The sequence below is a fragment of the Camelina sativa genome, chromosome 8 (genome assembly GCF_000633955.1).
Source record: "Camelina sativa cultivar DH55 chromosome 8, Cs, whole genome shotgun sequence".
In the NCBI taxonomy this organism is placed as follows: domain Eukaryota; kingdom Viridiplantae; phylum Streptophyta; class Magnoliopsida; order Brassicales; family Brassicaceae; genus Camelina; species Camelina sativa.
Window position 1 is genome coordinate 12,263,310 of NC_025692.1, and position 62,395 is coordinate 12,325,704.

Below are 62,395 nucleotides of genomic sequence, written 5' to 3' on the forward strand. Positions count from 1 at the left end.
CCAATGTGTTTGGTTTTGAGGTTGGGAGCAATAGGAGTTTGATGATTCCAAGAGAAGAGCTCTATGCTGTGTGGGAAACCATTGGGGACAACAAATACTACTCATCCTCCAATTCCAAGAGTTCAAGGATAAGGAGCCCAGTCCTAAGGTACTTCCACAAAGCTCTTGCCAACACCTTCTTTGCTAGGAAGGAAACTGGGAACATTAATGAGGGGGAGCTAAAGATGATTGATTTGGCTCTCAATGGAGTCATCTTCCAAGCAAGAATTGGTACCATCATTCTTGGGAGCACTGTGGAGACTGACCTAACAATGGTGCTCATTGACCACATGATTTACTTGAGAAGTTGGGTAGGCAAGTTGGAGAACAAAGGATCAAGAGGAGCACTAACCATTGGAGGCATCATTACTCCAATCCTACAAGCTGCTAAGGTTCCACTTAGAGGAGAAAGGGTTTCACCAAGATGGATTGACTCTAGCTACCTCACCTCTACTCTCATCCTAGCCAAGGAGATGCATCAAGGGAATCACATTTTCAACTTTGAACTTCCAACACTTGGGAAAAAGCAACTGATTTTGCCTAACCAAGAGCTCACCACCATTCAAGAAGGAGCCAACATTGACTTTTGGCCAGCTGAGGAGCATTTGTTTGATGGGATAGTTCAACCTAGAGTTGATGAAGCTGGAGATGTGCAAATGGCTGATGGGGAGGAGCAATTTTACTTTGAGGATTATGAGCTCAACCCAAGAGATAGTAGAGGAGTGAGGGAGGCTACCAAGAGACTAACCCTTTTGCAAAAATGGAATAAATGGCATGGGAAGAGGTTTGATAAGCTGAAGAAGAAGGTGACCAACATGGCTAAGTCTATCAAGGGCTTAAAGAAGGAGATTGCTGAGTTGAAGAGTGGGAATTGTTCACCTACACCATCAAGCCCTTTGAGTAGGATTAGCTCAACTAGAACACTTTCTAGAGTTGCGAACCCTGTGGAACCAGCTAGGGCTTCAATGTATGAGCCAAATCAGAGGAAGAGGAGCTCAAGTACCCGAGAACAACCATTTTCAAGGTACTCGACCGGGTCACTCGAGCACCCACTCGACCGAGCACCTCCAATGCACTCGGCCGAGTTCCAGCCCAGATCAACCTATGGCTTCCCACCTCCAGCTGCTTATCCAGGATATCAAGGTTACCCTCCCATCCCACCCCAGTACTTCATGGATCCAGCACTCTACCAGCAGTTCTACCAGCAGCAAGGTCAACATTTTGACACTCGTGGTCCAGCTCGACCCCCCCACTCGAGCACGTACTCGACCGAGTCCCGGTCGATTCCCATCGTCGAGCTGCCCCAATCTCCACCTCCAAGTCACCAGCAAGACCCCAACTACTCCTATGACAGCATGCAGATGGATGTGGACAACTACTTCCACAATCCCTAAGGTACCACTATCACCTTCACTTGTAGATATCATTGCATTTGACATTGTGTTTTGTTTTTTGTTTTTCATCTTGAATCCTCAATCAAATTTCTTTCACACAGGGACTGTGTGATTTAAGTTTGGGGGAGGGTTTGAGATAGCATTTGACATTGTGTTTTGTGATTCTTATTTCAAATTTTTAGCATCATCATGTTAATACTTGCATAGCATCTAAGGCATAGAAAAACCCTAAAAATTTGAAATTTTTTGCAAAAATCTTTAAAAAAAAAGAGTGTTCATGTAGTTTGCACTGCACATTAGGATCTTGTTTAGCATGTTTCATGTAGGATTGTATAGTATTTGCATTAGGGATCTATGATGAGTATTCCCTTGTTAGCTTGTTTATTCACTAGACTAGGATCAATGCCCAAGTTAATAGTACTTTGATGCTAGTTGAGTGGTTAGAAGAATAAGATTGAACCAAGCCTTGAATTCCTACATTGCATTTGGTCTAAATTGAAGCATGTTGAGATTTGAAACCATTTCCTATTTATAAGAACCTAATATTGACTTTCAATTATCAATGTGTGCATTGCTTTAAACTCATGGATACCATATGCATATTTGGATCATCTTCTTCCTTTTTACCATTCTTGTTGATCCAAGTAGCTGATTTCCTCATTAAAATCAGTTCCCCTACCCCTAAACCAAACCTTCTTTCAAGCCATGTTTATTCTTGTGTGTGTGAGGCCTATTTTTGGGATTGAGCTTGGTAGAAAGTGTTAGGTTTGAACTGACAAGAGTAAAGCCTTGTGTAGTTCTAGTTTGCATTTTTCAAACTAGATAGGACTAGGTGGTTCACTTGTTGGGTTTGGGACTTGGCTGTTATGAAAAGAAAAGAGGAAAAAGAGAAAGAAAAGGTTAGAGTCTTTAGGAGGGGAATGTGTTTAAGAAAATTTAAAGTCTAGTGAAAGAATGGGAAGAATAAGGTTGTTTAAAGATGGTTCTAGTTAAAGAAAAGAAAGAAAGAAAAGAGAAGTCTAGCAAAATGCTTATATGTCTTAAGAATAAGAAGAAAAGAGAACCATAGCAAATAAGTAAGAATCCCCCATTCCACTAGAAAGATCAAATAAGAAACCTCTCCTAAGACTTTAAAACCAAAAGAGAAAAGGGTGAAAAAGAAGAAAAGAAGTTAAAGGGTAGCACTAGGACCAATTGGGTTTAGATTGATAGGATAAACACTTTGGGTGCCTTTGGGTAGACAAGGTTTTGTTCTTGTATGTGTCTAAGTGTTCTTACCTTTAGCATTCTTCTAAAGCTCAATCCATTTTTTATGAGAGAACCTTGATATTGATAAGCCCTACTCTAAAAAGAGACCATCATTGTCTCTAAACCTTTTACTGCCAAGCCAAATGAGTTTAAGCATTGCATAGAATTGATTCATGTTCTTGATTAATGAATGTTAAAGGAAATGGTTGATTTGAATGCATGTGGACATCTAAGGCTCAAATCAGTGAAGGTTGTGATATGCTTGTCTAAAGTATATAAGTAAAGCTCATTCAACTTGCATCATAGTACTAGTAACTTGGACATTGATTCTAGATAGTCTATTTGCAAGCTTTAGGAGCTGAGATCCCACTTTCAAACCTCACCTACCTTCTTTTGTCTTGATTATTTGCTTGAGGGCAAGCAAAGACTAAGTTTGGGGGTGTTGATGTTCATATATTTTACCTTGTTTTCCCTTAGTTTATTCACAACTTTTGCATCTTTTGCTATCCATTTAGGCCATTATTGTGTAGCTTTAGGACTAATCATGCATTAGAGTATAGTTGCATTGCATTTGCATCTTTTCATGCATAAACAGGTGATTTTGGAGCTTAAGGAGCATGGAAGCAATGCTGAGGAGAAGTGAAGCAATCCTGAGGAGAAAACAAGAGAGTTAAGGCTGTAGAATCAAGGTCCGGAGTCCAACTCGACCGCACCACTCGACCACCACTCGACCGTGTGCTGAGGAGGACTCGACCGAGTGGAGAATGCACGAGAGAAGCCAGCTCGACCAGCCACTCGACCGAGCACTGGTCGAGTTGACCGAGCCGTTGACTACTTTGACTTTTTGTATTTTTAGGGCTTCCACCTCACCTCCTATATAAGGCCCTTGTACCTGCAGCCACCAAAGAGTCCAGCTTTTTAGAGAGTCTAAAACCTAGTTTTTACCTTTTTTAGATTTTATTCCTTTTGCACTTTCTTTTATTTTAGATTTTGTACTTGTTTAAGAAAGAAAGACTAGATTCTTGTATTTTGTTTGTTTCATAACTTTCAAAATATTAAGATTTCGAGTTTTATTTCTTCATCAATATTGTAGATCTCTGTTTCATCTTTCTAATGATGCAAGTTTCAATATTTTCTGGGTTTTTGACATATTTCACCATGTGTTCTTGTGAGTAGTTTGTTTAGGACCTTGAGGATGGGTTAGGCTGGGTTGATCTTGTGGTTTGTTTGATTTGGTCAAGCTTGATTGTTGTAGATCTCTTCTAGGCTAGATGATCTTAATGCTGATCCTATATCTGAGAAGGTAGGGTTTGATTTCAAGCATCTTAACATCACACCAATGTCTAAGGAGCATAGATAAGGCTAGATCTAGAGCTTACCATTAGGCTTGCTAAGAGATTAGAAGTCTTGTTTGGTTTGAGATGTATTGCTTAATGCCTGCTTGTGTAGATTCTTTTCTTTGTGAGAACAAGTCTAGAAATGCATAGGTTTGATTGTTTCTTGCCATGAGAGTGGATTAAACATGTCTTAGAATAGTATGTCTAGAGATCAGCTCAAAGTTTGCTTGAGATTTGTTGACCAAGTTAGATAACCACAATGATTAGCTCAGCCCATGAATCCCTCCTCAAGGCCTTCTTTGTTTATTGAAATCTTAGTCTAAATATCATTGCTTGCTTGTTGTTTGATTAGTTTTAGCATTGCTCTGTTTTTCTTGTGTTGCTCTGTTTTCACGTTTAAGTCTAGCTCGACCACGTACTCGACCTACACTCGGTCGAGTGCTGCTCGAGTTCATCCCCAGAACTTGTGTTTTTGATTTGTGATTGTCTTGTTTCATTCCTGTTTCATTTCCATTGCATTCACGTAGTTTCCTGTTCATTACTTGTCTTGCATTAGTTCATTAGCATAGTGTCTATCTCTGTTCTAGTTTCATTATAGCTTTAATTTGTCTGTTCTGTTTGCATTTAGTATCTTGTTCTAGTTGTTTTTACTTTCTGCATTTCATATCTCATTTTAGGATTGTTAGTGACAAACAATCTTTACAATTGGCTTGACTTAGACTCATATGCACATCTTAATTGTTCACAATCACTCAGATAGGATTGACACCTCTTATACTGCAACTGCATAAGGGGAATTGAAACACCCTGACTTCTATTCATTCCATACATCATCATTCCATACATCTTTCTTTCACCACACCACAAAGAAAGTCAGTTTCAGTCTGCAACTTTCTTGTTCGGCAAATAAAACATAGTTGTTAAGATAAGTCGTTTTTGTAATCACACGACCAGACCTAGTTACCAATGGTTGATCTCCGACTTGTTGATCCTCAACTTGATTCTCAACATTCACATCATTCTCATTATTTTATTTCTCTTCTTGGTTATTATGGTTTTCAGCTTCTTGGTCTGCTTCTTGTTGATCATTATCTTGTTCATGGCCATGTCCACCACCATCTTCGATGAAACCTTCTTGAAAAAGCTTAAACATTCTTGGTTCACCATATGACTTGTTTGTTGTCGGTTACCAGTCCCAAGCCTTATTCTCATCAAAAATCACATCTCTACTGACAACTACTTTCTTAGCAATCGGATCACAGAGTTTATAAGCCTTAAAACCAGGTTCTATGCCAAGATTGATCACTCTCCTTGATCTATCATCTAGCTTTTTCAATTGTGGTCTGTTGATCTTTGCATACGCGACACATCCGAACACTCTCAAATGCTCAATGTTCGGTTTCTTGAATGTGAAACACTCATACGGCGTCTAACCATTCAGTGCTTTCGTGGGCACTCGATTAATGAGGTAAGTCGAATGACGTACAGCTTCTCCACACATATCATTCGGAATCATCATCACTTTCATCAAGCTTCTCGTCATCTCCATCAAGGTTTGGTTTCTTCTCTCGACCACACTGTTTTGTTGTGGTGTATATGGCGCAGTTAGGTGTCTAGTAACACCGTTTTCTTCACATAACCGATTGAGCTCAGCTAAGGTAAACTCTCCTCCTCTATCGGTCCGAAAAGTCTTGATGGTTAACCCACTCTGTTTTTCAACAAAGTCTTTCAAATCATTTAAAATAATCAAACCCTTCACTTTTTTTCCCTTAGTAGCATCGTCCACATGTACCTAGAGAAATCATCAATTAGGACAAACAAATAGCGGTTGTTAGCCGGTGTTGGTAGTGAAATCGGACCACATAAGTCTCCATGTACCAATTCCAAAGCATGTGATGCACGAAAACTTGTTTTAGCCGGGAATGAACCTCTTGTTTGCTTCCCAATTAAACACACCTCACAAATACCCTTATCATGGATCATGTGTAGCATTCCTACAACCATATCCTTTTTAACCATGTTATTCATGACATTAAAGCTCACATGCCCCAGCCGAGCATGCCAACGCCATGTAGTTTCATCACTGTCGAGCTGCAAACACATTGGAAAACTTATTTCAATTGGAGTTTTGTACAGACGGTTTGAACACCTAGTGACTCTTACAAGCAACTTTCCACATAGTTCGAGAAGTGTCAAAAACTATCCTTTCATGTTTACTTCGCACCCTCCTTTTGTTGCTTGTCCAAGGCTCAAAATGTTGTGTTTGAGGTCGGGTATGTAGTAGATTTCTTTGAGTTCTCTTATTTCTCCAGTCTTGCAAACAAAGTTAATGGTTCCCTTCCCAACAATATCAACGTAGGAGCAATCACCAAACCTGACTTTACCTTTAATCCTCTCGTTCAAACTGCAAAAGAACTCCTTGTTTTCTGACATGTGGTTACTTGCTCCATTATCCAAATACCAAACACTTGCAATGCCTTTGTTGGTTTCGTAGTTCTTCGGGATTACCTTTTCTTCGTTTAGAAACACAACTTCACGCATATACAATGCATCAGCTTCGTATGTTTCATTTAGATTTGATTCTTGATTCTGATTCTGGTTCTGTATTGGCTTGTTGGTACACGTCTTCGCATAGTGCCCTGGCTTATCGCATCTCTAACAAATTACTTTGGATAGATCCTTCTTAGGTTGTTTTTGGTTATCCTCTGTGGTTTCTCGTCCTTGGTTTTGGCCATTGAATCTCCCTTGACCCCTGCCTCTGCCAAAACTGCCTCTATCGTAGCTGCCTCATTTAGATCCTCCTCGGAAACCACCATAGCCTCCACGGTTGTTAGGAGAAGTATTGGTAAACATTAATTTACCTTGATCTTCGCCTTGATTTACTTCTCCAATACGTTCTTCATATGCTTTTAACCTCCCTACTATGTCTGCAAACATTGTTGTATTAAAGTCGAGAACTTGCTCCAGAGAGGCTACTATATGAATGAATTTTGTTCTATGAAGTCTTGTAAGAAACTTCTTCACCAGTTCTGATTCTTCAATGGTCTCTCCCAAAGAGTCTGATTGCGATGCAAGGCCTGAAATCTTGCCTGCAAATCCATCCACCGAATCTGAATCATTCATCTTCAAACGCTCTAGTTCTCCTAACAAGATCTGAAGTTTTGCTTCCTTTACACGTTTCGTTCCTTGGTGACGTGATCGAATGGCGTTCCAAAGTGTTTTAGCTGTATCTTGCTCTCCTACTTGCAAGATAAGTGACTTCGGGACATATTGAAACAGAAGGGTTGTCGCAATATCATTCTTCTTTTAGTCATTGGATCCTGGTTTGATTGTGTCCCAAATTTCGCTGACTCGAAGTATGATCTTCATCCTCATCGACCAAACTGTGTTTGTTGATGTTAGCAACGAACATTGGATTGATGGCGCTCCAAGGTTCTTTGTTCGTTGCGGTGGATTATGTTCGTCCCCCATGCTTGGTTTTGAAGAGTTTTCTCCACTGGTTCTTGATCAGAGACCCAACCTAGCTCTGATACCAAATCTAATAAAGAACTTGAAAAGAACTTGAAATATAAGAATACATCTCTTATTGATTTAGAAAACTCTCTCAAAAACTAAATCTCTCTCTCAAGTCTTATGGAACACCTCTCTATGGACTCTTATATTTATAGGTTTAAAATTTTGCCTAAACCTTAGAATTAACATTATACAACTTATTGAATATAGGAACTTTTCCTTTTTTCTAATCTATCTCTTTTGGCAACTTCCTAGGAGATAGTTTCTTCCTCAAGTTTGAATTATCCAATATAGCTTTCGTCAACTCTATATAGACATTCCAATACATAATAATGAAAAAAATTTGGGTTCACCCCTTCTTAATTAACCAATCAGAATACAACAATATGTCATGTCATATCATATTTTTAAAAATAAAAAGACAAAACAAATTAATTAAACAAATTATGTAAATATTTTATTAAGGAAACTATGTCGGTTTGGGTTTATAAAAGAGGAATAGAGTTTAAATTTATAATTTTAAAAATTATGTGTCGCTTTGGGTTTATAAAAGAATAGTTAGGATTTAGATTTTCTAATTAAACAAAATTATATGTCGATTTGGGTTTACAAAAGAATGTTTAGCGTTTAGATTTTACAATTAAACGAAATTATATGTCGGTTTGGGTTTACAAAAGAGTGATTAGGGTTTAGATTTTACGATTAAATAAAATTATATGTCGGTTTGGGTTTATAAAAGAGTGGTTAGGATTTAGATTTTACAATTAAACAAAATTATATGTCGGTTTGGGTTTATAAAAAGTGGTTAGGGTTTAGATGTGATAATTAAAAACTGTAATATAATATTATGATTAACAATTTTAAAATTGATTGATATACAAATTTTATTTCATTAATTAAGATTTGTTTCGTTAATTTAAAGGGGGTGAATAAGAAAATAAATTGTCCCATAATAATTAGCAGTTTTATAATTTCCTATCAAATTAGAAGTATCAAATAAAATGCTACAAAAACGTGTAAGATCACTAGTGTTAAAATGCAAAAAACGGCGAGTGTTTCAATTTTGGTAAAACAGCCGACAATATATAGGGAAAACGACCAAAATCAACCCAGACTATTTGTGAAACGCTTTTTCATACCCAAACTATGGTACCATGCAATTATCAATCTGAACAAACTAAAATTTCAAATTTTCTATCTAAACTTTATAAAATTAGCCGATTTCAATATGTCCGTAAACAGTGTTACTTGATCATTTAACTGTGCTGAGTCAGATGCCAACAAAACGTCGTTTTGATAGTTTAAATGACATAAAAAATGCTACTACCAAGATTCGAACCGACGTTAACTTAAAGCATCTTTCTTACAAATAACCACTCGGACAAATCGAATTCTTTGGGATTTATTAACAACGATGTAATATATTGTCTTCCGTAAATCTTCTTTTTCTAATGCAAACAGATCGACTTTTTTTTTTGTATTTTTTCAATGTAATATATTGACTTCCGTAAATCTTCTCTTTCTAATGCAAACAGATCGACTTTTTTTTTTTTGTATTTTTTTCATGAGTTCCATGAATCTTAGTAAAACCCAGATCTGGATTTCTCCTCATCCATCACCATCTTCTCTTCTAGATAAGAATGTATTCGTTCAATCTCAAAGGCTTAGTTCACCGTTGCCTATTATATGCTGGGAAGCCTTGGATCTGTTCGTTTTTGCCATTGTGAAGCGAAGGAGAGAAGATGATTAGAAGAAGATTGACGAAAGAGAATATATTACATTGTTGTTAATCAATCCCATAGAAATCAATTTATCTTAGTGGTTACGAGGTGAAAATGATGGGCTAGGTGAACGCAGGTTCGAATCCTGGGAGTAGCAATTTCGTTTTGATGCCATGTGGTCGTTTTGTTGGCATCTGACTCAGCACCGTTAAATGAACAAGTAACACTGTTTACGGACATGTTGAAATCGGCTAATTTTATAAAGTTTAGGTAGAAAATTTGAAATTTTAGTTTGTTCGGATTGATAATTGCATGGAACCATAGTTTGGGTACGAAAAAGCGTTTCACAAATTGTTTGGGTTGATTTTGGCCGTTTTTCCACATGTATATAATGGCAGAACTATTGTTAAGGGAGACGGCTTCATCCACCCTACACAGACCGACGTTTGATGAATCAAAGTTTAAATTAAAACTATTGGTCGCCGGCCTTCCGCTCATATTTCTTTAAAAACAAAGTTGAAGACGTGTAGATCACTCCTCCCAAACACCACCACCTACGTAACTTCACGATCGTCACTACTCACTAGTCTTGACATTTACTTTTAAAAAACAGGCCCAAGTAAACGGAATTCGATGTAAATATCTACATTTATAAATAAATACTTGTCCATTGGAATGTTTATATGTATGTGTGTAAACATGCATTATTGTATCATATATGTTATGTGCGTGTGTGTATATAATTTGATAATCAAAGTCCACCGGATGGTTGGGTCGTGTTGGTTGTATTTGGGCTCGGCCAGAGTTGAGGTTTTGACTCTAGTTGAAAAGTCCATCCATACACATCAACTTTTTTTTTTAATGGAATCTACATCAATCAGAGAGTAACGAATAGCTAGTCTTTTTTCTTTGTATAATCTTCGTATAACTCTAATCTTTCAACTTTGAAAGAAACGTTAATAATTGGCGTCATTACAGAAGAGAAGCGGCGCATAACATGTGATGCAACCGTCGTTACAAACAAAATGGGACCAATCACATTCACACAGATCACTGTTAGGACTTAGGACGACGTTTGCGCGTTAGCCATTTGCCCAAATGCCAACTGTCTACTTTACTAGTACTTCTTTTTTGTCTTTGATTACGTATTCTAGTGTTCTAGCTTCATAAAAAAAGTTTCCTAATGCAATCTATTAATATCAATGTATAGAATGTTAACGAACTTATAATGAAAAATTATGTTGTATATGATTATTGAGAAATGATTGAAATGTGACGTTATGATATGTTGAGAAGAAACAAAAAATAATTAGGGGGGATTAGTTTATAATTGGAAATTAAAAAGCGTTTAACCACGATTTTGATAGTTATTCACATTCAGCAATTACGTAAGAACAACATGATAGTTACTGGTTTTCTGATCAGTTCAAGTTCCATTCATTGATATTAAACCGTTATAAACAATTAATTTTAATTAAAATGTACCATATATACTTTCTAATATAATTAAGGTCATAGGTTGGTGGTCTCTATGCATTTTATTTGGTGTACATCATTAATATTAAATGACTGTAATATATAAGTGATAGTTCAAAAAATTTAACCAGAAAATGCGATATAACAAATTAATCTTAACGCAAAATGTCTTTTTCTTTTATTGGTCTTGTTAACTGCCATAGATACAAACTTTTACCGACACAAATTTTGACTAAGGAAAAACAAATAAGATTACCAAAGATATGGAGAATCTTGTATTTTTCCACCTTTTAAGACATTGGCATAAAGCATTAAACTGTATCAGCTTTGTCAAAAGAACATCTCAATTTCAATTTACTGTAACTAGAAGAACAATATGGCTAGCCAGCACTTTGACTTTGTCTGTCTCCTCAAACAATTTGGAGCGTCGAAACCCAACTGCACGGGCTTTGAGGTTAATAAGCATCTATATACCCAGTTTCAATATTTTTTTTGGTTCAATGTGGAAGAAAAATTTCTAGAATGTAAAAGTTGAATTATATTTACTTGGACTAGTTACAATAATTTGTTGTAAACTATTTTACAACTGTTGAAAAAATTATTTACACTACAATGGTTTGTTGTAATTGAAAATAAATCACGTGACAAATTTTGTGTTGATAAATATCAACATCCGTGAAAGTAGAAAGAATAAAATAAATGTGACAAATGTTGTATTTTGATTGGTGATTTTGATTTACATGTTTTTTTTTATCTCAATTGTCTAACTTTGATTATTTATATTATTTATAAATAAATATATCAAAATTTATAATTTTTTTCTATAAATAGATACTACTTTCATTTAATTTGGACACAAAAAAATTGGTGAGATAAAGTATTGTAATTTTACTAAATAAAATTATTGTAAATGGTAAAAATTATGTAAGTATTGAACAATGATGTGGAAAATATAAAATATGATGTAGAATGTTGAAAAGAAAAAAGTGGATTGAATAACCATTGTACATAGTCTTAGACATAAGTTAATTTTACATTTTCTGTATACAAAGAAAATGAATTGTTATTTGACAATACAAATGCGGAGATGAAATGGAAAACTAAGAAGCTATTTTTTTTTTTTTTTTTTGACAAATAATTAGAAGAAGATACTTAGAAAAGCTACAAATTACATGTACACAACCTCGGAAGTCGAAACAAAACTAGAAGAAGCTAATTAAATCATAATGGGCCATTTTAAGGAAGCTAGCAAGATGGGCCTCCTAAGCCCATAAGAAAAACTTAGGGTTTTTTTTCTAACCCTAAGTATAAACGCCATGTCTCTTCCATCGTTTCTCTCCCGTTGCCGCACTTGCTTTTCGCTTCTCCTACTCTGAGGTAAACTACTCTCTCGCTCCATCATCTCCTTCCTCTTTGTCTCTGATTTCGTTTCCACGCCCTTGTATTATCGTTTTTAGCATCTGATTATGTGTAAAGAAATCTTCGTTGTGAAAACTGTTCGATTCCTAGTTTTCGTACCCTTGATTTATACATTTTACGTGAATTTAGCCGATGTATAGTTTCGCTGATGATTAGGGGTAGAACCATGAAGAGTCATGATAGTGAATATGTGGTTTTGGTAAACCCTAGAGCTTTAGAGTGCTATAAATCACATGAGTATGTTCAATTTTTTTGTTGGGTTTGGTTGCTCTTATTCTGTATTGTGTAACTTCTTAGAAATGCTGGATCGTTGTGGGTTTTGAATCCCTTTGATACTAGCATCTTAACATCAGATGTTGTGTTCTGTAGTCTTTGGATTTAGATTCGTCTATTATTCAAGCTAATCTTCAAGATGCAAAACGAAGAGGGTCAATTCACAGAGCTCTACGTTCCTAGGAAATGGTAATTGAACATTTCTTCTTCTGTTTTCGTCTATGTTATTGGTTGATTCGTAGACTCTCTCATAGAGCTCAAAAAACTAAGAACGTTTGGTTTCTGTGTGTTTGATTGTCTTATACAGCTCTGCTACTAACCGGTTGATCACATCCAAGGATCATGCCTCTGTGCAGCTCAACATTGGTCATTTAGATGCTGATGGCGTGTACACTGGACAATTCACCACCTTTGCTCTCTGCGGTTTCGTCCGTGCCCAGGTTTGTGTTCACAACACACTTTTACCTATATACACACTTTTACCTATATTCTTGTGTTCTCAATTCGTCAATGCTTGGCGTCCTGCTTCCTGTTCATCACTACTTTGTTTATGTATTAGAAGATTTGAACAACCCTTGTTTAGATTGTATCTTTTCGATTTGTTAGCTTTAGGATTACCTTTAGGAGATTAAGATAGAATATTGTCCTCCTCCTAAACAAACACTGTAATTATAGCTAATCTTTCATTTGAGAGACTGTTAACTTAATTAACGATGTATTTTGATTGCAGGGAGATGCAGACAGTGGTGTTGACAGGCTGTGGCAGAAGAAGAAGGTCGAAGCCAAACAAAACTAAGAGCTTGAAGCTGTCTTTTCTTTCTTGTCATTTTTGTTTTCTGAAAGATTATCTCTCATACTGAAGTAATGATTTTGGCTTGAGTCTTGGAACTTACTGCTTTTTGTGCGCCATTGTGTTCTTCTAATTTTCCTCCAGTACGTACGATATAGATCTCCTGTTTCTCGACCCTTGTGATCAGAGATCATTCCAAAGCTTTTGGATTTCGTGGCCTCCTTATCATTCGAACAGTAAATAGATTGAATACACGATAACCGTCGCAGGCCATATCATATCCTACGATTAATAAATTTGGTACTTGGATTAGATTTGATTGGACCCAAATACGAAATTCACAAGTAGCCATTGATCTGCTCTTATACTCTTTCGTAGAAGGCTTCTGTCTCATTTTAAAAAATATTTCCGACTTCAGTTTCATCTTTACAATTTCTATTATTTATTATACACACACTAAGGATTGCTCTCTTAGTTAATCTAGTTTGTAATTATGCCGTCGTACGTAGTCACCACTTGTTTCCATCCTTATATGCAATCTTGGGCATAAAACACATAAGAGATAACTTATTGTCATAACTTTTTCTGTTCTCTTCTAAATGCGTTATCGACTTATCGTGAATTTTGGTTTTAATAACTAGAATCAGATTCTCTTCGGTCGGTTCTATCTTAATCCATTATTAAAGAACTAAGGAATCACTGAAAATGTTTTTAATTACGTTTGTGTTATATATATATATAAGTAACGATTTTAATTTCACATGTCAGTTGTTTAATTGTTTATTATTAGGACAAAAGCACGTACAACAGTTTGTGTGTTAAACTAAAACATGTAAGACCAATATAACAATTCGAATCCTAAGGGACACTATTTACATATTCTTTGTCATCAAATATGCTTTCTGAATTCTGCTTGAAAGCAGCATCTCATAACCCACAAATTTTTATCTTTGCTTTATCGTTTATTCTTATTCCCTTTCAGCTTAAAAATCTCTCTTTTTTCATTTAAAGGTTTATTCCTCTCCCAAGTCCAATTATTCTCCTCAATTTTATTCTAAATTTTGCACCCAAAATATGATATTCTAAACTAGTACCTCACTTCACCATGTCACAAAAATTTATACAGAAAAATACTGTATGTTTTCTACAAGTTTTGTCTTTCCCCAAAAAAAGAAAAGACTACAAGTTTTGTAGAATCTTAATTTACTATTACTAGACGTCTATATACATTAATTTTCTTACAATATGTGTCATTTTCAATAATTGTTTTTTGTTTTTTTTTTTTTGCATTAGTGATGACTTTGTTTGGTTATGGAATATTATCAGCCAGAGAATCGTATTTTATGTCCATGAAAAGTTTTCTTTTCCATTAATGTACATTTTCTTATTTATTTTAGAAGAATATATTTAGTTAAATACGAAATATATATGTGTTTTTACTTTTTAATATGTAAAATTTCATTCCGCCGAATATCTTTATTCATAGTAAATATTTAATTTAATTTTAACTACTGTTCTTGTTTACGTAAATGCCCCTCTAATAACACAACGTTCGGCATTTTACAAGATTACCACTTGAAGCCTAATTACGTCAATTAGCTTCTAAAAAACCTAACCGATCAAATCACATAACGCAACAAGAGTTTGGATTGCCTTCGCTGAGTGCCTCAAACGACTCCGACGGCTGAGATCTATACGAATAAAACTCGGGCGGTGGAGATTCGTATCCCGTGTCCACGTACTCATAAGAATAATACGACGTCGGATGAATAGGAGCAGCCGCGTAATACGACGCCGTCTCGTTCCTACCGTTACTCGGCCCGTGTGCCGTGTTGTAGCTCACCGTATAAGACGGCGCCGTTTGAGTCTGCTGCGTGTGATAAAACGAAGGAGGCGGCTGTCCTGGACCGTACATTTGTTGTGAATGGTGACGTGGAGGACTTTGAACCGTCGGATACGGATTTTGCTGATGATATTGAGGAGGGGCGTGAATTATGTCATGATCTGGTGGGGCAGAGTATATCACTGTCTCTGGCGGTCCATCGTTTTGCGGCGGACCACCACCACCAGGTCCACCACCGCCTCCTCCACCACCACCTTCCATCACCACCGTCGTGTTCCCTGAGCTTTTCTTCTTCTTTTTCTTTTTCTTCTTCTTCTTCGGAGCTCCATCTCCTTGAGGTTGAGGTTGTCCGTTTACAAACGTCACAACTTGTTTCACCTGATCACAGTTTCCTCCTCCTCCTCCTCCTCCTCCGCCACCACCTCCGCCGTCTCCGCCGCTGTTGTTGTTGTTTTCGTCGTCCTCATCTCCACTTGTTTCTTCATCTTTTGCTTTCCTCTCTCTCTGATAATTATTACAATCGTTGTTAATGTTGTTCTCCATTGACGTAGGCCATAGCTCGGCGTGTCTACCGGCTTTCATGATCTTCTTGATTAGAATCTCCGGCTCTAGGTTTCCGATCACCGTTACTTTTTGTTGCTTCACGTCGATGTTTGTTGTATATACTCCTAATAAATCATTTTAGCCATAACATGATTATTAATAAAGAGAATTAAAAAAGAAGAACGTAACACACATAAATATGAAGAGATAATATTATTTTACCATCGATTTTGCTTAATATTTTCTTGATTTTTCTCTTGCATCCTTCGCAATGGATAGAAACTCTCAAAACCCATGTCTACAACAAAAAACAAGAAGAATAAATTAATAAATCTTGAAGAAAAAGAAGAAACAAATTGATTGTTATGTAAGAAAAATGATCGAGCTTACGGTGTATCTAAGAGGTTCAGGGTAATCTTCAAAAACAATATGTCTCTGATCTTCTTGTCTTGTGTCTCTTTTGATATTCTCTGCTCCTAAATCCATTGGAGAGAAAGAAGAAAGAGGAAGACGAAGCAGAGGGGGAGAGGGAATCGATGCAACTTCATGTGTAATATAGTATTAGTAACGAAGTCATCGATCCCATTGGGACTCCTTTAGCTGATAATATTCTCTACTATTTACCTTTTTAAAAAAGATTATAAAATGCTCTATTTTTTTTCATTTAAAATACTTGTAGAGAGATATTTTCACAAAACATGTTAAATTATCAAGTCTGTTCTTTTTTTGGGAGCTATACTTCATTTACGATTAAAATGAGTAAAAATATATTTTCATATATTATTTTACCACAAGCAAAATATATATGGTGTGACATTTACACACCACTAAATTTTAACCCGCGATACACCGCGGGATTATGTATTTTTGTATATTTTATATAACTTACTAAAAAATATTATTTTGGATCAAATATATGTTTTAAACTTTTTTACAATAATATTGAGATATTTGTAATTTTATTTTCTTTATCTATTTAAAAATTATTATTTTCATTTGAAATTTAATTAATCAAAATTATTTTCTTTTGGAATTTAATCAATCAAAATTAGTTGTTGTAAAAGTAAACATCTGTTAATATGTATAATACTTTGTAGTTAGTATAAAATTATTTACATTTTATTCACCAATTTGAAATTAGTTAGTTTTGTCTATGATTATGATGGAGCGGGTTAGTGTTGGTTTTTAACTCCTTTCTTATAAAATTAAGTTTTAAAATATTTTGTTTGTGTTTTTAGACCAATCCGCAAAAATATATAAGTGTACTAATATTAACCTAATTTTCATCACATACTTATGATTATTTTTAGTCTAGGTCTGGACCCGTGGATAAAAAAAAAAGTTATTAAAAAAAATAGTTAGCTTTGTATCTGAGTATGATGGAGCGGGTTAGTGTTGGTTTTTAATTCCTTTCATATAAAATTAAGTTTTAAAATATTTTGTTTGTATTTTTAAACCAACCCGCAAAAATATATAGGTGTACTAATATTAACCTAATTCCCATCACATTATTATGATTATTTTTAGTTTAGGTTTGGACCCGTGGATAAATAAAATTTTCCATAAATTATTGTTGCTTTTTTAGTATTGTTATTTATATTTACACAGATAATATTATTGATATTACTCATATGACTAAATTTGATGTATTCACTATTTAAATTGTGCAACAGGATATATATATTTGTATTTGACATCATAACTCTATAAATGACACATGTTTTTTAGTCAAAAAAACATATATCATTTTGTGGAGGTTAAAACAAAATATATATATATATATAGTATAATAAAATCATACATTATTAGTTTATTTTTATATTTTTTTCTACCCATTTTGACATCAATTGCTCTATCCATTTTAACATAGAAAACATTAAACAATTTATGTATAATGGAAAACATGTATAATGGAAAACATGTATAATGGAAAACATGTATAATACCAAACCAATTATGGAAAATTGAAATTGAATAAGATAAGATACTATAGTTTCTTTTTTTCATTAAAACATTTTACAACTTGTAATTAAAAAGAAAAATAGAAATTGATGTTGTTCAGATATTTAGGGAAATATATATTTCCATACTCGATTTTCCTAATTTGATTTTTTTAAAAATTTTTTTTGTATGTTTTAATTACAAATGACATATGATGTAAATATTGCCCAACTTCAAGCCTTCTTCTGAAAAATACTGTAAAAATAATAATATAGATGATCTTTTTTTGGAACATCACAACAGTTTTTTTCAGTTTGATTTTTTTTAGTAACAAGCTTCAATATAATTATGTAAGAAATGTGATTAGGAAGTTTTCCCACCTAAGTCTTCAATTAATAATCATCGTTTGACATTAACTTCATAACGAAATTTGGCAGCCAAATGTTTTCTTCAAATGAGAAAAGTAAATAAATATAAATTGCGAGGTGCACGCAACATCGATTAGAATTTACCCATATGTCTTTCGGAGAAATGCAGCCTAACTAATCCTCAAAACAATGGAACTGAGATGTATTTTGTTCGTAGCTTACATTATAATTGTCGATTGCCAAGTTAAACATGGAGTGGTGTCAACAATCAAAATAAGTTTACAGGGTCAATAGCAGGCATAGGTAAAAAAAACAAACAGTACTCTATTGTCCATCTAAAGTGACGAAAGCATCCTTGAGAAGTCGTTGTGCTTCTTCTCTCCTCCTGCACACACAACCAAAAACATCAAACAGACCCATAAGAACTACCAACAAGCTTCTGAGGAATCTTTATCAGATTGATACATTAAGCAGAAAGCATATACAAACAAACCTCTTAATGTCCTCCACAGCTTGTTTTCTCTGTTGAATTTGAAGTTCCATAATGTGAATAAGCGTAGCTCTCGCCTAGCCAACAAAGGAAAAAATAAGCAACAAAAAATGATGAAAGTAAATTTGAAAGAAGATCGAGATCTTCACAGTACTTGGTGAGGCCTCAAGGAATTGAGAAGGTGATGCAAATTCTTGAAGAAATGTCACCAATCCTCTTTGCATATTGAGAAGGTCTATCAACAAGAACATCAGCAAGCTCCAATATATGTAACTGAAGTTCTCTATTCAGAGACCTGAGTTCCTTCTTGTAATCTACTACGCAAAGATAAAATTTCTTCAACAAAACAGAAAGGCTTCAAAGATCATTACTTGAAAGGTAGATTCCAATGAAGGGATTAGGCAAAGCCATAGAATGGCATTACAGCATACCAACATTTGTATCCTTGGGATAAAGTTGAGGCACTCCTTGTTCTTCTAAGCTTGGAAGCACATCCTCTGTCTAACACACCACCAAAAGTTTGGAAAATGTTAAAAAAACAAAAAAAAAAACCCATAAAGATGAAGGAAGATTAAAGAGGGGGAAAATGTGAAGGGGAAACTCACAGTATAGTTGCCTCCGAAACAAACGTAAGTGCCTTCAATGGGAGGAGGAGGTTCAGGAGCAGAGTTAGGGTTTTCTGAGTAATCCTTGTAAAGTCTGTAATATGGAGGAGGAGGCGGATACGTAGCTGTAGCCATTCTCTACAGATCCAAACTCAAACATAAGGTTCCTAAAATTAGGTGTTTCTAATCGAAGCAACAAACGATTCAATCCCAAATCTAAGACTTCAATCGAATGATTCTGGGTGAAAATTGTAACAAATTGAAAGGGAGAAACTAGGTTTTACATCGACACGCACGAACCTTCTTCGCTGGGAAACAGCTTGAGGATAAACGGACTCTAGCAGATTACAACATTCAGAAGGCGTCAACTCTCTTCTCACTTGGTTCTTCGTCTTCGTGGTGGAAGCTTCTATGCTCTTGTGAGCTGAGAATATAAGATTAAACCATCCATAAATACGGAAGAATCAATAGAATAAAGAAGAACATGTCATAAAACAATTCCGATGTCGTCCAGCGGTTAGGATATCTGGCTCTCACCCAGGAGACCCGGGTTCGATTCCCGGCATCGGAGCTTTTTTACTTTTTTTTTTTTTTGTTTTTTTTCTCTGCTGTCTCAACGGCTTCGATTTTACCTGAACAGAGTTTAGTTCGAAGCGAACATCTTCCAAATTCGGGTTTAGATTTAACCGGTATTAAAGGGACGAGAAGTTTAACCGGTATGAAAGGGACGGCGTATTGAAAAGTTGAAAGTTAAGGTTTTTTTACCCGAGAAAAAATAATAATATACAGAGTGGTCAGTGTACAGGGAAATTGTCCAACAATGTCCACCTATTTTAAAACGACGTCATTCGAGGGCAAGTGAGCGGCAAATTTGCCAATATGGATCAGTGATTTTTATTATTGGCGTTTAGGGTTCTTTATTTCTGATTCTACAACTCCTTTCGTCTTTTCGATTGCTGATCTCCGGGGGAAAATTGTTGAGCGTTGTTAGTTAGTTTAATTAGAAACTAATTTACTAGGGTTTGGAATTTGGGATTATCCATTAGTTTATGCACGAATCGTTACAAGTTTCTCCCTTGTTTGGGTTTACGATTCTGATCAATTAAAGGCTGTGTAAAATCCACCTGTTATTGTATGGTCATTTTACCTATTGTCTCAAAAGCTTATTCATATAAACAGTTTGATTTCGATGGATTTGTCTTCCGATCAAGTCGTGATGAAGCTTGTTGAAATGGGTTTTGAAAAGTTGGACGCTTTGGAGGCTGTCAAAGCTGTAGGTAACTCATGTGATGACGCTGTGGAGTATATTTTGAAGGGACATCAGAGAACTGGTGGTTTCAAGCCGGCTAGTTCACTATGTTTTACGAGGAGTAACAAGACCCTTGGTAAAAGAGCTATGCCATCTTCGTTTTCTTCGGTTTCAAAGCGTCAGTCGAGTTTGTTTGACCATTTTAGATCTGTGGACCAGAGGAAGAAAAATGGTGACAGCTTTGAGACTGCAGTAGTGGTAACGGTGTCTGATCCTTCAGAAGAGCAGAGGAAGTCTTTTGCTCCAGTGTGTTTGGATTCTACTGAAACAGAATTGCGAATTGGTTGCTCAAAGGCTTCATCAACGTGGGAGAAAAGGGTGATTTCTATACTACGAAACCGGTTTGGTATTTCATCCCTGAGAAGTTTCCAAAGAGAGGCTTTGTCAACATGGATTGCTCGCAAGGACTGTCTTGTTCTCGCTGCAACGGGATCTGGTAGTTTATTTCTTCATCGCTGATGCCGTCTTCATTCTCATATGGAGTCGAATAATATTATAACTGCGATTTCTTTGTTTTCACCATGCAGGAAAATCTCTTTGCTTCCAGATTCCTGCATTATTAACGGGAAAGATTGTTGTTGTTATTTCACCTTTGATAAGCCTGATGCATGATCAATGCCTCAAGCTATCAAGGCACAGGATCTCTGCTTGTTTTCTTGGCTCAGGCCAACTTGATAATCGCATAGAAGAGAAGGCGATGCAGGGAATGTATCAGATCATATATGTTTGCCTGAGACAGTGGTTCGGTACACTACACATCACTACTTTCTGAAATTCTCTTTAGTAAATTTATATTATTGTGTTCTTTCTTTAAGAAGGATCAAAACTTGATCGCAGATTGATCAAACCACTCCAGAAGCTTGCAAAGACTAACGGAGTTGCTCTTTTTGCAATTGATGAAGCGCATTGCGTGTCAAAGTGGGGACATGATTTTCGTCCGCACTACAGGTATGATTTTGAAAGTCAAAAACTTGTTAATAGTATTGCTTAGGAGTGTTCTTGTGGATAGTTTTAAACAAACCTCCTGCTGTCGTATCGTCAGGAGATTATCTGTGTTGCGGGAAAACTTCTGTGCCAGCAATTTGGAATTCTTGGAATATGATATACCGATAATGGCATTGACTACAACAGCCACAGTTCACGTACAGAAAGATATTATTGAGTCTCTTCACCTGTCAAAGGAAACAAACACTGTGCTTACTTCATTTTTCAGGCCAAATCTACAATTTTCAGTGAGTTTCCAGCGTAGAGTTAATTTCACTTGTCATATATGTGACTCTTTTTGCATTCGTAAACAAGCATAAGATTAGCAGATTAAACTGTAATTTTCTACTTGATGCTGATATGTGGATCATGTGATTTATAAAGCTGATATATTACTCTTAAATTCAGGTTAAACATAGTCGAACCAAGTTTGCATCTTCATATGCAAAGGACTTCCAAAACTTAATTGATTTGTACTCTGAAAAGAAATATTCTAACGGGAAAAAACCAGCAGTAATCCCAAGAGAGTCAGAGAAGCAGACTAATTTTGTTTATCACGATGCTGAAAATATCCATGAGACAGATTACGATGAGGATGAAGAGGATCAAGAAGACTATCTCGCAAAGAAAAACAATTTAAATGGGAAAGGATTGTCAGAAGAATATCTGGAAGATGAAACTGACACTTTTCAGATTGTTGATGATTGGGATGGTAAGCTCCTTTTCACTTTTGTTTGGAAACAGTGAGTGTCAAAGTGATCTAATAGAACTGTTGATAAAATTGCATAACCTTGATTAGAAAGAAGATTGTTGAGTGCATGTAACTGAATGGGATATAGCGTTAGTAAAATAAATTGGCATCTGATCATTTTTTTTTCCCTTGTTTAAGTTGTCACCTCCTGTACAAATCAAATTGGCGGTAAGGCTCTGCGTCACTTATCCAAAGTGTATAATATATGCAGACAAAAGAACTAAAAGTCTTGGATGATTTTTATGAGTTTTTAGTTTATCTTTGGTGTTGAGAAATGGTAATTTAGATAAGATTTAATCATTGCAGTGGCTTGTGGCGAGTTCTTGGAAATGCCTCCTTGTGAACTCCTGGATGTGCCTGTCCCTTCCGAAAAGCAAAAGGATTTTGAAGGACTGACAATCATTTACGTTCCTACAAGAAAGGAGAGTGTCAACATTGCTAAATATCTTTGTGGGGTTGGACTGAAGGCTGCAGCTTATAATGCATCGGTATGGACTGAGAAATCTTACTTTCTTCTTGCTTTAAGAAGCCTTCTGCACTATTTTACTTAGGAATGAATGTTGTCAACCTTTGCTAACTTGGTTGTCGATTTTTTCTTTCCAATTTCTGATGGAAAGTTTTGTATTCCAAATTAAATGCTGTTATTTTTTTTAAATGATCTGTTTTTTTATATTTCACAGTTGCCAAAAAAACATCTCAGACAAGTTCATCAGGACTTTCACGATAATAAGCTGCAGGTATATACATAGTAGAACTTTTTCTGTTCTTATGTGTTATGGCTCAGAACTTAATGTTATATTCTATTCTTTACTTTGCTGTTCCTGCTTCTTCTTTGTCGGGATGATATGGGGAAGATCATTAACGTTATGTTACTCCTTTTAGGTTGTTATTGCTACAATTGCGTTTGGAATGGGAATTGACAAGAAAAATGTTCGGAAGATCATCCATTATGGTTGGCCGCAGGTCTCTGGAAGCTCTTAATAAGAATTTCAATTTTAACATTTCCATTTTCGAGAATCACGCGCTTTTCAACTTTTTGTTCTCTCTTCTACTTCTCATTGAGATAATGAAAATGCAGAGCTTAGAAGCATACTACCAAGAAGCTGGTCGAGCTGGAAGAGATGGCGAATTGGCTGAGTGCGGTGAGTTGATTAATGATTATCTTTTGTGGCTGTGTAAATTAATTCTTGTTTGCATGGCTGATGTTGTAAGTAATTAACTGGGATTTACAGTGCTCTATGCTGATCTATCGAGAGCCCCAACGCTTTTACCAAGCCGTAGGAGTAAAGAACAGACAGAGCAAGCATACAAGATGCTATCTGACTGTTTCAGGTCTCTATACTATTCATATACGTGCAAGGGCATATTCCACTTATCATTCTATATTCTTTTATATCCATTCTCCTTTTCTTATGCAGATACGGAATGAACACTTCACAATGTCGAGCGAAAATACTCGTGGTATACTTTGGGGAGGATTTTAGTTCCAAGAAGTGTAACATGTAAGTCCTGTCTTCTTTTTGAAAACCATAAAGGAAAGTTAGCAAACAATCAATGCTTTTAATTTATGAAACAGATGTGATGTTTGCACTGAAGGGCCACCAGAGCAAGTAAATGTACGAGAGGAAGCTAATCTTTTGTTTCAAGTAATAACTGCTTTTCATGTAGGTCTATTTTTCTAATCCCCGAATTTTATTTGAAAGTTTGCTCGTTCGTATGAATGATATACCCAAGCTTTTCTTTCTGTAACTTAAGCTACTAGTATATTAGTTTCAGGTAGAGAGTAACTCTGAGCATGCACCATACGAAGATTATGGACTCGGCAACAGCAAACAAAAGAAATTATCCAACAAACCAAATCTTCTATTCTTTATCAGTAGAATCAGGGAACAGGTAAATTTTCTATTTCAACGAATTTACATAGTTTATTATGTTCTTTAATGATATTAATGTGATGCCTTTGGTTAGTGTAGTGTCAAAAATTCAAGGAAACAGATTGTCTTTGGTGGAAAGGTATTGCCCGTATCATGGAAGCCAAGGGATACATCAAAGAGATGGATAACAAGGTACAATAGTAGAACCTACAGTTCTTTAATTTCATGATCCTTTTATCGATAAAGCTACAATCACAGTTCTTCTTCTGTGTTGCAGGATAGTCGAGTTGAGATTAAATTTATGCAACCAACAGAAAGAGGGAACAAAGAACTGGATTTCCAAGATGACAAACCACTCTATGTTTATCCGGAAGCCGACATGCTGCTCTCATTGAAACAAGACAGAACATACAGCGGATTCTCTGATTGGGGAAAAGGATGGGCAGATCCAGAGATTCGGCGGAGGCGGTTAGAGAGAAGAGGAAGGAAGCCTCAAAGAAAAAAGAAACCCCGAAAAGAGCGATCACGAGGACCTTCTTCGAAGTTGCATCCATGGAGAAGCAAAGAATAATAATCTCAACCCTCCCAAGGTAACGAATCCACTTTATATATATTCTTCTCTTTTAACCCAAACCCATTAATCCCCCATTCATGGATCTTTATGGAAGCATAATAATTCTATCTACAACAATTGCTCTTTCAGGGTCCTTCTTCTTCGCTCTCAGTCCCATCTTGAGGCAGAGACATCGCACCATCGAGAAGCTGAAGCTTGTGAATGAGGCTTTGGCTGCTGCGGAAGAGAATGTGGCTAAGCTTCAAGAACGTCATGATGTGATCCTCAAAGAGATATGTTCTTATTATCTCGTTAACACAGAGCTCCAAGAAGCTTTAGTTGCAGCTAGAACATCCATTAATGATGCTTCCGCATTTGTCATGGAGCTTAGAAGATTACAGTTGAATGTTTTAAACTCTTTTTCTTAATTAGCTTTATTTTTTGTTAATTAAAAACTATAAACGAAAATGTAGTTCATTTCGGGAAAATGTTTAGCCATCAATTAATGAGAGAGTTAGTGTGCTGTCAAAATAAAGTAATAAAATATTAGGGGTCGAATTAAAAAATGAATTGAACTTTTAAGAGTTAATTACTCTATCCCCTGAGTAAACGAAAAGATAAGATTATTATTGTATGACGTGACGTGTGAGAATGAATGAATCTAACGGCTGAGAGTACTCGAGTGTTCTTCCTCCTTTTACGACCCCCACGTGTAGATGTACCACAACGGAGTCACAATAACCGTTAGATCAAAATCCAACAAAGATACAATCTGAACGGATAACATCACTTACTACACGGATCGCCAACGTGGCAGTACGTCGTATGTATAAAATATGCACGTCGATGGGTCTTTATGATTTTACGCAAATCATAAACCGCCACCAAACCGAAAAAGAAAAGAGAAAAATAGATCCATTTGTGAGGAATCTTTTTTTTTTAACTATGGAGTCAGCAGCAGCAACGGCGAAGCCAACGAGAGGAGCCGGAGGAAGAAAAGGTGGTGATCGGAAGAAGAGTGTTACGAAATCCGTCAAAGCTGGTCTTCAATTTCCTGTTGGTCGTATCGCTCGTTACTTGAAGAAAGGTCGTTACGCTATCAGATACGGCTCCGGTGCTCCTGTTTACCTCGCCGCCGTTCTCGAATATCTCGCCGCCGAGGTATAATAAACTTAGATCGATGTTGCATTCTGAATCGATTTAATATATTTGTAGATCTAGTATGTTTTTGATTTTGAGGCGATAGATTATAGATCTCTTAACGAATTGTGAAAAACTCTGGTGGGTGGTTATGGGTATCAGGTTCTTGAGCTAGCTGGGAACGCAGCGAGGGATAATAAGAAGAACAGGATAAACCCTAGGCATCTTTGTTTAGCGATAAGGAACGATGAAGAGTTAGGGAAATTGCTTCAAGGAGTTACGATTGCTAGCGGAGGTGTTCTTCCAAACATTAACCCAATTCTTCTTCCTAAGAAATCTCCATCTCAAGCTGAGAAAGCTTCACCTGCTTCCAAATCTCCTAAGAAGGCTTGATTAAGAAATATATGATCTCGATGTTGTTTTTTTTTTGTTTATTACCGGATCTAGCAGAAGAAGAAACATCTTGTTTGTTTTGGTTTTAGGGGGATGGATCGTGTAGGTTTCTGAAATCAATCTTCTCTTTGTTTTGTGTTTGTCTATGTCCAAAAAAAAATCCATGAGAANTTTTTTTTTTTTTTTTTTTTTTTTACGCAATTTGTAATGGAAAAATAACTACTTTCTGGGTTTAGTAAACATCATCCATCCGTCTAATTAATCGCTCCTAATTTCGTACTTTTTTTCATTCTCTTGATTTCAAGGAAAACATACATGTGGATTAGGTCGTCAGATGTTTAAGTGATAACTTAAAATGATTTTGGTACATTTATTGAAGTAGATAAGATAGTAAATAAACTCAAGAACAAACAAAACACAAGCAAATGTTGTTTAATTTGGGCTTATCAATAGGCCCATTAAATTTTATTTTCTGCGGATGTGTAATTTGTCTCTACGAGCTTCTGGGGAAAGGGGGTTTTGGTTTTCCGTCGGAGGGTTTAGAGTTCAAAAGGAGAAGACGCAATTTTTCGAAATTCAAATCGAATCAAATTGTTTTGTTTCAATCTTGGATTTGCGATGATGAATTTACTGGTTCAATTCTTTTCTCCGATTGTTCGATTTTCTTGGTTGATATGGTTGAAATTTTCACTGACTCGTTGTTGTTTCTTTCTGGGGGGGGTTAGAGAAGAGCTGTATTATCATCTTCTAAACGGAGCGAGCTTATTCGTATCGTCGCTATTGCTACCGCTACTTCAGGAATTGTGTATGCTAATTGTAATCCAGATGCAAGTAAGCTATTATTATTATTTACCAAGAACCAGCTTTTTTCATTATGCATTGGAATTTGCCTTGGGTGTTGTTGTGGTTAATTTGAATCTGATAAAGCTGGATTCATAACTGTGATTATGTATTCTAGGAACGCGTATATCGCTTGCTATTCCTCAATCTGTTCGGGAATCTCTTTCGTTCCCTTGGCAGATTTCACATGGTTTGGTTCATCGTCCTCATCAAAGCTTGTTCGGTTAGTAGCAAAAATTTCTGTTATCTGAGTTTTTCTTTTTTTTTTTTTACTTGTGGAGATTGCAACTTTTGAAATTTCTATTTCATGTATAGGAAATCTCGCGTTTTGGTCCAGAGTTAGTCCAAAATCAGAAGCACCTGTAAATGATGAGAAGGGAGAGTTCGAAACCAAGTAATGGATACTTGGGGAGAGATACTATAGCTAATGCGGCTGCCACAATAGGACCAGCGGTTGTCAATCTATCGGTTCCTCGGGGTTAGTTAGCTTCTTTCTAGATTTTTGTAATCTTTTGATTTCGTTTACTTTGTTACCTTTAGGAAATTGGTTGTAGAATTCACAGGGGTGGTTTGGTGATCTTGGGGGATTTATCTAGGTTTCCATGGGATATCTGTGGGAAAAAGTATCGGTTCCGGAACGATCATTGATGCTGATGGCACGATATTGACTTGCGCTCATGTTGTAGTCGATTTTCAGAACATTCGTCAATCATCTAAAGGAAGGGTAAGCTTAAAAACCAAATGTATTCTTCATGATAGACTGTGTGTAGATTTGTCCGTACAATCTTGTCAAGAATCTTAGAATGACTTTTCTCTTTAGAATGTATGGTTTAACTATTGGAGATAATAGGAAACTGTGGTTCTAGAGGATAAGATTGGTTTCTTCTTCATGTTAATCTCAGAGAGTAAGTTCAAAAGTTAAAGCTCTTCTTCATGTTAAACGGTTGCATATACTCTTGTCAAGGATCTTGAAATGACCTTTTTTTTTTCTTTCTTTTTTTAAAATCTAGTATATGGTTAATTTATTGGAGTTATAGGAAACTGGGATTGTAGCTGATAAGATTGGTTTCTTCGAATGATATATCTTGATGGAATCTGTTTAGAACATATGTGAAGTTTAGAGTTGTTGAATTATAGGTTGATGTGACGTTGCAAGATGGTAGGATGTTCGAGGGTGTGGTGGTGAACGCTGATTTACAATCCGACATTGCTTTAGTGAAGATTAAGTCAAAGACGCCATTGCCAACTGCTAAACTTGGTTTTTCGAGTAAGCTTCGTCCTGGGGACTGGGTAATAGCTGTGGGTTGTCCTCTTTCTCTCCAGAACACAGTAACTGCTGGTATTGTCAGGTAAAATGATACATGCAAAAGCCTTATTCGTAAGTTGTTATAGCCAAAACTGTTTTTTTAACGGTTTTCTTCTTGGTGCTAGTTGTGTTGATCGTAAAAGCAGTGATTTGGGTTTAGGAGGCACACGTAGAGAATATCTCCAAACAGACTGCGCGATCAATGCTGTAACTCACATCTTTCTTTCTCTGTGGAATGGAAACTCATTGAAGTTTGACTAGGAGATCTTCTGAATTTTTTTTATATCCTTGTGCTATATGTGTGTTAGGGAAACTCTGGTGGGCCTCTTGTAAATTTGGAGGGGGAAGTGATCGGTGTTAATATCATGAAAGTTTTAGCTGCAGATGGTCTTGGATTTTCCGTGCCAATTGACTCGGTATCCAAAATCATCGAGCATTTCAAGAAGAATGGGTATGCTTGTAATAATCTCAATATATTTTTATCATTTATCACATCTTAAACCTTGGGAGGAGTTAAACGAAAAGTTACTTTTGCAGTAGAGTTGTTCGGCCATGGATTGGGTTAAAAATGATCGAACTCAATAAAATGATCATTGCTCAGCTAAAAGAACGAGACCCAATGTTTCCAGATGTTGAAAGAGGCATTCTTGTTCCTACAGTGAGTACCCATAGTTGTCAATACGACCAAATAAGTTAACTGCAACTTTTTGCATATTTGACTAATATAGTTGCATGATCACTGTTTTGCAGGTGATTCCTGGGTCACCGGCTGATCGAGCTGGATTCAAACCAGGTGATGTTGTTGTGAGATTTGACGGGAAACCGGTCGAGACCATCAAAGAGGCATGCATCGTTCACTCTATCTCTTACTCTCTTTATCTTCTTAGAATATTCCATGTGTGAATGAAGTTCAATTGCGCAGATAATGGAGATAATAGACGACAGAATCGGAAAGCGGATGCAAGTAGTTGTGGAAAGATCAAATAAAGAAAGGACCACACTAGAAGTCATTCCTGAGGAGGCTAATCCAGACATGTGAGCCGAGGACTCTCAGGTTTTGAAATGGAACTTTACCATATCCAACCAAAATGTGTACTGAATTCGTGATAGGATGTAGCTGCATTTGATATTCGCTTACTTTGGTATCCTTTTTTGGTCTCATGGTTCCTTTCTTGACCTTCTTTATAATGGATCTAAGTGGAGACATAACCACCAAATTATTAAACTTTGGCCTAAAGAACCATGCTAATGGTATCTAATCTATACTTGTACCACCAAATCGAGCCTTGTCCAGTTGGTTGTGTACTGGTCTAAGCCCTCAAAGCTTGATGAGGCCAAGTGTTCGATTCGAGCTTGGTACCAAAAGTGTCCCTCTCTCTCTCTCTTTCTCCCCCACAATATCATGACGTCGTTGTGACATTGCTGTATAAATGCGAGGTAATAAAAATTACCTCTTTTTGAACAGTGAGATATAATTAGCACGTGCACAAGTCTCTCGAGTGGCTTACGCAACATTTTTTGTGGCCGTTGTTTTATCTTTTTTTTCGGTTTTGAGTCTACAAAATCAAAATCGATCTTTTAGTCCGGTTTGGTCGGCTTCCTTTTTTTGTTTCTTGTTCAATAAAATCAAATCGTATGTTTTCCAAATGTGATTACAATTTCTTTTTTATGTCTTCTATGATTTAGCTTCAAGCCTTCAATCTTGCATAGCCATTTGGGCAGGCCTAGTTAACAGCAAGTAGATTTAAGAAGAATGAGAGCGTATAACAAAAGTACAAAACACAACAATGGAAATGGCTCATCAAGAAAATATGAAAGCATACAACTTAAAAACAAATCAACACAAAAAAGATTGAACAAGGAGAGGGAGAGAAATCCATTATAATTTTGTAATACATGATTTTCGAATCATGAATCAAACTAAATACCTAACATACAATATAAGAATATATGATCACCAAAACAAAACAAACACTCATTTTCTCTCAACGGGCTTCGTTTTGTTACAAGGGATGGTAAGGGACGTAGCCCAATAAGCCCGTGACGTTAGCCACAACTTCGTTGCATTTTGACAAAAGGTTTAGCATCTGTTGAGAGATGTCTCCAGCGCTAACTGCTGGGCTCGGACCACGGAAGTTTCCTAATGGTGGCATCGGAGGTTCCACATGGTCCACTGGTTTAATGGGAACTTGTGGTTTTGTGTATTGTGGAGGGAGTGGAAGAATTGGAGGCAATGTAGAAGGAGGAAGCTGTTGATGATGAACAATGTTTTGAAACTTCTTACTAACAAATTCCATAGCAACAGATGAAGAAGGTCCACTGTTTCTATTCGAGGTTGTTGTGACTGGTGTTGGCTCGGTGGTTGCTTTACTCGTGTTTTCTTCACCACCTAACATGAATTTGACTCTTACGTTTCCCCGGTTACCATTTCCATTGTTACTACTACTGCTCGGGTCATCAACTGGTTTCTTCAAGCAGGATTTGAGGTTGACGTTTGGTGGTGGTAAGATTGGTTGGTGAAGTGGCGGTGCTTCGTCGAGCCGCTGGCTCTGTGGTTCATCATCTTCCTTTGTGTTTTCTGGTTCACGAGGCTCGGCTTTAGGAGCATCCACATCACGAAGAAAGTACTTTACGTTCACGTTTCCAAATAGAGATTTGTTTGCCGTTGCATATCGAAACGCAGTTTGTGCATCGGCTTTGTACAGAAAGACAACACGGCAGGTCGATGATTTCCAGAAAACCCTAATGGCGGACTGATCTAACAGCCCGAAGCGACCAAACCTTGCTTTTAACAATGCAGCTGAAGGGAGAGATGTGTCAGGTGGGAATTTCATGACCAGCATTGTGGGCTCAACCACCTTAACTGATGGAGCCGGTTTCTTCCCGGTTTGAGCTCTGCCTGCTTTTGCTTGTACCGCACTGCTTTGCTCTCTAACTGGTTTTATATTATCCTTTGCTTCTCGACTGATCTTCTTCTCAGAAGCCATTGATTTCAACTGATTAGTTTTCTTCAGCTTCTTAGCTGATGGGTTTTCATCTTGACGATCAGAAGAGAGACGTTTTTTTCCAGCTTTTGATGGCTCTTCAGTTCTCTTCAGAGTCTTGATAGGTTTTGAGGGTTTTGTGTCTCTGGCATTTTCGACAGTGGCATCAGAGGAAGATACTGACAAGCTTTTTTGGTAATTAAGTGAACGGAAGCGGAGAAAAAATTTCCTAGCAACTCCAAAAGAAGCAACTGATGAGCCATTGAAAGGATCAAGAGAGAGATCTTGAAGATGACTCAACAGCTGCGGCACATCGACTTCCATATAGGATTGTAAATGCGCTGAACCAAGCTGGGACAATTTCTTGGCCCCAGCTTCCCCAGAAGATAAAAACTTTCTCTTCTCTGGATGGTCAGACTCAGGCTCTTTCTTCTTTTTCTTTTTCTTTTTTGGCTCTGAAGAAGAATTCTCCAAGCCCATTTCAGTTGAAGATCGTTTGGCAACTTTCACTTTCTTGAGTACAGACCCTGTGGAATTCTTCCCTTTTGATGCTGAAGTATGAGACTCAAGCAGGGGCTGGAGAGAGCTTCCAGCTGATTTTAGATCGGTTTCAGCCTCTTCTTTAAGACTCACCATAGCTTCAGATTTCCCATGCTCTGGAGGTAGAGCAGTTCTTTCTACCATTTTCTCCCTTGATTCTTCAGCTAAACCCTTTTCTTCATCACGAGGAAGCTTTGAAACTGAACATTCTTTACCAGGAATAGCTGCACTTGAAGAGGTAAAATCCATGCTGACAATCCCAGACTGCTCATCTTTCATTGGAGTTTGAAGCGTTGGAGCTCTTCTCTGCAGCACCAAATCCCCGTCCAAAGGTCCATCAAATCCATGGATGTGAGAAGCTGCTGAACTTGCTTCACCTTGGCCAAATAGAACAGACTTATCACCAGCTTCATCCCTTCGTTTGAGAAGATATTTGTCTTGCTTCTTAGAGTCCTTAATCTTTGTGGGTTTTTTAGAACTCTTCAGGTCACCTAGCGTTTCTGCTATGACCAGTGGGCCACTCAAGGGAGCTGGAAACATGAGAAATTGAAAAACACATCAACCACCAAGAAAATAAACAATGAAGCATATAAGGTACACGTATGCAGGACTCTCCACAGTAGAAAGAGGCGCAGAATTGTTATTAGGCCATATCTTGCAATGCAGAGTTCAACACCAATGAAAGTTCGTTTATCTTTCAAGCATGCTAATGTAAAGAATACAACTTCAAAGACATCGATCCTAAAATCATGAGAACAGAGGATCTAAAAGTCACAAAACCACTTAGTCTCACATCTTTGTAACACATATGATAGCTGTTTCGAGTCTGCCTTTTATACATACAAAGCAAGGATTACACATAAATGGAAACAATATCATGATTTCTGAAAAGTGACAATACCTCGAGGCGGTGCTCTATTATGAGGTTCAAGAGTGCTCATTGAAGTACGCGCAGATTTCGTCCCAAAGGCCTGTGCATAGGTTTCATCAAACTCCTCGAATACAGCCTTGCGGAAAGCACAAACTACTGCTTTCTTCTTCATAAACTCAAGACCGTCTGAATCACACTCTCGAGGTGCTATTGCCAATTGCTTCACAAACGAAAGGGCTTCAACGGGTGAAAACTTATCCCTAGAATTCATAATCTGGTAAGCAGAGTAAACGGCTTGAAGCTCGTAATCAGGCACATCAACAGCGAAATAATCTTCAACGTGACTAGGCCTGAAGTTATAAGGATTCCGACATTTACAAGTCAACCCAAGAGCTGACCTTCTACACGCCTCATCCATGGCTTCCTCCACAGCCTTGACAAAATGCTTAGAAACAGTCTGCTGAGATTTCTCCTCTAGATTGGGTTCAAAGGGAATAAGCTCAGCAGGATCAAACCAACCATAACTACTATCCCCAAAAAAGGCAACAAGAACATGGTCAATCCTCCTCATACGACGAACAGAAGGAGACGCAAAAGCTTCATTGAATATATGACCAGGCCACCAAGGATGAGACTTTACCTTTCCCCAAACCAAATCACCTACTTCAAACCCATAACTCAATGCCCTCGACACACCAGAACCCATTTTCTCACTCGCAACATAGTCATCGAACTCAGATAAGAGAGACTTGTAATCCGTAACTCCTCGCTTCTCCAAATCCAGTTTCTTCTCATCAGCGTCGGAGCCAAGCTCACTAGACTGATCATCTTCTTCTTCGTTTTCATCTTCTCTAAGCTCAGAGCTATCATCATCACCATCCTTATCAGTTAAAACATCCTCGCTTTTAATATCATTTCCCTCACTCCCTATGAGACCATCTTTCTCCGATCTCTCACTCTCGGAAACCCTAGCATCATTTGTAACCGCCGAATCGAGCTCCATGGGCAAGGAAGCTGCAGCATCACCATCATCATCATCATCATTAATGGCTTCGCCGCTCGAATCAACAACACCAGAATCTTTAGGAGTTGCTGTTACCTTAGGATCCTGAATCGAATCCGTTTGTTGAGCAATCTGAGCATCCTCGTTCATCACCGAAGGAGTAATCAATGGAGAGTTGTTAACTACGAATCGAGAAGAACCCTAAAGCAGCAAACTCTCTGTTATTAGAGATTATTATCCGTATATATTTTATTTAATTTTGGTTTCTGGACACGACACAAGAAAATGAAACTAATGTTATCATCTGAGTCTGAGAGAACGATGTCGATGATGATTGATGATACAGCAGACACAGCTAGCTACTAAATTAGATGTTAAAAAGAGCTCTGGGCTAACCTCGGCCCATACAAAAGCCTGTTAAGTTAGGGCCGGGTTAAATAACCCAAATATCACTACACTTAACGTAGGGTTTTGTTTCTCTGTGAAACGGCGTCGTTTGATCCAAAACCTGAAACAATCGCATCCTTCTTCTTCCTTACAAGCGCCGACTTCAATCTCTTTTGTTTTTCCTACGAATCTCATCAGCTTCAATCTCTTTCTTCTTTGATTTTGCTGTCAGCTTCTCTCTATAGGGTACGTTTCTTTTCCATGATTCGTTGTTCTCTAGCTTGAGAAATTTTTGCCATTTTCACATCTTGTTGAGCTTCTGGATTAAATAATAATAACTAGGGGTATAGTTTCTGGTTTCTTCTATAAGCTTAGGAACTTGTTACAAGGGTTTGCGTTTTGGTTTCTAGATACACTGAGTGGGGAGCGTTATGATTGAAAGTTTCAGTCTTTGATTCCCTTTGAACATATTATTAGGACATTGCTAGTTTGCTGTTTCAATGCTTCTGTTTAGGTTAGGGACAAGCTAGCTCCAAAGACATTGATTTGGATTTTCATATATGTTTATCTGATTAAAGTTGAAATGTGTTAAAAGACTGATTACTCTCTCTCTCTCTTTGGCAGATTTTTGATCTAAGTTTTGGAAGCATGGAGGTGCTTGATATTGATGCCCGAGCGGCTAAGCTAGGAATTGATTGGTCTCAGGTTAATCTTGATTCCATCCAACTTCCTCCTGGACAAGACTTTGGGATCGAGAGGTGAGAGATTTTCCATTACATCTCTCTGCTTCTTCATATCTCCTGCTTTGTTTTTGTAGAACGTTTGAAATTTTTGAATCCTAATTCTAATCTTCTTGTGTTTATACAATGGGATGAATGCTCTCTAGGCCTTTTGCTATTTGATATATTAAAATTTGGTGTATTTTAGGCATTTTCTGAATAGGTTTTTTCTCTAGCATTATGGTGCAAAGCTCATTCTGTTTATACATATTATCTACAACGTATGAACAATGCAACTAATTCGTTATATACCTTTTTTTTTGTGTGTGTGGTGGTTGTAGTGATGATGAAGCTGTTTATCACGATGACCAGTCAGAATTCGACACTGGATTCGGTAACATTATCGTGGTTGATCACCTCCCTGTTGTTCCCATGGAGAAGTTTGAGAAACTTGAAGGTGTGGTCAAGAAAATTTACAACCAGATAGGTGTGATCAAGGAGAATGGACTCTGGATGCCTGTTGATCCCGATACCAAGATGACATTGGGCTACTGTTTTATTGAGTTCAATTCCCCTCAGGTTATTATCTACATGCAGTTTAATTAGCTTAATCTATCTGTTTAATTTGTTCTCAAGCAATAATGTAGGCCTCATATGTTTGAATACTTTATTTTTCTTAGTAGAACTAGTTTGTTCTCAAGGATAGAGTCGTCTCTATGTTAACTTGTCGAGCTTTGCTAATAGTTTGTCTCAATGCCTGGGCTCTTTGCAGGAAGCACAAAACGCTAAGGAAAAATCTCATGGCTACAAGTTGGACAAGTCTCACATCTTTGCTGTAAACATGTTCGATGATTTCGACAGGTTGATGAATGTGAAGGAGGAGTGGGAGCCTCCTCAGGCCAGGCCGTATGTTCCTGGGGTACGTTTAGTTTTCATCATATTACTGACGGCAATGTTTCTAATTGCCCTTGTACCTTGAAAACTTGTCTTGTAATAACTTCCACTGTGTGTCTGTGTGATCACTTCTTTATTTTGGGTTTTCTCAGATTGATTCAGTGATTTCATGTGTTTGCCAGTTGCATTAGAGTTACGATCTGTTTACGCATTTGATGTATACTAATCAATAATTATAATCGCCTAAACTGTTGTTGCATGTTTATTTTGTTATTCAATACAGTCTTTTGAGGTGCTTGTTCTCGTTGCTTATATGGTGTTCATTTTTCAGGAAAATTTGCAAAAGTGGCTTACTGATGAAAAAGCCCGGGACCAGCTCGTCATTCGTTCTGGCCCTGATACTGAAGTTTTCTGGAATGATGCTAGGCAGAAGAATCCAGAACCTGTTCATAAACGTCCTGTAAGTTACTTAGATCTTCCTGTATATCTGCTATTTATTACTTGACTGATTAGAGTAAGGTTATATGAGATGTTACCATCATCTGAAATATTCGATGTTGTCCTCCTACGCAGTATTGGACAGAGAGTTATGTGCAGTGGTCTCCTCTAGGTACATACCTTGTTACACTTCACAAGCAGGGAGCAGCTGTTTGGGGTGGTGCTGATACATTCACGCGTCTCATGCGTTATCAGCATTCTATGGTTTGACTTTATTTTAATTGCTACTTAGTACTTCCCGTTTTTCTCTGTTGGTCTGAATATTGACATCTTTTGGTGTTTCCGTTTTAGGTAAAACTAGTTGATTTCTCTCCAGGTGAGAAATATCTGGTAACATACCATAGCCAAGAACCAAGCAACCCGCGGGATGCAAGTGTGAGTGCATCGTTGCTTCTGTTCTTCCCAACTATTATTTGTATATGACTTCTATGCAAAGGATTCTGATTTCTGTCAAATTTTCAGAAAGTAGAGATTAAGGTCTTTGATGTGAGAACCGGGAGGATGATGAGAGATTTTAAGGGTAGTGCTGATGAGTTTTCAATTGGAGGACCTGGTGGTGTCGCTGGTGCCTCTTGGCCTGTTTTCAGGTAATTTCTTTAGCTGCATGTCAGTTTCGTAAAAATAAGACAGTCGAAAACTATCCTCTTTTCCACTATAATGCACATTTGATGATATCTTGTAAACTTTTTCTGCAGATGGGCTGGTGGAAAAGATGATAAATACTTTGCCAAGCTTAGCAAAAACACTATCTCTGTTTATGAGACCGAGACTTTCAGCCTAATAGACAAGAAATCCATGAAGGTTGATAATGTTGTAGATATTTGCTGGTCTCCTACTGATTCCATCCTTTCATTGTTTGTTCCTGAACAAGGTGGTGGAAACCAACCTGCCAAGGTATGTTTATATATTTCTTATGTAAATGAAAAGCCCTGAATTATCAATCTGTTTCCGGTTCTCTGCCAGTTTTGTTATATTTACCCTATGATATCCCTTTTTTGCAGGTTGCTCTAGTCTCAATCCCTAGCAAAGTGGAGCTAAGGCAGAAGAATCTCTTCAGTGTGAGTGACTGCAAGATGTACTGGCAGAGTAGTGGAGAGTATCTTGCTGTCAAGGTTGATCGATACACAAAAACTAAGAAGAGCACATACTCTGGATTTGAGCTTTTCCGTATCAAAGAAAGGGATATTCCCATTGAGGTTCTTGAGCTGGACAACAAGAACGACAAGATCATTGCCTTCGCTTGGGAGCCCAAGGGTCACAGGTTTGCTGTAATTCATGGTGACCAACCAAGACCAGATGTCAGTTTCTATTCAATGAAGACTGCACAAAACACTGGAAGGGTTTCGAAGCTCGGGACTTTGAAGGCCAAACAAGCCAATGCCCTCTTCTGGTCGCCCACAGGCAAGTACATAATTCTTGCTGGGTTAAAGGGTTTCAACGGCCAGCTTGAATTTTTCAACGTGGATGAGCTCGAGACAATGGCCACAGCTGAACACTTCATGGCCACGGATATCGAATGGGACCCGACTGGAAGGTATTACTGTCTTAAAACTAAATCAGTCTATTGGTTGTTTCTGTTTGTTCCAATTGCTGATGTTTTTTTGTTCTTTTCATTTGTTTTCAAAGGTATGTTGCAACTGCTGTGACATCAGTCCACGAGATGGAAAATGGGTTCACCATATGGTCTTTCAACGGGAATTTGCTTTACCGGATTCTGAAGGATCATTTCTTCCAGGTATGTAACAAAAAACTTGGTCTCAAAATAGCATCGTCCATTTTCCCATTTTTAACTTTCTTGTGTGTGTATGGTTGTTTACACAGTTGGCTTGGCGTCCAAGACCACCATCATTCTTGACTGCGGAGAAGGAAGAAGAGATAGCAAAGAACCTGAAGAAGTACAGCAAGAAGTACGAGGCAGAGGACCAGGACGTGTCTTTGCTATTGAGTGAACAAGACAGAGAGAAGAGGAAGGCACTGAATGAAGAATGGGAGAAATGGGTAATGCAGTGGAAGTCTCTGCATGAAGAGGAGAAACTCGCGAGGCAAAGTCTTCGGGACGGTGAAGTTAGTGATGTGGAAGAAGATGAGTATGAAGCTAAAGAAGTTGAGTTTGAGGATGTTATTGATGTAACTGAGGAAATCGTTCAAGAGTCGATGTAAGTTTCTCGGTATCTTTTGTCGCCTTCTCTTATTGTTCTTCGGATCTCTTGTATGTTTTTTTTAATCTGCGCTCTCTAAAAATCAAATAGAGACTTTTTGGTTCCTTGGATAGAGTTTTTGTTGTTATCATGATTAAGTTTTCTTCATTACACTTTGTTTGCAATTTTATTGATTAATTAAGCATTTTAAACCGGGGGTATAATGAAACTTCTGTAAACGAGGGGGAACAAATCAAAATGTTATGAGAGTTTTAATAAGTTCCCCTTCTTCTCTGTCTTCTACGTTCTAATGAGGTGGAATACTATCGAATTTTTTTGGTTAGGGCACAGTTTTAATGTCAGTAAAATTTGTTTGGACTACCATACTAACATTCTACAGCGTCTAAAATAAATACTCAAAACAAAAGCTATGGTAAAAAGAAAAAATTTTGGGTTCACCTAGGGGTGAAACATTTTCGTTTACCCCTCTTAACTAACCAATCATAATCCAATAATATTTTGTATCATATTTTAAAAAATAAATTAAAATTAAAATAAAAATACAAAACAAATTAAAGAAACAAATTATGTAGATCTTTTATTAAAGAAATTATGATGGTTTAGGTTTATAAAAGAAGATTAGAGTTTAAATTTATAATTTTAAAAATTATATGTCGGTTCGAGTTTATAAAAGAATGGTTAGGATTTAGATTTTACAATTAAACAAAATTATATTTCGGTTTGAGTTTACAAAATAATGGTTTTGATATAGATTTTACAATTAAAAGAAATTATATGTCGGTTTGGCTTTACAAAAGAGTAGTTAGAGTTTAGATTTTACAATTAAACAAAATTATATGTCGGTTTGGGTTAATAAAATAGTGGTTAGGGTTTAGATTTTACAATTAAACAAAATTTTATGTCGGTTTGAGTTTATAAAAAATGGTTAGGGTTTAGATGTGATAACTAAAAACTGTAATATAATATTAGAACTAAAAATTTTAAAACTGATTAATCTACATAATTTGTTTCCTTAATTAAAATTTATTTCCTTAAAATTAAGGGGGTGAATAAGAGAGGTTGTCCTGGTAAAAATATCATCAAAACTTAATTGTAGTGAAAAAGCACCATCTAAACCTTAACTAATTGTTTGCTTGTAGTGATTAAATTGCAAACCTTAATTGTTTCATTTATTTTCGTTGACTCTACCAATAAGTCAATGCTAACCATCCCCTTTATGATAAACTGGAAGTAAACAACATTGTTTTGTAGACTATATAATTTTAATAAGTTGGTTACAAATATGTTATACATTAATGATAGATTAATTGGTTACAAATAGGTTATACCGAAAATCTTAAAGAAAATATTCAAAAGAATCATATCATCTAACTTACCATATTAATTTCTTTTATTAAATTATTCATCAAATAAAATCTTTTGATATCTAACTTATCATATTAATTTGTTAATTATCATTATGCTTCACCTCTCATTTTTTATATATGAGTCTATTTTGTGAAACAAATAAATTATCATATTATTTATTATAATTAAAAAATAGTTTTATTTCTGGATATACCATAATTTGAATTTTTAAAAACAAATATAAATTGTTCAATCTATAAAATATTCAAACTTTAGTAATATTATTCTTTCGAAATAATATCTATTGAATTAATAATTTTACTGAGTAACAGGTCAAAATTAGAATATTTAAATTTAAATTTACAAAATTATGTCTTATAATGACATTCAAATCATGATGTAGAATATACCTTGTTGAAATAACTTCACATATATAACATAATACAACATATTAAAATTTTAGTTTAAAATATAAAATATACAAAATTTTGTATAAAATAAAATTTAATTTAACCGGTGTTATAGCACGGGTACTTATCTAGAATCATCAACAATATAAAACTTACAAAATAAGTGTATTTTTCAACCCATCATATTTAGCATATGATTTTATTGCATAATGTTTTATTAAAAAAAACTTTTAAAAACAATCACATAAATTATACTTTATATAAAAATTACAATATAAATAAAATGAATTTCAAAGCATGGTCTTAATCTAGTTTTCATTAAACTGCATAACGACACTATCAAGTTCCACACTATCAAGTTGGATTATTATCATTCAGGGTCAAGGAATTCCCACCTTCTTTTATGTTTTTTTTTTAATACAAAACAATGTCGTTTGCAGTTTAACGAAATTTGTTAGTGTTGATTGATTTATCAACACGCTTTATTTGACAAATTCAACGAAATGTGATGATATATAATAAAGTCAATTAAACTTGGGAATTTAATTCAGCACAAGCAAAGTAGAGATTTTTCAACAATTTTCGTACATTAAGATTTTTTTTTTCATCACATTTTTCCATTTTTATATAATTTCACTAGGTTTTTAATATTCAGTTCGTTTTCAAATATTTTTTTGAATTTGGCTTGGGTTCTTTATTGTGATATTAAATTGAGCCGCTGGTTTTAAAATCATTACATAGTTTACGTAAATAGGTCACTTATGGTCTTTTAATTTTTCAATAATATATTTGATTGTATTAATTTGACTGATATACATCCAAAACAGCTGATTCTTTGAATGAATTTCAGTGTGAATACACTTCTACGGTTACTGTTACTGAAAATAATTAAATAATCAAAAGAAAAAAAATTGATGAAAAGTAAGCAAAAAACCAAGAAAAACATAAAGAAAATATGAACAAAACATAATTTAAATTAAAAAATCATATTCAAAAATTAAGATACTAAAAATAATCAATGAATAGTAATTACCAACTACAAAAAGGGAAAGTAACAATATGATATGATGAAAAATTAACTCATATTTTTGTTTTAAAAGATTTTCGTTTAACCGACTTTTAATCTCACGATTGAATCACATTTTGGATAACTAACTGCACAGAATCTTATTATATAAAGTTGGGTTTTGAAAGTTAGTCATGAATAAGATTTTGACATATGTCAAGTTTATATCAATTTGAGATTTTGACATGTGTAATAGTTAATATTTAATAGAAAGGATTTGAGATTACAATAAAAAATAAATATTTTGTTTTAAACAATATTAATAATGTACAAAGAGAATTATAAAAAAACTACAAAAATAACAATTTTTTTAAAAATAATTATAAGGAGATTATATATATAATTCCAAATTATAACATTATTTTTAATTTTATGTTATTAATTCTACAAAAAATAGAAATGGGACTAAAGAAAATATACAGTTAATTATTAATTCTAAATTTTGTAAATACTCACTTCTATATAAACATAGATTATCTCATATTTTTCATCTAACAAAATAATTTATTCTAAAATATTGCTTTCAACTTTGTTATATTGGTAAAACGTTTTTAATGGAAAGATAAATTTTTCTTAATTCTTCAAACCAAAATTTTTTCATACTTTATACTTTTTCAGTTTGGAATAGGTAAGATTAATATGTTGACAAAAAAAATTAATATATGCATCTTTTTTTCTAATACTGTATTCAATCCCAAAGGGAGATAAGGAGTAGAAACTCATCAACCTAATGGTTAGATAAAATAAACTAATCACACACAAGCTTACAACAAAAATAGATAGATAGATTGGAAAAACATCAATTGTTGTTGATAGATCCATAAGAATTTGGAGACTGTGACACCCTGGTTTGCGGATAGGTTTAAAAAAATTGTTTTGGCCACTATGTCACCAAAGTGTACTTATATTTTCGATCAAAGGTCCTGAGAGAACTCCAGAGTTAAGCGTGCTTGAGCTGGAGTAATTTCAGGATAGATAACCTTTCGGGAAGTGATTGTTGGAACTGTGCGAGGACAAAACACAAGGAAATATTATATGGTGATTTGTAGGGTCGGTTAACAAGTTAAAGCCTCCCGGACTTAACAGACAGACTGTCGGATATGGATGAGCCAGGAGTAGACGTGGGGCCATTTAAGAAAGGTCGGCCTGTGGACATGGACTCAATAAGCAAGTTGGCAGTCAGGGCGTTCCAAAGACAAATGCTACATCATGGTGTCAAAAACACTGCCATAAATACATTGGATAATTTAACATTAGTTATTATCAAAAGATTTTGTGACGTTAGAAAAAGGTTTTTAGTTTCATTGGTTGTTGGAGCAAGCCATTTTGAGATAACTAAAAGATGTGAACATGTTCTCTTCACACATGAGGAGGGCAGAGCCGAGGTTCTCTCTACGGTGGAGGAGGTTGGACGCAAGGTTATCTCTCTAAGAGAGGAAAGTAGAGGAGGTTGGACGTAAGGTTATCTCTCTAGGAGAGGAAAGTGGAGCCAAAGTTCTCTTCATGGTGGAGGAGGTTGGATGCAATGTTCTTTCCATAGGGAGGAGGGCGGAGGTGAGATTCTCTCCATGATTGGTTATACACTATTGTGATGATATATCATTGATTAATATACTATGTAATATAGTTTTTATTCGAAATGTTTTTTGAGCCAATAATTTTAGTAATTAAAAATACTATGCAAAAGTGAAAATAAAGAGATATATAATAGTTGGCTTAATGTGTTCATACGAACATTTTCTAGGTGGTGGTAAAGAATATATTTGTAATATACAATATATTTAGGTGTAAAAAATACGCTTTTAATGGTAACATATATAAAAGATTTGTAAATAGATATAAATCTGTATATTATAGCAAAACATAAAACTTATAAATAACGTATAACAAATTTTAATATATTTTGTGAAATTTAATTTAATTTACAAAACTTTAAACCCGCACAACGGGTAGGTCCTAATCTAGTAATATATAATACATATACTAGTACTTAATTATTATTTCCATATCTTTTATGTAGTAAAAAATGATCGCAATTGACACACTACAACTTTTTTTTGATAAATACGATGAATTTGATTATCTTCATCATTTTCTTCTTCTTGACGGTTGTTAATGCTTCAGAAGATACTAAATTGCAGTGTTTCAATCACACAGAATTAGCCGGTCGACTAATTCTTCCATTCCATACTGTAACTCGAAAGGTAGGGAATGCAATTACATTAATCACATGCGAAATATCAAAGCTTCTAAAACATGTAAAGTTCATTTACAAACCTATAAATAAGTTGTTCAGACGCAAGAAGTTGTTCAGACACAAGTCAAGAGACAATGGAGTGACTGTAGGCATAATCATTGCAAGCATAACTAGAGGAGCACTCGTCTTGATAATCATTAGGTAAAAAAGGCTATGCATGGTTTATGTTTATCAGCTCAAGAAATTTACTATAGAAAATGTTGAATATGGTATAACGGGATGTTCATAGGGTATTTATAAGAGGTGGTGCTCTTGTTGATGAGCCACACCACCAATGATTTTAGTGAGGATAGTATTATTATGGTAAGATGGGGAAAGACAACCAAAAATAACCCAGACTCAAACCTAAACTATGTCAAATTTAGCTAATTTCAATATTTGATTAAACAGTATTAATTAGTTATTTAACGGTGATGAGTCAAATGATTAGTGGCATACACAATTATTAATATAAGTATGTTCAGAATCGATGTTATTACTCCAGGCATTATATTTACCAAGTTGTAGAAGTTAACAAGACAATGGTTGATGCGTGGTACGAAATGGTACTACTAAATGCGGGAAAAGGTTCTATTTCACACTGAACAATTTTGATCGGTTTCATAAACGAACGAATCAATAGTGCGTATTCCAAACTGAACAATCAAAAATTCAAATAACTACATGAACTTCAATAATATATTAATACTAGGTTTTACCTTGTAGTGTACCACGGATCTATTATATTGTTGATATATATACTGTTAACGGTTGTAGGTAGAGTTTTTACATTTTGTAGAAACTTTTGATTCGCAAGTTGAGAATATACATTTTATAATTTGTTAGTTATGATTTAGGAATGAATGATCTGGCATATTCTTATTATGATTCTCAATTGATATTATTGGATTAATAGTGTACATTTAAAGCTAATAAGATCTTACCAAATATGTAATCGTTTATTAAACGCAAATTATATATTTTCTAAGATGTATTCATCTTGAATTAGTTGTTATATTATAGGGATGTGATTAAGAAGATGTGATTACATAATTTGGGTTATCAATTCTTTTTGTCAAACTCGGCCCTAAAAATTCGACATGCAAATTAGATATTTCCTAAGATACAATGGGCATTAATAGACATTAATTAGATGTAAATAAATACGCTATGGATTAAAAACCGGCCCAAAATATTTGGCAATATTCAGGAGGATCCGGATAATTGAATCGGTTATAATTTTAGTTAAAAACTCGGCCTGAAGTTGGCAAAAAATGATGACACCCTATTGTACTCCAAAAATGTAATCCGAGCTCTATATGTGGATATACTTGTTTGGTTACAAATATCCTAAGACAATTTTTAATATATATCTGTTTATAAAAAATCAAATCATATTATATGCTGAAAAAAATATAAAATTTTATTAATTTTATGTATTAAATAGTAATTAAAATAATTAAATATAAGATTAAATAAAAATGAAAGGAGAATTAGATTTTAATCTAACATATTAATTTAAATTAGATAGATATATTTTAGAAAATTAATATTATCAAATAAGGAAATGATTGTGTTTGGTTGTAAAGATTGTAGAGAATTTAGTTAAGACTTGTCTGGATATAAAGATAAAATTGGATGTTACAAAAAAAAGTCTTTAAAAAATGTTAAGATAGATATAGTGCTTTAATCAAAATTAATAATTAATTATGATGACTGGATAGCTACGATGGCGATGATGTGGCAACGTTAACGACCTAAATAGAATATCTTTAAAACGACGTCTTTTGGGCCTTTGGGGATTCCAAATTTTAAAGAACGCAAAATCGTGTGTGATTCACGCCACGTATCTGACGGACATAAACTGATAAATCAATACTTTACCAAATGAAATAAAGTAAATTTCTAAGTATTTTCTTTTGTTTCGTTTTGTAAACGAGATGTAAAAAGTTTCGTGGTTTGAGCATGTAAGACTATTGTGTAAAAAGTAAATACTAATATTGAATAAGAGATTGGCAATGACAAAAGAAGAAGTAACGGAAACAAAGAATTCATGGAGAATCATGTTTTAGGCGGCGGAGTTCCAGCAAGCCAACCCCAGACGCCACCTGAGCTCTGTTGTTTGGCGTTCGTGGCAGCAGCTTGTTCAGACGCAACGGCTCTTTGACGTTGGAGGAGTTCGAGTTCCTTTTGAAGTATTTCCATAGTCTGATGCTTTTGTCTTACCTCTGCAACTTCAACCTGCAGACCGAGTTTTATTAGGATTTGGTTAGCATGGGAGAGGAATGTTTCACCATCACGGAATTCAAATATCAACCCGGAACTTACGATATAGCCTATAAAATGGAAAGAACAGTGACGTTCTTAGTAAAAGGTCTAGATACCTCTAGTTTGAAACACCTTGATTGTTCTGCTGCAAGTTGACTTCGCACAGATTGAAGTTCCTATAGATGGAATACCAAAAAATGTTGAACACAACAAAAGATTCTCCAAGAAATATCTCAACTCATATAACTTGCTTATTAGTCGTGTCTGTTTACACATTAGTCTCGGTCAGAACCAAATTTTCAGAAAGTCAATTAACAGGATTGTGTTCTTTGGCTTTTTGGTTTTTGTAAAAGTGAAAAGGACAAGAGAGATTCATGAAGGTAATAGTATTGTTACCTTGTACAACTCTGTATTCCGTGTGTCTATCTCTGCTAACTCTTCCTTTAGTTGGAGAGTTTGTATCTTCTCCTTGTTGAGTGATGCTTCCAGTTCTTCCTTCTCGGATTTAAGGATTGTGATTATGCGTTCACTTTTTCCTTCAACCTGATGATATAGTTTCCAAAATACAAAGAAGAAAAATAAGAGATGCATTGTGAATTTGTGATCATCGTAGTCTATTTTGATATTCACTCTGAGAAAACTCTGACGGGAAGATACCTTTGATCTAGAGTTAACATTATCCATGACAATTTCCCTTATTCTGCTTTCTTGGCTCACCTCAATCTCAGACTCAATATCTCTAGTTGTAGCGTTATTAACAGCAGAAAAAGTATCTGGCACAGGAGAAGCTCCCATAATTTTTGATTTCAAGCTTAATTTGTGGCTTGGTTTGAAAACATTCACCTGATTCGAGAAAAACAGAATTAACAACCGAGTTATAAACAAAATCAGGACAAAATGTATTTATGGGTACCTCGTTGTTGTAACTTCCATTGTATCCACCAAAAGCAACGATTACATCTTCGCCATTGTATGAGCTCACAACTAAACTCAATCCCTATCATCAAAGAAACATTTGCAGCTCAATTCTAAACGTTTGGAAAATGAAAAAAATGAATTAGCTGGTGTTTTTTTAACTACCTCGCTAGCGAGAGGTACACGTCCTTGAACTGAAGTGACTACTGACCACGCAAGAGTTGACATATTTAATACAACTGTCTCAGATGCGCCTGTGGCAAAGTACCAGGAAGTATCACAATTAATCACACTGTACAAAAAAAAAAAAAACGAAGCAACTATCAAGCTTTTCCCCAGGAAAAGTTCCAGTATGTAACATAAAGAGCAACACATGCAGAGATCAAAACGCAGGGAAGAGAAAGAGTTTTCGAAGGAAAAGTGAGAAAGAGTTTTCGAAGGAAAAGTGTAGAAACATACCGCTTTTGTTATCTCCACCACCAGCAATATACCAATTTTCCCCAATTGTCACACCAGCGTGTCCAGCACGTGGAGTTGGTGCTTCACCTTGTTGTGTATGTTTTGACCACTCCATCTATAAAATGGAACAGAATCTGTCAAAAAGCTGACAAAGAACGTCACTAAAAACAAAAGAAGCTTGCCATACGGTTTGCAGATCAAGGACGTGCAGATCATCAAAACAAGCTGCTTGTGATCCTCCACCAAAGATTAGAAGGTAACGCTCAGTGTGCACTGCAGCAGCATGATCAGACCTTGGAGTTGGAGGAGAACCCCTGCAAGTTGTTTCACGTTATAAATTTATAATTTAATCTAGTCTTCAAACGGGCCTGACTTATTCAAAAGTGAAAATATAATANTTCGAAGGAAAAATGTAAAAACATACCGCTTTTGTTATCTCCACCAGTGGTGGACCACCACCAACAATATACCAATTTTCCCCAATTATCACACCAGCGTGTCCAGCACGTGGAGTTGGTGCTTCACCTTGTTGTGTATGTTTTGACCACTCCATCTATAATATGGATCAGAATCTGTCAAAAAATCGGACAAAGAACGTTACTAAAACAAAAGAAATCTTGTCATACGGTTTGCAGATCAAGGACGTGTAGATCATCAAAACAAGTTGCATGGGATCCTCCACCAAAGATTAGAAGGTAACGCTCAGCGTGCACTGCAGCAGCATGATCAGACCTTGGAGTTGGAGGAGAACCCCTACAAGTTGTTTCACGTTATAAATTTATAATCTAATCTAGCCTTCAAAAGGACCTGACTTATTCAAAAGTGAAAATATAATGCAGAAACGTCATGAGATCTTACAAGACATCTATCTCATCCCAGGTCATGGTATCTAGATGAAGTATATGCAGATCGTTCAGAAGCAATTTCTTTGCATCCTGGCCCCCAAATATCACCAAGCTTTTTCCCACAAGGGTTGCTGACTGACCTCCACGCGAAATCTGCTTGCGAGAGAGAGTGCCAAAAGTAGTATAAATTTAAGCAGCTAAACTACATGCTCAATTTCCAATATTAGAAAGCAGATCAACAAATTGGGTTCAGAATGCAACTTAACACATGAATATATGACGAAGGGCATAAGAGAGCAACTTTTCAGTTTTTTCTTCCAGATGTTCAAAAGCTTTTACTTACTAGATTGGAATATTTCTGATATAAGGATTAGACAAATTGGGAGAAGAAAAGTTTTTACCGGTGGCTTCCCGTATGTCTTTAAGATTGACCATGAACAGCTTTGCAGATCAAATACCTTCACTGTGATGAGAAAACAGAAGAAAAACTGATATACAAGAACTGGTATGCTCCACGGAATAACAACTTAACCATTCAAAAGTGTTTTAACTTTTGCCTATCATGGATTCTGAGGGATCCTTCATATGACCACCGACAGACAATAGCTTGTTTTCCAATGGAATCTATAACAAACAAAGAAGGCCAGCATGAGGATTTCACAAGGAGGCAGGAGATTACTGTACATTTCCTCAAACCTGCCCATGATATTTCAAGGCTAGAAAACGAAAGAAGGGATAAGACCGAAACCAAATATAAGTCAAAGTACTAACCAAAGAATGACCAGCACAGTGAGTTAGTTTTGCTGGAGATGAAGTTTCCTGTGATTCAGTCACAACCTTGGTTTCAACTCTGGACCAAGTCCAGATTTTTAAATCTAGAACCTGTATATCAAACACCATTCACAGAAGACATGCTTCCAAAATGTCAGCAGACGTGTCACAGAAATAATGGGAGAAGGGTACTCGAAGGTAGGTAAAACTGAAACCAATTACTTCGTTTAGACCAGTTACTGCTGTCAAAGAACGCTATAAGTTGCTTACATGAAGATCACCTAGATAGCGCCCGTTGTGGTTTCTACCATATATATACATCCTCTCTTGTATAACCGCTACTCCATGCTGCAACGAGTATAATAAACAAGGATTTGAAAAGAGAGAAGAAACACGGAAAGATCGTTTTCTTTCATGTCACACGACAGAGTGAAATCAAATATTATCTCATACCGAGCTTTTGGTGGGTGACCTGATGTTGGTGGTGCAATCCACTGATTATACACTGAAACAGTATTTGGGTCTTCCAAAACAATATCTTTATCTTGGGTTTCCGTCAAGCGCCCATCCTCGGTAGAAATGGTCTTCGTCTGACCAAATGAAGTTCCACTCTCAAAACTAGGCTCAGCCTTTGTGCTCTGCGGACAGAGAATCAATTTAGTAAATGAGCAAGATACCTATCTTTAGCAAAAGGAAAGACAAGCCTAAACCGAGTCATAGAATGGTGTTATATACAAAGATCAAACAATTCAGATATTGGTATCTTGGTAGCAATTCATACAAAAACTGAAATTAGATCCTATGTGAAGGTGATGAAAGTGCTTAATTTGGGGATCCAAAACTCACATTGATTTGGAAATCTACGACAGGCTCTGAAACAGAGTTAGATGCCATTGGATACCAACCAGGATCTTCTTCCTTTTTACATGTGAGAAATAGGAAGAAATTAGCCTATGATCAACAAGTTAAAAGAGAAATGAGCATAAAACCCTCTGTTGGTTACCTCTAAGATTTTCACAAAGAGACGCATTGCCTCAATGGAGGGCATGGTTCCAAGCCCCTGCCAACTAGCAAACAAGTACTTCTCTTTAGAAAGTTTACAAGGACCACGTTCTGTGCTCACTTTTCCATAGAAGATATCCTAAAGGAAACGAAGTCTGCAATGTAGATCTGTCTTTGCAAAATAGCATTCTCTAAGATATGAGTTTCCCTGTGATGTCTCACCAGCAATTTGCATGCATGCTAAAATCAAGGTAGCTGTTTCATTTATTCCCCTTGGATGGAAATACATGCAAGTACCACATTTCTACATACTCTCTAACATCTTACATGTACAATACTTGTTTCTGTAGCCCTAAATTCATTTTAATCCTTGTACTCAAGATAGCAGAGTTATTGTTTGACAGAGACAAAAAAAAAAAAAAAGGGAAACTAACCTTTTCCATTTGCTTAGCTCTACAGGATTCCACGCACTAGGTTTTGGAATACTGCAAGGTCCTAGAGTAGCCTGTTTAATTAAATGTCAAGGCAAAAATTTCAGAATCAAAATGAGTAAATCATTTTTTTTTCACAAAGGATGATGGTAAATGACCGAGTAAAGACGAAACTTTTATCAAAATAAATTCTCATATATCTTCTTCACTAAGAAACAATGGATGCCATCATGCATGCCAACAACAAATTACATGACATTGTGGGATCATCTCCCAAGTTACAGCTGCCAGCACTTGTAATGTTTCCATATCAATGTTAGCATCGTCTCTAATCTACCGAGATAGCTAGTACCAACATTTAATTTCTTATATATTTTGTAGCAAAATTGGTTTATATCACCGGGCCGGATCTCTTATTTGGAATTGGAATTGACGGACCTGCTGGTGCAACGCGTAGAGAAGCAAAGCGGTATCGTTGGAGAATTTGGAGGTGAGTTGTTTCACCGAAGACGAAGATTGAGATCCGTCGACGAGGCCGACGAACGATGCGGCGACGTAGAATCTCTCCGGGTAAGAAAGGCCAGAGCTCGCTCTCACCATGTGAGCCATTTTGTTCCGTTGAGCGGAGGAGATTTGAGGAAAGAAGCCAAAACAAACAAACAAAAAAAAAATAAGGAGGAAGAAAACAGTTTCAAAACAATAGTATTAATTTAGCGTCTTTGTTTATATTATTAGCGGCACCATCCATCAAAGAAAAGAACACCAAGGACATGTTGCTACTATTTTGCATGCCTCCAAAACTCCAATAAAGATCCAATTTTTTTTATTTTACAACAAATATAAATACAAAGGAATTAATCGTTTATGTACAAAAGACAGAAGTAATTAATTTATTAGCTTAGAAGAAATTGTTATGATCATTAGGCTTGAGGCATGCAAATATGTAGCAAACTTGTCGGCTTAAACTTACCTTCATCATATCTCCATAATGCTACGTCAGGAACAGAACATGCATGCGCCTCTCTATCTATCTCTTCTTCTATTTGATTCAACACATATATGTCTTTTGCGCCTGTGAGATGCGCGATAACATCGCCCACTGTGGCTGGCTGTAGAGGTTAATGAACCCTCTTTCACCTAATAAGCACCCCTTGTATGTAACTGTGTCCCAACTCACTCCAATTATCGAACCAGAATGAGGTTTGCAACCAACTATTCATTTTTTATCTTACAACCAGAATGACTGATAAAAAATTACATCAAGTTTTCAATTCACAGTGATCTGTGTATCTAACAAACCATTGGGAAGATTGTTGTGTACTCCCGAAACTTAAAACTTAAATGGTAGCTTTGAATTGGGTTTAAAGGTTTCATAGACATCTTCAGAATAAACAGACTTTTTGGGTTGACATAAACTTCCAACATGAGATTATTCAGATCTGTTCAAATATACTAGTAAGAACAACAACATGGGGAGAGGATTTTCTCATTCAATAAGATTAAAACTAAACAACGTGCCAAGGGAAAATTGCAAATGGCAGAAGGAGGAATTTAACCTATGGGTGCCTCGTTTGGTGTAGCACTGGAGCTCCTGTGTGACTTGTGCTTTGACCTCTTCTCCCGTTTCTTACTACTCCTGAGGAAATTGAATAGAGAAAAGCGTCAATTGCAACTATGAAATATGTAAAGTGGTTTAAAGATTCAAAAGTAGAAAGGTTGATGTACTCTTCATGTGAGGAACCATGTCCTAGGCAAGATTTTAGCTTCCGGTTAATATGCTTCATGTCCTTGTCAGTTGGGCAGTTGTAGTTCTTTACCTGAAAAAAAGAGAGAGTATATAATTAATCTGCCTTTCAGATATGGTAGTTTCATTGTGTCAAAAAAAGAAGAAGAAAGAGATATGCACGTTTCATTGTTCTGTGAAAATTTGAAAGTTAGTGCATACCAAATATTCAATGTCATCAAGTAACTTTGTAAGCTCTGAAGTCGTGTGCTCAGAGTTTCGCTGAGAAACAATGTTCTCTAGGTACCTGCACCAAATGCAATTTAGTTGAAAATCCAACCTATTGAATATCATCGCAGGTTCTCTTAAGCCAAATGGTTTGTTTACGGGCCAGGAGATTAAATATCATCGAGATGGATATAGAAGAAGAGAAATAACCTATCAAAGTCGATCACTCGAAGAGCCCCATTTGCAATACTTAAAGACGCCAACGCCAACTGCAAGGACACACATCTAACAATTGAGAAATAATTCAACACTTTGTGATACTTGTATTGTTACATATACGCCAAAAGAAACATAACTGCTGAAAGAAGGTACATGGTAAGTCTTTTAAGATAAGCTAAACTACTAAATTATAAATATTAATCAACGCAGTTTTCACCTATATATCTGTAAAAGAGAAAACAAAAAACCATCACGTCTTGAGTAGCATATTTGAGCGTTACTGAAATATGCCAAACCATGAGTTCAACTAGATTCTTTGATGAGTTATTAATTTATTATGTATCTTCAATCTGATTCAAAAAAAAAAGAAAGCAAGGGAGACAAAAGAAAGTATCATGCCACCTGGCCAGGAGGAAAGAGGAGTGGAGCATCTGTGAGGATAACTTTATCAGCTACTGCTGTCGCAGCTTCGAGCAAACTCTGCAGAGTACTTGAAACGTTATGCCAGTATGAGAAAATGAAACTTTAGTAAGGCCCGTAAGTAAAACGACTTGCAGTTATGATCCCAACTTCAGTTACACATGTTAAAAGAACTAGTAAAGGTTAAGGGGATATGAAGAGACTATACCTTCAATTTTTGGATTTCATCATCTCTAACTTGAAGAAATTCCTAGAAGATGATAGGATGATGTCACTTTTCGAAACAACATGAAGTGTAACAAGAATGAAAAATTGCACACACCGAATGAAAGTATTAAAAAGCTTCAATTTCCTATTATGGTTCACCAACTTCTTTCGTTGAAGATAACATTCAGAATTTTGCTTGCAACAACATAATTTCCAGTCAACTCAATCAGAGTTTCGTGATGACATAAGAAAAGCTACAAAAATTTAGACAGGCTGATTTACCTCCATGTTGTTGACAAAACCTTCGATTGCACGATACGGTGCATAAACAATCAGATCAAATTCCAAACTCTGCACATAAAGTTAATCTAATATGAACAGAAGAATAGTGAAAGAACAAGGATAAATAAACAGAGGGAAGTTGAAACAGATTAATTGATTCATATCATGCCTGAAGAACAGCCATCTCATACTTGAGAATTATGAGGTGATCTTGATTAATCCCCTTTCCTATTTCCTCAGCAGATACATGATTCTCCTCTATTTTACAAGAGGCATACACACAGGTTAACCTGTCATAGATTCAAAATGCTTAACATAATTTGATAAATAAAAGTTTCAAACTATTATCTTAGAAAAAAGTAAAAGCATTTGACCATTTTAAGGATTTAGAAGAAGTATACATTATTTCTTTTGGATGATGTTGCATAACAGACCATTGCAGATAAAATCTTTTAAAGTATTGAAGGGCTGTTGCCTACAAAATATTAGAAAGAAAAACATGAATACAGAGAGAAGTATTTTATTTTTAACTTCATATAAACTTGTATCTCAAAGAGGAGTAATGCACCTGAATCTTGTGAGGAAATTTAAAGGCACTGCACACTTCTTGGACCTTTGCCTCATAATATGCTCTCATGAACCGTTCTTCATCAACGTTCATAGGCTTAAGCTTCTTATCAGCTGAGAGTAAAGAAGCAAAACAAAACATACTTAAAACTTAGACTAACAAAGCTATAATGATACGTATGAAGATATTGAACAAAGCATGCATAAGAAGAAAAAAAGTTAACCTTGATCTCCTGCATCAACTTTATCTTTAGGATATGTTAGTGATCCACTGGCATCTACTTCAACTCGGGTTGTTCCACACTAAGAATGAAAATAAAGTTAAAAATCTAACATGAATAGAGACAAAAAAATTTCAATATCAACACAAAATCAGCACACCTTATCCAGCATTTGCACTGCCCTCTGGTTAGCAGCTTTATACCTCTCCGCCTACAATTATAACATCACAGCTTAGTTGCAATACCATATCTACACAAGAAGTAAAGATAATAACAAGAGCACGCATAAAGTAACAAGAGTTCAAAATGCTCGCTCTAAACCTCTAATGCTCGAATAATCAGACTCTCTTGCGTCAAAAAAGACGGAAAAACAAAAGAAATAATCTGTTGAACAATGAACAACGAACAGTTTCACTTGCATTTAGCTTCACATTAGCCCAAGCAAAACAAAAAACACACAGACAAAGGTAATCTATAGGATGCAATCAAAGCAAAGAAAACCTTAAAGATGAAGATAAAATTCTAAAGACCCTCAGAAACTGGTTAAAACAAATGATATCGTAATTGCTTCTCTTAAACCAAAAGTGATCAGAAGAAGGAGAATGGAAAAATAAAGCAGATTACCAGTTTCTGGGGAGTAAAGATCCACTTGGCTCGTTGTGTTGATGTCTGGAAATCCGCCATTCTTACTGAATGCTCCCCAACGAGTTCCAACAATTGCCAAGTGAAGAAAAAAAAAAAAGTACTTCTTTGGGATCAAATCCACACGCTGTTGATCGCAATTATCTTTCTGGAAAACAATCTACAATAAAGGAAAGAGAGATTTTTTAGAGGTCGAAACGTAGACAGGGTAAACAACATTCAACAGAGAACACGCACGATCAAGATGTACTGAAAAGACGCTGAATTTGATTTTTTAAGTTGAAGTTATTCTAAAGTCGTGGTCTTTACAAAATTACAAGTTTGGAATCAAATCACTAACAAAGAGAAGAATGCTACAGAACACAACTAATCAGGAGGATAAAGAGATCGTTTGAAGGAAGGAGGATTCAGAAAAGTCTTAACCTTTGGGAATTTCGAATTCGAACAAGGAGGCGAATAAACAAACAAAGGGATGAGGGATTCAGTGGGAGGACCGCCTCAATGTACTATATGCGTTCTTCTTCCGAGACGCGACGGTATAGCCACCAGATAAGGGAAGCCAGATAATGCCTAAATACAGATTTGTATTCGCTGCTTGTGTGTGCTTCGCTCGGAGAAGAATCTTCGGGCTAAACTACTTAGCAGTACAAAACATCGTTGCTCCAAAGCAATAACCCTAATCCCTTAAGTGATACCCTAATTTAATTTTGATTTTAAATTTAGATGAATTTTTCAAAATGTTACACTTGTGTGTGTGTGACTGTGTGTGTGAAGGGTTTAAAGCCTTTATTTTGGGGCTTTTAGGAGTCTTTAATTTGAAGGCATATATATCTATACTAGTATTTTTGCACCAGTTTTTGCTTATAAAAATCAGTTTTGAAAAATTTTTACATTTAATGTCAATTAATATTTATTTTCATATCCAAACAAGTTTAGTTAATTCTCTTTATTATCTTTATAACCAAACAGAATTAAAATATTTTAAATATCTATATATATAATATTCTATAATTAATATAGATATTTAGAAGATTTATTCTATATCAAAAAAAATATTCTCCTATCATTTTTTATTTTATTTTAAAATTTAAATATAGTGAATCATCATATAATACATAAAGTTGATAAAAATGTATATTTATCCTGCATATATTGTGATTTGATTTTTTTTTAAACGAACATATATTACTCAATTAATATAAAAATTGTGTGTTCAACATACTTATATCGTAAATTTACCGTATATAGTAAATTATAGAATTTTAAGAAGTTTATAATTTATAACTGATATATCTAAACTTAATAAAAAGTTTAAAATTATGAATATTTAAACATATTAAATTTTCAAAATAACACAAACGAGTTATATTACATGACGGGTTATATGATATTACATGATTGAATTGATAATACTAAAAAATAAAATATCATTAATATGATACTTCAATATAGGTTAAATCTTTATTTTACTATTTTAACAACACCAATATAAAATATGTCGAATCAAACTAATTTAATTCAAATTGTATTTTTTTTTAAAAAATGTTGTGTGGTATACCACGAATTATATACTAAATCATTAAAATTAACAAAAGAGTATATTAGCAAAATTAGTATTTATATAGTACATTAAAAAAAATTAAAAAAAAAATTGTCTCGCAGTATACCGCGGGTCATAATCTAATATATGTGTATTATTGTAGACTCTAAATAAAATTGTGATACAGTATAGCGGCAAAACTAATGTGAATAATTAAACTATAGTTTTTGGTCTAATCCATGATTTTATTCCAAGTTTGACTCACATAAGTTGTTTTCAATTCCTTAACCTAAGATTTGTCAGTTCAACTATCCGAACAGCACTATAAATTTTAACAACAATATCAATCGAATGAGCACTATAATTTGTCAGGGCTTTAATTTTCATTTTTTGAAATCACCATGATTTTTTTATATAAAGTGTGATGTCAAAATTACTCATTAAAAAGATCGTGACATGTGTCAAATATATTGATTAGATGTTTCAAATATGTAGGAAAGCTAATTATGTTTACAAAATTTCACATGTTTATATTTGAAAAAATTTATTTTTCTAAATAAAATAAAAACTCGCAAAATAAATATATTTTTCATTGTATGCTTATTATATCTTTTAAAAATTTTACATGTTTATCTTTGAAAAAATTTATTTTTCTAAATAAAATAAAAACTCGCAAAATAAATATATTTTTCATTGTATGCTTATTATATCTTTACAAAATTTTACATGTTTATATTTGAAAAAATTTATTTTTCTAAATAAAAAAGAAAACTAACAAAATCAATATATTTTTCATTGTATGCTAATTATATTATATGTGTGTTCTCAATAAAATTTGACATGTGTAAGCAAAAACTTAATTTATTAAGCATGTACATTAATTAATAAACAATGAATAACAAAGTTAAAAAGAATAACATAAGTTATCTAACATAATTTTAGTAGGATATAAATTATATTTATAGTTGTAATATTAATTTTTACTGTAAGTAAGTACACAAAACCTGGAAAGAATAATGAACTTTAAAAAAAAATCAATACAAGATGTGTATTAGTATAGTTTTACATGTTTTATTTTAAAGATTTTAATGCATGTAGTAATATGAGAAACCTAAAAACAAAAATAGAAAAAATGAGTTTGTAGGATTGAATTTTTTGTTAATTGATGAAAATTGACAAAAGTATTACTTATGAAATTATGACATATAGAAGAATAATATTTAGGATATTTTTGGGGATGTTAACTGATTTTTTTTACTGCTTATTTTTATTATTAAAATCTAAAATACTAACCAATATATATATAATTTTATATAATGCTCATATTATTTCTGTTATTAAATTTTTAACTCTAATCCAGGAAGAAGTGAATTATGGTTTTACGATGAAATAGATAGTTAAATGTGATTATTAAACTGTATGTCTAACGATGAAATTTATTTTAGAATATATTTATTTTAAATATTATTATGTATCATTTAAAAAAAATCAGTTAAGAATATTAGTAATTTTTTAATGTTTGATTTTATAATTTCAACAAATGTATTTTTGTAATGCATATGTCAAAACATAAGATAATTCAAAATAAATTATAATTTATAGGAATTAATCTTCAGTTATTTGATGAGAATGTCTCTATACCTTTATATATGTTTTTATTTTATCAATTTCACTCATTTAAAATTGATTAATACATTAGGTAAAATTAGTACTTATGAGATAACAAATATATCTTAAATAATGTTGATTCAATTTTTTTGCGAATTATATTTTGTTAATTTTTATTTGTATTTTCAATTCTTACTAAGATATATATTTGACTAGATAAGGACATGTCCATTGTGCGGGTGTATATTTTGTAAATAAATTTTAATTTAATAAAAATATATGAAAATTTATTGTACATTATTTATAATTTTTTTTGTCTATAATACAATGATTTATATCCATATACAAATCTTTTATGTATATTACTATTTAAAGTGTATTTTTTATACCTAGGTATATTGTATGTTACAAATATATTATTTATCACTACCTAGAAAATGTCTATATGAATAAATTAAGCCAACTATTATATGTATCTTTACTTTCACTTTTGCATAGTTTCTTTAATCACTAAAATTGTTGGCTCAAATTTTTTTGAATGAAAAATAAATTACATTACAATAGTGTATAACTAACTATGAGATAACCTCGGTTCTGCCCTCCTCTCTTATGGAGAAAACCTTGCGTCCAACCTCCTGCACCATGGAGAGAACCTTTGCTCCGTCTTCCTCCCTTGGGGAGATAATCTTGCGTCTAACCTCCCTCACCTTCCTCCCTTGGGGAAATAACCTTGCGTCCAACCTCCTCCACCATAGAGAGAACCTCGGCTCTGTCCTCCTCCTTTGTGGAGAGAACATGTTCACGTCTTTTAGCTATTTCAAAGTGGCTTGCTCTAGTAACCAATGAAACTAAATGCCTTTTTACAACGTCACAAAATCTTTTGATAGTAACTAATGTTATATATCTCAATGTATTTCATGGAAGTTTCTTTGACACATCATGATGTAGCATCTATCTCCAAGCTCCTATGAATCTATCAACAACGATTTATGTTTTTTCAATCTATCTATGTTTATTATAGGCTTTTGTTTGATTTTTATCCAACCATTAGGTCGATAACATTCTCCTCTTTATCTCCTTTTGAGATTGAACTAATGGTAAAAATTATGTTTGCACAAAAAAAAAAGGTCTATGACCAACCAATCAAGGTTGATAATTTAGAAGAAAACTAATTTGACATAATAGAAAATTCTAAGCACGGTAATATATGAATCTCAAGTAATTCAAAGATGAAAATATGAATTAAATAAAATAATCTAAAACTACTATAATAAATTTTAAAATACAGTATTAGAAAAAGAAGATGCATATATTAATATTTCATTTTTTTGGGTCAATATATTAATCTTATCTATTCCAAACTGAAAAAGTAGAAAATAGGAGTATATTTTGGTTTAAAAAAATAAGGAAAATTTGTCTTCCCATTAAAAAAGTTTGACCAATAGAACAAAGTTGAAAGCAATATTTTTGAATAAATTATTTTGTTAGATGAATAATATGAGACGATCTATGTGTTATATAAAAGTGAGTATTTACATTTTTTTTTGTGAGAAATTTTATTCCAATGAGCTCATTGTTTTTTTAAAAATTTATTGCTTCCCACTTTCTTGTAAGACGTACGATAAGAATGCTTTATGTTTAGTTGATCTAGTGTTATATAATCTCTGTTGGTATCTTGCATTTGTGTATTCATCTTTTTTTTATGCTACTTGTCCTGCAAATTAATAGAAATAATAATAATATCGTGAGTAATTTGGTAATCTCAAAAACCTTAGTTATTATGCATAAGAAACTTTGTTAACACTTCAAAGTCAAAGATTGTGTAGTATGCATTCTGAAATTGAGAAACGAAACAAAATTCAAAGAAACGACGACAAAAATATGTGGTAATATCTAGGAATCTTTATACATAGTTGTTTCGATTAGAAAACAAACAAATTGCCTTCAAGACTTGTTCAAGAACGATGATGTGTCAAACAAAAGGTCAACAAAAAACAAAGAATAAAATTTCACCAAGAAAAACAAAGCTAGTCGAAATTATTTTGTTTGGTGAAAAATATGTCATCATCTATTTGCTTATATAGAGGGATGTTCCTTTTCCTTTTAGGATTAACAAAGTTTTTTTAATATAATGCATCGTTTTACCAAGCTTGAAAGCTATGATTTCTGATCGTTAAAATTGACACGTGTTAAGATCTGATGAGTTACTAACTTTGATATGTGATTTCTGATCGTTAAAACTGATACGTGTCAGGATCTGATGAGTTACTCACTTGAATATTTAATCGATAAAACTGACATGTGTCACGATCTGGTGAGTTTTTAACTTTAATCTCTGGTTGTTAAAACTCACACATGTCACGATCTGGTGAGTTACTAACTTTGAGAACCAAACTTTATATAATAAGATATGATGTATAAATTGTGTTTGATATAAAATATTTGGGGTTATTGGTTCTATGATTTTAATGGATTTGGAAATCCAAACAAAAAGCATGTGTTATTCAATCATTGATTTTAAAATACTTATCAAAATTATGTGTTATTGGTTCTATGATTTACAAATACTTGTTAAAATCCCATGTTATTCATTTAATGATTTGTTTTTGGATTTCAAAATCCACATTATGTTTTAAGTGGATTTGAATGGATTTGAAAGTGTAAAATAGAAGGATTCAAATCCAAGGATAAAACATGTTATTTCAAAATCCATGTGTTTTGATTTTTAGAATTGTACAATTCCATATGGATTTAGAAATAACCTCTCCAATAACAGCCCCAGTTCTATGCATTGAGATGAAATGTGTAATTAAACTTAAAATATGGTTTATTATGATGATATAGATATTGAAATAGTACTCCCTGTCCGATAAGAGTTTTTGGGTAAAAGCACAATGATTAATAAACAGTAAAACTTCAACCAATATGAAAATATACTGCATAATTCAAATTGTCATAAATTATTATATTAACAAAATATTGTATATATATATAAATTTGAGAAAATTATAAAATAGACCAAAAAAGCCTTAAAACTCTTATATAATGGAAATGAGAGTGTATTAGAATGAAATATAAGAGGTTCATATTTAATATTAAAATGTTACAAGATAAAATCTAAAAACATGTATATTACTATTTAATTATTCTTAATATATTTTTTTTAATTTTTACCCGCGTAATAACGCAGGCTTTATCTAGTTACTCTATAATATTAAAAGCAATCAGAACTGATTTATAAGAAACTTTTTGAAATATCTAATAACTTGCGATTCATGGAAAATTTGTTCATCATAAGCACCAATATAACAACCGTTGATTTGAGAAATTCTCAAATTTTTAATCATAAGCACTAATCATAAGTTGTTTTCAATTCCTTAGCCTAAGATTTGTCAGTTCAACTATCTGAATGAGCACTATAAATTTTAACAACATTAATCGAATGAGCACTATAATTTGTTAGGGTTTTAATTTTAATTTTTTGAAATCATCATAATTTTTTTTGGTTTAAAGCAAAATTGAGCCAAGCTCCACGTGTAATAAAAAGAAAGAAATTAAAATATTAAAAGCACAAGATGACAAACAATGAGAGGAAGCGAGTCGAGTGACGACGACTTGTACGCACATATATCTTTCTGTAAATAACTCACTCACTAGTCACACTACAAAATCATTTGTCATGGCGGATGTAAATGAGGGTAAGGACGATCGATCTGTTCGATATGCAGAGATGAAATTTGTGTGGAAGTGAAGACAAAGCGTAATCAATTACTTTTGTGGTAAGTGTAATACGTTCATACCATCTCTTGCCGATTTTGATTTTTTAAACAAAGGTTCAAAAAAAATGTTTATAGGGAAATTTTTGGAGAGTTTGCCGGATTCTCGTAAACTTGGCACCAAGTTTCAATGAAAAAATTGTGATTTTTCTGAGAAAAGAATGACTCAATTTGTTTCATAACTTGCAACCGATTTTGATTTTGTGGTTATTTGGGCGTAGATGTAGAGTCTGTGGGATTTTTAAAGAAAGCATACGGGAGAACGATATGAAGATATATTGGTGTTGTTACTGGTTATACAACACAAGAGAGATGATCAAGAAACAATGAGTAAATCTGATACAACCAAGAGTACAGACACAGATTCATGCAGTGAACAAGTCTGATACAAACACATGTTCAGACATAGAAGCAGTGAACAAGATGGAGCATGTGTAATCAGCTACAAACACAGACGCAATGATTCCTCATGAAGAGAATCAAAGAATACTAACTCAGCCAAGACAGCTCAATATAAAGTCAAATGGAATGAAGTGACATGCTGAACCTTGGAGTCTTATCGAGAAGATCCAAGAAGTGAGAGCTCAACCAGTCATGCTTTAAGCTCATGAGAACAAGTCTTTCATTAGCAGCTGCGTAAACCTGAAAAGCACAACAGAGCAAAAATAGGTTTTAGCAGTTGAGTATACTTGAAGTGCAACATAGCTGAAAATAGAGCATACAACTTGTAGTGGCTGTGTAGTGCAACAGAGCTGGAAACAAGGTAAACCTCGTGAAGAGGTTGTGTAGTGCAACAAAGCGGAAAAGCGTCAAGTTGCAGCAAATAGTGGAACGACTGTGTCAGAAAAGCATGTTTGTGTTAGGTGTGACAGGAACAAAAGTATGGGTCAAGTTGACAAAAAGAGAACAAGCTTTTACCCAGAAGAAAAGAGGAAGAAGCTTGTGGAACCTAGGGTTTGTGGAGAACTCTAAGAAGTATAAAAGGAAGAGGTGGTAACAAGAAGCAG

The 62,395-nt window shown here is 34.9% G+C and overlaps 8 protein-coding genes, 1 non-coding gene and 2 pseudogenes across 11 annotated transcripts; 6 read left to right on the plus strand and 5 right to left on the minus strand.

Annotated features, from left to right (window-relative positions):
• On the plus strand, positions 12,026 to 13,417 carry LOC104707031 (40S ribosomal protein S21-2). The gene is made up of 4 exons (XM_010423282.2): positions 12,026 to 12,105; positions 12,517 to 12,609; positions 12,728 to 12,860; positions 13,151 to 13,417. The coding sequence occupies exons 2-4, from the start codon at positions 12,560 to 12,562 to the stop codon at positions 13,214 to 13,216; spliced, it is 249 nt and encodes an 82-aa protein (XP_010421584.1). The 5' UTR covers positions 12,026 to 12,105; positions 12,517 to 12,559; the 3' UTR covers positions 13,217 to 13,417.
• On the minus strand, positions 14,660 to 16,166 carry LOC104707032 (heavy metal-associated isoprenylated plant protein 3-like). Its single transcript, XM_010423283.2, has 3 exons — positions 15,987 to 16,166; positions 15,819 to 15,894; positions 14,660 to 15,721 (listed from the first exon to the last, which is right to left on the minus strand). Exons 1-3 carry the CDS (start codon positions 16,080 to 16,082, stop codon positions 14,835 to 14,837), a joined length of 1,059 nt encoding a protein of 352 aa, XP_010421585.1. The 5' UTR covers positions 16,083 to 16,166; the 3' UTR covers positions 14,660 to 14,834.
• Positions 18,059 to 19,438, minus strand: LOC104707033 (annotated as a pseudogene).
• TRNAE-CUC lies at positions 19,500 to 19,571 on the plus strand. The gene has a single exon. It is a non-coding gene; the product is annotated as a tRNA-Glu (tRNA).
• Positions 19,812 to 24,982, plus strand: LOC104707034 (annotated as a pseudogene).
• Positions 25,330 to 26,144, plus strand: LOC104707035 (probable histone H2A.5). The gene is made up of 2 exons (XM_010423285.2): positions 25,330 to 25,632; positions 25,774 to 26,144. Exons 1-2 carry the CDS (start codon positions 25,417 to 25,419, stop codon positions 26,002 to 26,004), a joined length of 447 nt encoding a protein of 148 aa, XP_010421587.1. The 5' UTR covers positions 25,330 to 25,416; the 3' UTR covers positions 26,005 to 26,144.
• On the plus strand, positions 26,470 to 29,609 carry LOC104707036 (putative protease Do-like 14). The gene is given in 12 exon segments (XM_010423286.2): positions 26,470 to 26,637; positions 26,730 to 26,835; positions 26,963 to 27,067; positions 27,160 to 27,223; positions 27,225 to 27,322; positions 27,441 to 27,568; positions 27,982 to 28,193; positions 28,276 to 28,357; positions 28,459 to 28,601; positions 28,688 to 28,808; positions 28,901 to 28,993; positions 29,073 to 29,609. Coding segments are annotated over 12 exon segments (1,284 nt in total). The 5' UTR covers positions 26,470 to 26,622; the 3' UTR covers positions 29,190 to 29,609.
• LOC104707037 lies at positions 30,003 to 33,870 on the minus strand. The gene is made up of 2 exons (XM_010423287.2): positions 32,576 to 33,870; positions 30,003 to 32,204 (listed from the first exon to the last, which is right to left on the minus strand). Exons 1-2 carry the CDS (start codon positions 33,696 to 33,698, stop codon positions 30,154 to 30,156), a joined length of 3,174 nt encoding a protein of 1,057 aa, XP_010421589.1. The 5' UTR covers positions 33,699 to 33,870; the 3' UTR covers positions 30,003 to 30,153.
• On the plus strand, positions 34,085 to 38,396 carry LOC104707038 (eukaryotic translation initiation factor 3 subunit B). Its single transcript, XM_010423288.2, has 12 exons — positions 34,085 to 34,181; positions 34,560 to 34,693; positions 34,996 to 35,233; positions 35,427 to 35,573; positions 35,880 to 36,008; positions 36,122 to 36,250; positions 36,338 to 36,421; positions 36,509 to 36,633; positions 36,742 to 36,940; positions 37,048 to 37,580; positions 37,673 to 37,781; positions 37,868 to 38,396. Exons 2-12 carry the CDS (start codon positions 34,584 to 34,586, stop codon positions 38,204 to 38,206), a joined length of 2,142 nt encoding a protein of 713 aa, XP_010421590.1. The 5' UTR covers positions 34,085 to 34,181; positions 34,560 to 34,583; the 3' UTR covers positions 38,207 to 38,396.
• On the minus strand, positions 45,326 to 50,564 carry LOC104707039 (acyl-CoA-binding domain-containing protein 5). Its single transcript, XM_010423289.1, has 18 exons — positions 50,394 to 50,564; positions 49,959 to 50,029; positions 49,526 to 49,589; positions 49,369 to 49,440; positions 48,971 to 49,160; positions 48,793 to 48,872; positions 48,523 to 48,633; positions 48,309 to 48,375; positions 48,153 to 48,214; positions 47,765 to 47,904; positions 47,533 to 47,659; positions 46,907 to 47,021; positions 46,613 to 46,701; positions 46,446 to 46,529; positions 46,190 to 46,375; positions 45,929 to 46,075; positions 45,649 to 45,708; positions 45,326 to 45,505 (listed from the first exon to the last, which is right to left on the minus strand). Exons 1-18 carry the CDS (start codon positions 50,562 to 50,564, stop codon positions 45,326 to 45,328), a joined length of 2,016 nt encoding a protein of 671 aa, XP_010421591.1.
• LOC104707041 (cyclin-H1-1-like) lies at positions 51,311 to 55,215 on the minus strand. 3 transcript variants are annotated; one of them, XM_010423291.1, is made up of 14 exons: positions 54,888 to 55,215; positions 54,447 to 54,624; positions 53,983 to 54,033; positions 53,826 to 53,904; positions 53,603 to 53,715; positions 53,436 to 53,509; positions 53,204 to 53,324; positions 53,035 to 53,103; positions 52,754 to 52,795; positions 52,528 to 52,605; positions 52,117 to 52,175; positions 51,901 to 51,985; positions 51,681 to 51,772; positions 51,311 to 51,591 (listed from the first exon to the last, which is right to left on the minus strand). In XM_010423291.1, exons 2-14 carry the CDS (start codon positions 54,504 to 54,506, stop codon positions 51,507 to 51,509), a joined length of 1,008 nt encoding a protein of 335 aa, XP_010421593.1. In that variant the 5' UTR covers positions 54,507 to 54,624; positions 54,888 to 55,215; the 3' UTR covers positions 51,311 to 51,506. The 3 variants fall into 3 exon arrangements, with proteins under 3 accessions (XP_010421593.1, XP_019083976.1, XP_019083975.1); XM_019228431.1 differs by having other exon boundaries at positions 51,311 to 51,772; positions 54,447 to 54,612; XM_019228430.1 differs by having other exon boundaries at positions 51,311 to 51,772.

What these genes read in the sequence shown, in the direction of transcription:
- LOC104707039 (XM_010423289.1), bottom strand. Translation starts at nt 50,564, where the DNA reads ATGGCTCACATGGTGAGAGCGAGCTCTGGCCTTTCTTACCCGGAGAGA. An exon ending in TCTTTGTGAAAATCTTAGAG is followed by an intron (nt 49,441 to 49,525) that starts GTAACCAACAGA and finishes ACATGTAAAAAG; the next exon opens with GAAGAAGATCCTGGTTGGTA. An exon ending in ACGTCCTTGATCTGCAAACC is followed by an intron (nt 47,022 to 47,532) that starts GTATGACAAGAT and finishes TCCATTTTATAG; the next exon opens with ATGGAGTGGTCAAAACATAC.
- LOC104707032 (XM_010423283.2), bottom strand. Translation starts at nt 16,082, where the DNA reads ATGGATTTAGGAGCAGAGAATATCAAAAGAGACACAAGACAAGAAGAT. An exon ending in CTGAACCTCTTAGATACACC is followed by an intron (nt 15,895 to 15,986) that starts GTAAGCTCGATC and finishes TTTTTGTTGTAG; the next exon opens with ACATGGGTTTTGAGAGTTTC. An exon ending in AATATTAAGCAAAATCGATG is followed by an intron (nt 15,722 to 15,818) that starts GTAAAATAATAT and finishes ATGATTTATTAG; the next exon opens with GAGTATATACAACAAACATC.
- LOC104707031 (XM_010423282.2), top strand. Translation starts at nt 12,560, where the DNA reads ATGCAAAACGAAGAGGGTCAATTCACAGAGCTCTACGTTCCTAGGAAA. An exon ending in CTCTACGTTCCTAGGAAATG is followed by an intron (nt 12,610 to 12,727) that starts GTAATTGAACAT and finishes TGTCTTATACAG; the next exon opens with CTCTGCTACTAACCGGTTGA. An exon ending in GCGGTTTCGTCCGTGCCCAG is followed by an intron (nt 12,861 to 13,150) that starts GTTTGTGTTCAC and finishes TTTTGATTGCAG; the next exon opens with GGAGATGCAGACAGTGGTGT.
- LOC104707041 (XM_019228431.1), bottom strand. Translation starts at nt 54,506, where the DNA reads ATGGCGGATTTCCAGACATCAACACAACGAGCCAAGTGGATCTTTACT. An exon ending in CAGTGCAAATGCTGGATAAG is followed by an intron (nt 53,905 to 53,982) that starts GTGTGCTGATTT and finishes TTTCATTCTTAG; the next exon opens with TGTGGAACAACCCGAGTTGA. An exon ending in CGAGTGATCGACTTTGATAG is followed by an intron (nt 51,986 to 52,116) that starts GTTATTTCTCTT and finishes CATTTGGTGCAG; the next exon opens with GTACCTAGAGAACATTGTTT.
- LOC104707037 (XM_010423287.2), bottom strand. Translation starts at nt 33,698, where the DNA reads ATGAACGAGGATGCTCAGATTGCTCAACAAACGGATTCGATTCAGGAT. An exon ending in TAATAGAGCACCGCCTCGAG is followed by an intron (nt 32,205 to 32,575) that starts GTATTGTCACTT and finishes TCATGTTTCCAG; the next exon opens with CTCCCTTGAGTGGCCCACTG.
- LOC104707035 (XM_010423285.2), top strand. Translation starts at nt 25,417, where the DNA reads ATGGAGTCAGCAGCAGCAACGGCGAAGCCAACGAGAGGAGCCGGAGGA. An exon ending in TCGAATATCTCGCCGCCGAG is followed by an intron (nt 25,633 to 25,773) that starts GTATAATAAACT and finishes TATGGGTATCAG; the next exon opens with GTTCTTGAGCTAGCTGGGAA.
- LOC104707038 (XM_010423288.2), top strand. Translation starts at nt 34,584, where the DNA reads ATGGAGGTGCTTGATATTGATGCCCGAGCGGCTAAGCTAGGAATTGAT. An exon ending in CAAGACTTTGGGATCGAGAG is followed by an intron (nt 34,694 to 34,995) that starts GTGAGAGATTTT and finishes TGGTGGTTGTAG; the next exon opens with TGATGATGAAGCTGTTTATC. An exon ending in GTGGAAACCAACCTGCCAAG is followed by an intron (nt 36,941 to 37,047) that starts GTATGTTTATAT and finishes CCTTTTTTGCAG; the next exon opens with GTTGCTCTAGTCTCAATCCC.